The 72,089-nt window shown below is 39.3% G+C and overlaps 3 protein-coding genes and 2 pseudogenes across 3 annotated transcripts; 1 reads left to right on the forward strand and 4 right to left on the reverse strand.

Moving 5' to 3' along the window:
• Or4x11b-ps1 (olfactory receptor family 4 subfamily X member 11B, pseudogene 1) lies at positions 3,871–4,708 on the forward strand (annotated as a pseudogene).
• On the reverse strand, positions 11,018–11,926 carry Or4c3e (olfactory receptor family 4 subfamily C member 3E). Its single transcript, NM_001000364.1, has one exon. The coding sequence runs from the start codon at positions 11,924–11,926 to the stop codon at positions 11,018–11,020; it is 909 nt and encodes a 302-aa protein (NP_001000364.1).
• Olr732-ps (olfactory receptor pseudogene 732) lies at positions 37,142–37,325 on the reverse strand (annotated as a pseudogene).
• Or4x11 (olfactory receptor family 4 subfamily X member 11) lies at positions 43,093–44,022 on the reverse strand. Its single transcript, NM_001000618.1, has one exon. It carries the CDS (start codon positions 44,020–44,022, stop codon positions 43,093–43,095), a length of 930 nt encoding a protein of 309 aa, NP_001000618.1.
• An 8,098-nt stretch (positions 44,023–52,120) lies between these two features.
• On the reverse strand, positions 52,121–53,050 carry Or4x11c (olfactory receptor family 4 subfamily X member 11C). Its single transcript, NM_001000617.1, has one exon. It carries the CDS (start codon positions 53,048–53,050, stop codon positions 52,121–52,123), a length of 930 nt encoding a protein of 309 aa, NP_001000617.1.
• Positions 53,051–72,089: the final 19,039 nt, after the last annotated feature.

The raw sequence follows: 72,089 nt of genomic DNA on the forward strand, positions 1-72,089 counted from the left end.
TTCCTGAAGTCCTCCAGCATCATGATCAAATATGATTTTGAAACTAGATCTTGCTTTTCTGGTGTGTTTGGATATTCCATGTTTGTTTTGGTGGGAGAATTGGGCTCCGATGATGGCATGTAGTCTTGGTTTCTGTTGCTTGGGTTCCTGCGCTTGCCTCTCGCCATCAGATTATCTCTAGTGTTACTTTGTTCTGCTATTTCTGACAGTGGCTAGACTGTCCTATAAGCCTGTGTGTCAGGAGTGCTGTAGACCTGTTTTCCTCTCTTTCAGTCAGTTATGGGGACAGAGTGTTCTGCTTTCGGGCGTGTAGTTTTTCCTCTCTACAGGTCTTCAGCTGTTCCTGTGGGCCTGTGTCTTGAGTTCACCAGGCAGCTTTCTTGCAGCAGAAAATTTGGTCTTACCTGTGGTCCCGAGGCTCAGGTTTGCTCGTGGGGTGCTGTCCAGGGGCTCTCTGCAGCGGTAGCAACCAGGAAGACCTGTGCCGCCCCTTCCGGGAGCTTCAGTGCACCAGGGTTCCAGATGGTCTTTGGCTTTTTCCTCTGGCGTCCGAGATGTGTGTGCAGGGAGCAGTCTCTTCTGGTTTCCCAGGCTTGTCTGCCTCTCTGAAGGTTTAGCTCTCCCTCCCATGGGATTTGGGTGCAGAGAACTGTTTATCCAATCTGTTTTTTTCAGGGTCCGGCGGTGTCTCTGGCAGGGGTCCTGCCGCTCCTGGGCCCTCCCCCACGGGAGCCCAGAGGCCTTATACAGTTTCCTCTTGGGCCAGGGATGTGGGCAGGGGTGAGCAGTGTTGGTGGTCTCTTCAGCTCTGCAGCCTCAGGAGTGCCCACCTGACCAGGCGGTTGGGTCTCTCTCTCACCGGGTCTGGGAGCAGAGAGCTGCTGCGGGCCGGGATCCGTGGGTCACCATCTCTTTATAGTGTGACTCCTTTTAAGCTTTTAAAAGTACATGTATGTATGTATGTATGTATGTATGTATGTATGTATTATATACCATATGTTATATGTATGTATATGCTGTATGTATTTAAATACACTTTTACAGTAGTAGGTTTCAATATGGCATTTGCAAATGTCTTTAGTGTTAAGTTTTCCCTCCCCACACTCTGTCCTCTACTCTCCCACCTTCCATCTCATTTAACCATTCTTGTTCCCTTGATATCCTTTCCCCCACTACTTGCTTTCTTCTACTTTCCATACATGGTCCCATACTATCTTTCTAACTTTCATACACACACACACACACACACACACACACACACACACACACACACCTTTTAATAAATAAGTCAACAATATTTTTTTAAATGTAACATAAATATATGTAACTAAAACATCGGTTTTTCTTGGCCCTGATTTTACTAAATAATGCCATTTATACTCAGTCTTATGACTTGAGATTTTCACTTAACATATTTCAAAGGGCTATACATATATTTTACCATTTTCTATTGTAAATAACTTGTTGTATGAATATATTATACTTATTTTAGCATTTTGTTAGGTGTGTTGGTTGCTTCTTTTTTTTTTAAAGATAGGTGCTCTTGTAAGCATTATCTTACATGAGGAAAGGTTTCCTTGGCATATGGAGTTCAGTATAAAATTGTTGTTGAAGAGTATGCTTAATTGCTTTAAAAAGTAATTGAATAAATATGCATACAAATTAGTAATGGTTAAACCATAAATCTTTTAAAGAGATTATATTGCTGTCCACCCTTGCCAATGTGTACCACCATAACTGTTTTGGGTGTTTAGAATGTATGTTCATGTTCTTAGGTTACCTGAGATGCTACAACAAGAATACTAGTTTGAAATAGCTCAAACACAAATATTTGTTTGTTCCTGTTTTGAGAGCTTAAAATTAGGACTCAAGAAGATTAGATATCTGCTAAAGGATGGCTTCATGACACACGATGCAGCTTGAATTATTTACCCAAAAGGAAAAATGGTAATAGAGATCTAGGTGAGAGTGAATCTATAAGCAACTGATGTGGCTATTGAACTCTTTTATGGATACTAAAGTGTGACTGTGTAAAGATGGGAAATCATAGGTCACAGATTCTTCCAGACATTGTCCACCTCTCTGTATTATCCCACCTGGGCTATGGGAAAGACAGAGCCGCAGGGGACTCTGGTGTTTAAATTACTGGTTCAGTGCCAACTTCCTCCAGCTTGGGAGTTAGAAAAGGTTGCTTTCCTTTAAGTGTGGAGTCTTCATTTTAGACACCTACAGAAGACACCTTCAACTTAGTCTGATTTTCAGAACAGGAAAGAAAACAGAGTGATGGTATTCCTATTCTAGTTGGTCATCTGTTTAGTGACTCCATCCTAGAAGTCAAACACTGAGGTGTCAGAACTGGGATACTTAGATAGGAAGAACAGCCATCTTTTCACCTAATTGTCTTCTTATTACTGAATGAAGAAAGCCAGGAAAGAAGAGGCCAGGATGTAGGGAAGCTGTATATGTGATAAGGCTGTGGTGGTTGCAACAGGAAGCATGTTGGAAACTGCTCTCAAAGTCAGAGTTCAAAATTGCAACTGGAACTTCAGACAGTTTCAAACCTTCAGCAAGAGAACAGTTGTATCTTAGTTAAGCCTTTCAAGTTTCCACTTGGCCACACAAGTAAGTTTATTTTTTTTTACTCTTGATAATATCTGTGCTAAATTCAAATTTTATATTTGTTCTTATAAGTTAACAAAATAATCTCTTTGAAAATTCTTTATGGGTGTGTGTGTGTGTGTGTGTGTGTGTGTGTGTGTATCCATGCACATGCATATGAATACCTGTGCCTGTGGAAAGCAAATATCAGGATTAGAAATCTACCACAGTTACAGTCTATTTTGTCAAATAAGATTCTTTCACCAAACCTAGAGCTGCTGGCTTTTGCATGTCTGACTGTTCAGTGAGCTCCAGGCCCTTATGTATTTCTCACCCAGGGTTGGAATTGCAGATGTGCGCTGTCAACCTCTGTCTTCTACACACACCTCCATGTACAAGTGCACACACAGCTGAGCACCCAGTAATGCATATCTCTAGGAAAGGATGATCCGGAGCATGAGTGGGCATTTTTGAGAGACTACTGACACTGGAGGCATAAGTTTGGAGGAAATGAGCATGCCAGCAAACAAGAAAATTGAGCATGGTCTGAACTATGATGGTGTCATCAAATAGACAGCTATAGACAGTGAGGTCAGAGAAAAAAGAGAATGAAGGTCACAGATGGTGAATATGTAGAGGTTTGTGATCGACTTAAGGGATGTTGAATGTCAAGGGAGGTTTATTATGGACGTGTCTTCTGAAGACACTAATGCACATGTAAGAGATGAAAGATCACCCCTCTTAAACCAAGATAGGAAACTGAGCCAGGGGAAAGGAAAAGAAGGAAATCTATAGTGGGAAGCACAGTAAAGGTGTCAAAAGTATGAGAAAATTATTTAACTTGGATATGACAATACTTTCCTGGCTACCTGATGTTGAAACATGAGTGGGTTTATTGAGTTTATGATTGGTCACCCCACTTTGACTTGGCGGTCTACAAGCAAGGTCATTTGATCAAAGGCTGAGACATTCTTGATGATTCCTCATTGACTGTAGATAAAGCTCAAATTCCCTAATACTCCTTCATATATGAGGGGTATTATTTGTCTTCTGTTTTACATTTGGTTATTTTCTGCACAATTACAGTCATATACAATGCATTCACACTTTCTATGTCTTTTTGGTATGCTCTTATTTTAATTATTGACTCATATGTATCTTTAAATACTTAGTTCAAAGTTTTCTGCAAAAGATTTTATTTAAATTACTAATTTCATGAATTCCTTATCTCCTTTGTATTACTTCAGATCATACCACCCAAAGTGCTCCCTCATGACTGACACACACAATGTGACTGAGTTCTTTTTTCTGGGACTCTCTTCTAATAGAGAGGTGGAAAGAGTTTGCTTTGTGATATTTCTACTCTTGTACATGGCCATTATGCTTGGGAATCTTCTCATGGTGGTCACTGTGGTAGCCAGCAGGAGTCTTGGGTCCCCCATGTACTTCTTTCTTGGCTACCTCTCCTTTGTGGAGATCTGCTACTCCTCCACAACAGCCCCAAAACTAATCTTGGATCTCCTTGCTGAAAAGAAATCCATATCTGTATGGGGCTGCATGACACAGCTTTTCTTCATGCACTTCTTTGGTGGTGCTGAGATTTTCCTGCTCACAGTGATGGCCTATGACCGCTATGTGGCCATCTGCAAGCCCCTGCACTACACCAGCATCATGAACCGAAAGGTGTGTGCAGTCCTCGTGGGAACAGCATGGATGGGAGGCTTTGTGCATTCCTTTGCCCAAATAGTTCTCATCTTTCCTTTGCCCTTCTGTGGACCCAATACCATTGACCATTATTTCTGTGACTTGCTTCCTCTTAGCTTCCTACGTGGTCATCTTGTTCCATCTGAGAACTCAGAGTGCTGAGGGACGGCGCAAAGCTCTGTCCACCTGTGGGTCCCATGTCACTGTGGTTATATTGTTCTTTGGTCCATGTGTCTTCATCTATTTGAGGCCTTCTGATACCCTGCCTGTAGACAAGATGATAGCTGTGTTCTACACGGTGATAACCCCCCTCCTCAATCCTCTCATCTACTCCCTGAGAAATGCAGAAGTGAAGAAGGCCATGAAGAATCTATGGTTCAAGACAATGGAAGTAGATGAAAAATAGAATGCGGATATTGGCTATTGGGATTGGAATGATGCTAAGTTCAAACTTATGGGCACTGAGGGCACGAAAGGCTCATTTAGCATTATTGTAGCTGATAAATATCTTCCAAAACATTGTAAATTAGGTCCTGCTATTAAAATACTGTTATATAATTAGCTATTTTAGTGTTTGCAGTCTTATTTCTTACCACTATCCATAATACTGTAGCAAATATTTGAAGCAGAATATTAAACTATACTTCTTTTGATTTAGATTTATTTTCTATGGTAATGTTACTATGACATGAAGCAGAAACATTTTTGCTCCATAGATTTAATTTGAATAATTTGTCTTACAAGTATACTCTTAATAAAAACAAAAAATTAATTTAATATATTTATTTATTTATTTATTGTTAGGTGCAGCATAGTTGTGAACATAGTGTATTGCACAGTTTTGACTGCAGGAGCACCATCAACCTGAATAATGCTTGTCTGGGTTTCTAGTATACAGATGACATTGCTCTTTCTTGTATGCTTATCTGTCTTGTCATTTTCTATACCATATTTGTCCTCCAATACAATTCTGGTAAAAAAACAAATCTGGAAAAGGGACCAAGGCCATTACTAGAGAAGCAACTGGTTCTGATGTCTATTAAGAACAAACTGCTCTGGCCATAATCAGTCAGGTAGTCAACCCAGGCATAACATGACAATGGGTTCTTGATGTGGAGGCTGACTGCCTTAGTTATTTTCTGGAAAATTTTACCAATCTCATAATGATTGAATTGTACCAGGAAATATTTAAGGTACGAAATGTTTTTGAAAAACATGAAGTTTTAGTAGTTAAGAATATTGAAGACACCAAGGAAAAGGAACAATGGGCTTGGGTCACTAAAGATAGGGATGTCCATAGGAAATACAAGGGACAGAATAGAGAATAAATAACTGTGTCTACTGGATGTGAGCAGTGGTAAGAGGCCCCACAAGGGGAGATCTCTAATAATAGAAAGTTTGATCGAGAAATATTGGAGGAAACTGAAATATATATCTTCATATATATTATATATCAGATATATAATATATATTTATTATAAAAGGATAGATAGAAGAATTGAAGACTTTGGACCCCATGAGGGGCTGTTGGATTAGTGAACCGACCTTCTTGAAAAGATTAGAACATACTGATTTGACCCCCTGACATTGCCTGCCTAAGAAATTAGGGTACAAAATCTATGGGATAGAGTTCATGCTTGTGAAGAAGCCCTGGAGGAAGCTGTGAGAGGAATTAGTACTGCATATGGGAAAGAGTTTAGAAAGCATTGTAGAAACATTCAGATAAATAAATAGGAGGAAGAGATTCTGCAAATTTAGACAAGCTAAAAATATAACATTACTCTGACCTATTTAGCACCTCTCTGTTTTCATGCCAATGCTGTAACAGCAAGTTTATGCCCAAATAACTTGTGAATTTGAGGTTACTCTGAGAGTTCAAAGTTAATTTATAACTTGCTTTTGTGGATGCAGACCTGTGACTTTGCAGTCAATGAACTGTGACTTTATGTGTGCATTGTGCTTGTGGATGACATGGTTAAATGGAGTTTTTTGAAAAAAATACTGCCCTTGGGAAAATAATGGAAACACTTTTGATCATGTATTATTGTATAACAAGAAAGTCTGTGACCAGTAAAAGACTGAGGTGAACTCCAAGAAAGAAAGAAAGAGAGAAAGAGACAGAAAGAGAGAGAGAGAGAGAGAGAGAGAGAGAGAGAGAGAACCTGAAAGCTGTCTCCAAGCTCAGCCTCTACACATTAATGAGTAACCTGTCAGCTTTCAGCTGCATCCTTGCCTAAAACTCTGACTTTGCACCAATCCAATCCTCCCAGGCTAGTCCTCAGCAATGTATTTATTTTGGCTGAGAAATAAATGAGTTAATGTGACAAATGCCTGTTAATTATAAAAGGAAACAAGCACCTTCTTAACCACCTCTTATACAGTTGCCCAAAGTGAACATCACTAGTATTAAGATGAATTAGTGGCACACAAAGCTTCATATGATGTGCTCCAGAGACATACAACACTACTGTGCTATTCTTACCAAAAGAGATAACCTAATCATACCCAAGTATAACTGTTTAATCGCTTAAAAGAAAATGGAACTGAAAGATATTCGGCAACATCTGGCATTTACTGTTCAAAAGTATGAAGAGTAAGAAGATTGAAGAATTGTTTCTCCTTCAAAGTACTATCTTTTGGATAGTTTGAATTTTATTGGAAGTGTTTATATTTACAAGGCAGATAGAGGGATCATTATTTAATAAAGGAAGGCACTGACTAAGTTAACGTTTCTCAATCTTCTCATGAAGTTCATATCCTCTAAACTGACTGCTGGGCTAAAACACCAAAGGCATCACAATTTGGTACAGAGACAGGCAGGTAGATCATTGGAGTAGAAATGAGGACACAGAAATGAACTGACATACCAATGTCACTTGGTCTTTGACAAAGGAACTAAAACCATCCAGTGGGAAAAGATAGCATTTTCAACAAATGGTGCTGGTTCAACTGGAAGTCAGCATGTAGAAGAATGAAAATAGATCCACTCATATCTCCCTGAACAAAGCTAAAGTCCAAGTGGATCAAGGACTTCCACATAAAAATAAATACACTTAAACTAATAGAAGAAAAAGTGGGGAAGAGCCTTGAACACATGGGAACCGTGGAAAATTTCTTGAATAAAACACCAGTGGCTTATGCTCTAAGATCAAAAATCCACAAATGGGACCTCATAAAATTGCAAAGCTTCTGTAAGGCAAAGGACACTGTCATTAGGACAAAATGACAACCAACAGATTGGGAAAAGATCTTTACCAATACCACATCTGATAAAGGGCTAATATCCAATATATGCAAATAACTAAAGAAGTTAGACTCCTGAGAATCAATAACCCTATTAAAAATGGGGTGCAGAGCTAAACAAAGAATTCTCAACTGAAGAATAGTGGATGGCTGAGAAGTATTCAACATCCTTAGTCATCAATGAAATGCAAATCAAAACAACCCTGAGATTCTTCCTCACACCAGTCAGAATGACTAAGATCAAAAACTCAGATGAAAACAGATGCTGATAAGGATGTAGAGAAAGAGGAACAATCCTCCATTGTTGGTGGGATTGCAGACTGGTACACCCAACCATTCTGGAAATCAGTCTGGAGATTTCTCGGAAAATTGGACATTTCACTACCTGAGGACCCAGCTATACCTCTCCTGGGCATATACCCAAAAGTTGTTCCAACATACAACAAAGACACATGCTCCACTATGTTCATAGAAACCTTATTTATAATAGCCAGAGCTGAAAAGAACCCAGATGTCCCTCAACAGAGGAACAGATACAGAAAATACGGTATATTTACAAAAAGGAGTACTATTCAGCTATTAAAAACAATGACTTCATGAAATTCATAGGCAAATGAATAGACCTACCATCTTGAGTGAGGTAACCCAATCACAAAAAAAACACATGGTATGCACTCATTGATAAGTGCATATTAGCCCAAAAGCTCAAATTACTCAAAGTACTCTTAAAGATTTGCTGCATCCTGAGCAGTAGATATCAATCAAAAACATTTAAAAAAACAAAAAAACCAAAACAAAAACAACAACAACAACAAAATAAAACTCATTGGCATCTTTGGAGTTTTCTTCTCTTATAATATTGTGCCAGCTTTTTAAAAAATTTTATCGGGCTGGGGATTTAGCTCAGTGGTAGAGCGCTTACCTAGGAAGCGCAAGGCCCTGGGTTCGGTCCCCAGCTCCGAAAAAAAAAAAAAAGAACCAAAAAAAATTTTTATCATATATATATATATATACATATATATATATACTCTCTTTTTATGCTGCAGTTTTTCCCATATATTTGAAGGCTTTCAGTTTAGTGTTTTTGTGGGATACCTGATTATGTAAATGACTGAATGTCTGCATCTATATCTGTTTTTTTCTTTTCAAGAACTAATTTCCTTCTATTTTATTATTTTGTCCTCCTCCCATGTGTTATTTTTTGTTTAATTTTATTATAATCTCTTAGAAAACTACTTGGTTTTTAATGAGAGACTGAAGATGGGTGATCTGGGTGGGAGAGAAGATAAGGAGGAGCTGGGAAGAGTGGATGAAGGGGAAAGCACAACAATAATATATGTGTGAATATATTATTATTTTTATATAAATATGAAATGAAACATAATTTGCTTAAATAACTGAAAGATAGTTGTCACTATAGTATGCATATGTAAGACCACATCCTTAAAACTCCATGTTAGACCATTAGAAGGTAACAGGTACCATATAAATCTTAGATAACATTTCATAGCCTGCTATTCAAATGCCCCTCAACCAGAAGAATCCTGAGTTCCTCCAAAGAGATGGTGGTGAGCAGATATAATTGTTCCTTTTATGATTACAGGTGATTGCAATACATGACTACCATTAAAGATGCTTGTTCCTTGGAAATCATAGTAAGATTCAGCTTTTGATAATGGCTGTCTAAGATTCTCCAGGAAATAGCACATGGGAGGTTTGAGGTTCCTTTGTACATTCCTTCAACAAAATGCCTAAATCTGCTATCTGTTCATTCAGAAAGATTATTTATTAGCAAGATTCAGCCGTGTCTCTGCAGCTGCTTAAGTGAACATTTCTCTATGGTGCTATTTGTAACATAGTCGGATATGGAGAATTGTGTGTATGACCATCTTTCTGACACGAGAAGAAAGTCATAATGTGATATGTAATCCTGCTCATGTTTAGGATTGCATGCAATGTTTTTGGAGTGTGAGCAGTATATTGTTAGTTTATCTTGTTGGAGTATTTACACTATTACTTTCTAAAACAAAGTTGAAATTTTTTGTTGGATCCACCCCCACAAGAGTCCTTTTTGACAATCCTTTTTGAGAAAAATCTGGTGCTCACGTATATTCTCTGTAGCATTAGGAAGTGTGTGGTTTTGTTTGAGAGTAAGAATGTAGTGAGAGTGCCATCTTACATACCAGAGGAATCAACAGTGGTATTCAGCCTGCATTACAGCTTCCCAAGACAGTTTTGTGTATTGGAAAATCACAAAGCCCACCTGGTTGGCACTGCTATAAACTATCCGTGGGTGTATCAAGAACTGAGAAGCTGATGACGAAGTGTGCAACCCTCTCTTTGCTCTTTTGATGTCCTGTGTAAAGTTTACAGTCCTTGTTCCTTTCTGTTGTCCTTTGGGTGTCACTTCTCTTCAAGTCCTGGTCCCTCCCCCAGTCTTCCTCATCTCTCTCCATCTTCTCTGTTTCTGAAGCTTCTTCTCTCTCAGCACTCAATGGTGTTTCCTGTGCCTTCCTCTAGTTTCCCACTTAAGGACCTCAGCCTCAGAATGAATACATTTAAATTTCTACTTTTGGAAAGCAAAGCAATGGATTCTTATCGATGAAGCTAGGGTTTAATCTTGTGGTTATTTTCCATTAAAAAATATCTTCAATAACAAGACAAGTAATTGAACAAACACGCTGTCACCAAAAAAGAAAAAACAAATAGTTGTTTTTCCTTTAATGAAATGACAATGACAACTAAATGAGATATATGTTCTTGCACTCTGTGAGGGGGGACCAGTGATTAGGATGTAAATAAATAAATAAATAAATAAATAAATAAATAAATATTTTTAAAAGAAGCATACCATACACTGCATTAGCATCCATCATTCATATGTGATGAGGGATCATATATATATATATATATATATATATATATATATATATATATATATAATGTAGAACTGTACTTCACTATTTCACATACAATTTATATTATATAATCATGTCATGTTAATTTGACTATAATCAAGCTTTGTATGTTTTCATAATCTGAGTTGTCAGTGCTAAGTTTATTTGAGGTATTATCAATATCCCAGCTATAGCTTCTTCTGTTATTATTGTAGATAGAATACAGATGCAGGATGAACCATCAGTGACTGAAGTGATGCACAGTGCAGCATCCAGGGTGGAAGAGTGGGTTATTAGTCATCAGCAAAGCCACTCTGCTCATCACAAGTGCTTAATATCCCAGGTTGGGAGAGATTACTTCTTAAACATAGGTGAGGAAGACAAAGGTTGCTCTTTCATATACTTGAGTTTGGAGAAAAGTCTTATAAAGAAACTCTAAGTGGATTTATGCATATTTTCAAATGTTCATGCAGTTTTATCCTGAAATTTTTGACTCAAGTAACATAAAAACTGTAAATTCTTACAGCTATGGTTTATTTCTCCCACAATAACTTCTGTCTTCCATTTGCAATTCCTCATTTTCTCCAGAGATTCTTCATGGCATTTTTCACCTCTGCATTTCTCAGAGTATAAATCAGGGGATTGAACATGGGCGTCAAAATACAATAAAACACAGCTACTATTTTGTCTATGGACAGAGTAGATGATGGCCTCATGTAAATAAATATACAGGGCACAAAGAACAAAGCAACGACAGTGAAGTGAGCCCCACAGGTAGACAGAGCTTTCCGTCTTCCTTCTGCACTGTGGGACCTCAAAGTGCGCAGGATGACAATGTAGGAGGCAGCCAGCATGAGGAAGTTCAGCAGGCAAATCACACCACTATTGGCCACCACCAGCAGGCCAATGACATATGTGTCAGTGCAGGCCAGCTCCAGTAAAGGATACAAATCACACACAAAGTGATTGATTACATTGGGACCACAGAAGGGCAACTGAAGGACCAGAAAGAGCTGAGCTGATGAATGCAGGAAGCCACCCAGCCAAGCCACTGCCACCAGCACAACACAGACGTTCCTGGTCATTGTGGTGGTATAGTGTAAGGGCTTGCAGATAGCCACATAGCGGTCATAGGCCATCACTGTGAGCAGAATGATTTCAGTTCCTCCCAATAAATGAGCCACAAAGAACTGGGCCAAGCAGCCCTCAAAAGAGATGGCTCTCCCCTCATGCAGGGAGTCAGCAATGAGTTTGGGTGTCATACAAGAAGAATAACAAGTATCAATAAAGGACAGATATGAAAGGAAAAAGTACATAGGGGAGCCCAGGGTAGGACTGAAAGCGACAGTGATAATGATGAGCACGTTTCCCCCAACAGAGACCAGGAAGACCAGCAGAAAAAGCACAAACAACATCCTCTGCACCTGTGGGTTCTGGGAAAGTCCCAGCATGAAAAATTCTGTAACATTGCGTGGACTATCCATGAACTCTCAGCTGCATCCAGAGATTTACCAAGGAGGTCAGTTACTGGCTCTTTGGAACATTTCAAGTCACTGGAGGCTGGAGGAAGTGTAAAGGAATAGAGAACATAAATATCTCTCAAGCTATTGTCTTTTTTGCTTTGGGGCATGTAAGACACAATACATTTTTAGTGTGTGTGTGTGTGTGTGTGTCTATGTGTATGTGTGTGTCTATGTGTGTGTCTATGTGTGTGTGTCTGCGTGTGTGTGTGTCTATGTGTGTGCATGTGTGTCTGTGTGTCTGTGTGTCTGTGTATATGGTTTAATGCACTTATGCATGCACATCTGGGTGTTCACATGTGTGTGCAGTTGTACATGCCTGAGTGTGCAAAAGCCAGATGTTAACATTAGGTGTCTTTCTCAGCTACTCCTTGTCTTATACATTGAAGCAGAGTCTCTCTCACTGAGACCCGAAGCTTGCAGATACAGATATCTGGCTAGACAACTTACCCTGGAGATACTGGAGTCTCTGCCTGCTGCATGCTGGGATTACGGTTGGTCTGCAACATCTGCCAGCTTTTACTGGGGTACTGGGAGTCTGAATTCTGGTCTTCACAATCATACAACAAGCTCTTTTCATGCTTAGTCATCACTCCAATCCTCAATCCCTATCCCTTTTTATTTTTAAAGATAATAATAATAATTGATTATTTTCTCAGATTAATAATATCTTCAACAGTTCTCCTCATCCACATCCCTACCTGTAGCAGGCCTACCCCTGCTAAACTGAGTTTCAGAGTAATTAATTGATGGGGAAAATGCCTCCAATCTTTTTATTAGGGGCAACTACCAGAAATACATTAGATCCTTTGATCTGGGAGTGAAAGTGAAGGTGACCATTTTTGCCTGAAGTTGCAGAGCCAGTAAACATGTTCTTTTAATATCAAGAAAGGGAAGGTGGGTCTTCCTGCCTGCCGTGTGTCACACACCCTTCTCTCCACTGGCCCTGTCTGCAACACAGCCTGCCTCAGAGCTGGCAGTAAATGGCACCAAGTGCTAAAATTAAGACACAAGTTACATATGTAGCAGAGGATGGCATTGTGCAGAATCAACAGGAGAAGTCCTTGGTCCTGTGAAGGCTCGTTTCCCCAATATAGGGCAATGCCAGGGTGTTGAGCTTGGAGTGGGTGGCTGGGAGTGGGCGCGTCCTTCTAGAAGTAGGGGGGAGGGGGATGGGAGAGGGGGAAAGGGGATAACTTTTGAAATGTTTATACCTAAAATATCCAAGAAAATTAAAATAAAAAAAGTTACATGCTACCTAAGAGCATATCAGAGCACCAATAATTCAATTTCACAAACTGAAATTGGTGGTCTTCTTTTAGATTTCAAGTCTTGAACAAGACCAACAAGATACAATATTTCCAGTTTTATAAATCTAAAATAGAGTTGTGTCAACATTCAGTTTTCCATACATGAAATTGGACTCTTATCTTCTATGATTTTCATCAGTGAAGATACTTCAGGCAATTAAACTGAAATCAAGTTCTTGAAGTTTTACTCAAAGTGATAGTATCACTATAAAAGTTTTATAGTCTTGATTTTAAGAACAATATTAGTTTTTCTTCTTGTTAATATTTTGTTTTTATTAAGTTATTTATTTACTTTACATCCAGATCACAGCTTCCCCTCTCTCCTTTCCTCCTAATCCTCCTTTCCCCCTCTCCTCCCTCCTTCTACTTTTAAACCCTGGATGGTTTTGTTCAATTCCTTCACCTGTTTGGTTGTGTTTTCCTTTAATTCTTTAAGGAATTTTTGTGTTTCCTTTTTAAGGGTTTCTACTTGTTTACCTGAGTTGTCCTGCATGTCTTCAAGAGAGTTATTTATGTCCTTCTTAATGTCCTATATAATCATCATGAGGTGTGCTTTTAAATCCAAATCTTGCTTTTCTGGTGTGTTTGGATATCCAGTATTTGCTTTAGGGGGAGAACTGGTATCTGACGATAGCAAGTCTTCTTTGTTTCTGTTGCTTAGGTTCCTGTGCTTGCCTCTTACCATCTTGTTGTCTCTGGTGTTCACTGGCCTTGCTGTCTCTGACAGTGGCTTGACACTACATCAGAGTAAAATACTTGAAAACCACTTTCCAATCAAATGGTCTGAAGAAACAAGCTGGAGTAGCCATTCTAATATAGAATAAAATTGACTTTCAACCAAAAATCATCAAAAAATAAGGAAGAACACTTCATATTCATCAAAGGAAAAATCCACCAAGATGAACTCTCAATCCTAAATATCTATGCTCCAATAACAAGGGCACCTATATTCATAAAAACCATAACAAAATCTCAAAGCACATATTGTACCACACACAATAATAGTTTAAGATTTCAACACCCCACTCTTATCAATGGATGGATTATGGAAACAGAAACTAAACAGAGACATAGAGAAACTAACAGAAGTTATGAACCAAATGGATTTAACATATAGCTATAAAACATTTCATCCTAAAACAAAAGATTATACCTTATGGTACCTTCTCCAGAACTGACATATAATTGGTCACAAAACAGACCTCAACAGATACAAGAAGAATCAAATTATCCTATGCATCCTATCAGATCACCATGGACTAAGGTCTTTCAAAGCAACAAAAACTACAGAAAGTCCATATGACCATGGAAGTTGAACAACACTCTACTCAATGATAACTTGGTCAAGGACAAATAAAGAAAGATATTAAAGACGTTTTAGAATTTAATGAAAATGAAGGCACAATATACCCAAAATTATGGGACACAAAGAAAACAGTGCTAAGAGGAAACCTCATAGCTCTGAGTACCTGCAGAAAGAAACAGGAGAGAGAGCATACATCAGCAGCCTGACAGCACACCTAAAAACTCTAAAACAAAAAGAAACAAATATACCCAAGAGGAGTAGAAGGCAGGAAATAATCAAATTCAGGGCTGAAACTAACCAAGTAGAAACAAAAAGGACTATACAAAGAACCAACAAAACCATGAGCAGGTTCTTTGAGAAAAACAACAATATAGATAAACCCTTAACCAGACTAACAAGAGGGCACAGAGATTATATCAAAATTAACAAAATCAGATGAAAAGGGAGACTAACAACAGAATCTGAGGAAATTCAGAAAATCACCAGATCCTACTACAAAAGCCTATATTAAAACTGAAAAACCTGGATAAAATGCACATTTTTAGACAGATACCAGCTACGAAAGTTAAATCAGGATCAGATAAACCATCTGAACAGTCCCATAACTCCTACAGAAATAGAAGGAGTTATTAAAAGCCTTCCAACCAAAAAAAGCCCAGGACCAGATGATGTAGTGCATAATTCTATCAGACCTTCATAGAAGACCTGACATCAATACTTTCCAAAGTATTTCACAAAATAGAAACAGAAGGTGCACTATCCAATTCCTTCAATGTAGTCACAATTACGCTAATACCAAAACAAAACAAAAACCCAGCAAAGGAAGAGAACTTGGACAAATTTTCTTATGAATATTGACACAAAAATACTTAATAAAATTCTCACAAACCAAATCCAAGAAGACATCAAAATGATCATCCATAATAATCAAGTAGGCTTCATCCCAGGGATGCAGGGATGGTTCAATAAACAGAAATCCATCAACATAATCCACTATTAAACAAAGTCAAAGAAAAAAAAACACATGGTCATTTCTTTAGATGCTGAGAAAGCATATGACAAAATTCAACACCCCTTCAAGTTAAAAGTCTTAGATCAGGAATTCAAGACCCATACATAAACATATTAACAGAAAAATACAGCAAACCAGTAGCCAACATCAAACTAAATGGAGAGAAACTTGAAGCAATCCCACTAAAATCAGGAACTAGACAAGGCTGCCCACTCTCTCCCCACTTATTCAATGTAGTACTCGACGTCCTATGCAGAGCAATCTGACAGCAAAAGGAGGTCAAAGCGATACAAATTGGAAGGGAAGACATCAAAATATCACTATTTGCAGATGATATGATAGTGTACTTAAGTGACCACAAAAGTTCCACCAGAACTATTTAACCTGATAAACAACTTCAGCAAAGTGCCGGCATATAAAATTAACTCAAACAAATCAGTAGCCTTCCTCTACTCATAGGATAAAGAGGCTGAGAAAGAAATTAGGGAAATTACACCCTTCACAATGGTCACAAATTGCATAAAATGCCTCAGTGTGACTCTAACCAAGGAAGTGAAAGATCTGTACAACAAGAACTTTACATCTCTGAACAAAGAAATTGAAGAAAATCTCAGAAGATGGAGGGATCTCCCATGCTCATGGATTGGCAGAACTAATATTGCAAAAATGCCTATCTTCCTAAAAGCAATCTACAGATTCAATGCAATTCCCATCAGAATTCCAACTCAATTCTTCATAGAAATAGAACAATTTGCAAATTCATTTGAAATAGCAAAGGACCCAGGATAGCAAAAACTATACTCAACAATAAAAGAATTTCTGGGGGAATCACCATCCCTGACCTCAAGCACTATTACAGAGCAATTGTGATAAATGCTGTATGGTATTGATACAGAGACAGGCAGGTACATCAATGGAATAGAATTGAAGACCCAGAAATGAACCACCCACCACAAAAATCACTTGATTTTTGACAAAGGAGCTAAAACCATCCAGTGGAAAAGAGATAGCATTTTCAACAAATGGTGCTGCTTCAACTAAAGATCAGAATGTAAAAATGCAAATCAATTCGTTCTTATTGCCCTGTATAAAACTTGCACCCAAGTGGATCAAGAACCTCCATATAAAACCAGATACACTCATACTAATAGAAGGAAACATGAGGAAGAGCCTCAAACAAAAGGGCATTGGAGAAAATTTCCTGAACAAAACACCAAAGGCTTTTTGCTCTAAGATCAAGAATTGACAAATGGGACCTCATAAAACTGCAAAGCTTCTGTAAGGCAAAGGACACTGTCATTAGGACAAAATGGCAACCAACAGATTGGGAAAAGACCTTTACCAATCCTACATTTGATAGAGGGCTAATAGCCAATATATAGAAGGAACTCAAGAAGTTAAACTCCAGAGAGCCAAATAACCCTGCTGAAACTAAACCCTGTTCAGAGCTAAATAAAAAATTCTCAGCTGAGGAATGGCTGAGTAGTACCAAAAGAAATATTCAACATCCTTAGTCATCAGGGAAACGCAAATCAAAACAACCCTGAGATTCTACCTCACACCTATCAGAATGGCTAAAATCAAAAACTCATGTGACAACAGATGCTGGAGAGGATGTGGAGAAAGAGGAACACTCCTCCATTGTTGGTGAGATTGCAAGCTGGTACAACCATTCTGGAAATCAGTCTGGAGGTTCCTCAGAAAATTGGATTTTGTTCTACCTGAGGACCTAGCTACACCACTCCTGGTTATACCCAGATACAGAAAATTTGGTATATCTACACAATGGAGTACTACTCCAGTTATCGAAAACAATGACTTCACGAAATTCATAGGCAAATGGATGGAACAAGAAAGTATCATCCTGAGTGAGGTAACCCAATCCCAAAAATACACACATAGTATACACTCACTTATAAGTGGATAATAGCCCAAAATCTCGAATTACCCAAGATACAATCCACAGACCAGATGAAGCTCAAGAAGAAGGACAACCAAAGTGTGGATGCTTCAATCCTTCTTAAAAGGGAGAACAAAAATATTCCTAGGAGGAGATATGGAGACAAATTTTGGAGCAGAGACAATATATATATAGTCACACACACACACACACACACACACACACACACACACACACACACAGAGTCACCAAAACTAGACAATATTGATGAAGCCAAGAAGTGCATGCTGTCATGAGCCTGACATAGCTCTCTCCTGCGAGGCTCAGCCAGAGCATATCAAATACAGAGGCGAATGCTAGCAGCAAGCCACTGAACTGAGAACAAGACCCCCGTTGGAGGAATTAGAGAAAGGATTGAAGGAGCTGAAGGGGCTTGCAACTGCATAAGATCAACAATACCAATCAACCAGAGCTCCCAGGGACTAAACCACTGCCCAAAGTGTACACATGGACAGACCCATGGCTCCAGCTCCATATGTAGCAGAGGATGGACTTGTTGGGCACCAATGTGAAGGGAAGCCCTCGGTCATGTCAAGGCTGGATCCCTCAGTGTAGGGGAATGTCAGCCTGGGGCGGTGGGAAGGGTGGTGTTTGGGGATGGGGAACAAACACCCTTACAGAAGGGAAGGGGATGGGACAGAGGGGCCTTATGGACAGGAAACAGGGAAAGGGAATAACATTTGAAATGTAAATAAAAAATATCCAATTTAAAAAAAATACCAGCCTTCATCCTGCTGAGTTTTACAATCATTACATACTAATCATAATTTGAATATGGTAGGAAAAACACATAATATATTAATCAACATGTTATAAACAATGGTCAGTTTAAAACAAATTTATTTAAATCTGTAATTTGACTAAAACTAACTAGCTGTAGGCTGTTTCTCTACTTTCTTGTACAATGACACCACTAACTTCCAACTCCTCTTCCCAGTTCAAATGGACACATCCTCAAAATTGAACTCATTTAATGCCATCTCGACTTACTCTATTTTGTGTACCGACTACCAAAAGCATAGAAGCCATCCTTACCTATTTCATAATTTCAAAATTGGTCATCACATCTTATCAAACTCCATATTCAATGAGGGACCTTCGTCAAGGAAATAAATTAGAGACTGGTACAATAGTACACCTGACATTGTCCTCTGGCTTCTACACACCTACACATACATGTGTGTACACACCATATGAATAACAAATATATATGTGCATGTACACATACACACATGAGAGAGAAAATCCATTCATTCCTAAATTTATCCTAAAGCATTGCACAAACCTTTCCCAAGGACAAACTATGTTCAGCATTTAACTCAGATCAACTCTCAAAATAAGTTGATATTCTAGAATGCCATTGTTAGCCTTTTCTACCTCATATCTCACCCAAATCCTGGCTTATCCACACACATGGCAATCATGGTGACATTGGTCAATTTTACAATCATCTCATTATCCATTTTAATTGCCTAAAGCTCTCTTTACCTTTGGAATAAAATTTAAGCACTCTGGCCGCATCATAAGGCCTCTGCTGGTGGTGGGAGTGTACCCACATTATGTTCAGCTTTCATCCATTAACACTCTCATTGCCACACCATACTGTACTACTTTAGATTTCCTGATTAAGTCATAATTTTCCAAATGCAGTTATCAGGCAACTGGCCCTGGCCTTATATAACCTTCCTATGCTAATAACTTCCTGCAAAAGAAGGAAGCACCAATATCACTTATATCTCTAAGGAATTTAAACCATTTCCCTATCAGCTACATTAAAAAGTCACTATGATCCTTTAGTAGTCAGATTGTATCTATTACCATCTAAGCAACTTTGTTCAATTCCCAGGTTTATCTTCTAGAAGTACATCAAGGAGAGAATTCTTATGATCGTAATGGTTATTCTCAGCTGTCAACCTGACTACATCTGTAATTACCTATAACTCAAAAAAACTGAGCATACCTGTGAGGGGTTTTTTTCCTTAATTAAATCATTTAATGTAGGAAGACCCACTTCTAATCCAGATCTTTTGAGGTTGGGAGAGCCACATGGAAGAAGGGATCTGTTCTCCCTTTGCCTGCTTGTTCTTGCTATCACTAGTAAGTTCATTCCTTCACTAGAATTAGAGACTTCTTCAGAATTCTAGCATATACTGAAGACCAGCTGAGACATCCAGCCTTGTGGAGTGAACAAATGCAGGATTCTTGGACCTATCATTGTTAAAAGCCATTGTTGATGTAGCTGAACCAGTCAATAAGCCGTTCTAACATTGTGTGTGTGCGTGTGCGTGTGCGTGTGTGTGTGTGCGTGTGTGTGTGTGTGTGTGTGTGTGTGTGTGTGTGTGTGCGTGCGTGCATATATGTGTGTGATTGGGAGATTCATTCTCTTTGTTCTGTTCCTGTAAAGCAGTAGTTTGCAACCTTCTTAATGCAACAACCATTTAATACAGTTCATCATGTTGCGGTGACTTTCAACCATAAAACTCTTCCATTATTACTTCATAACTATAATTTTGCTACTGTTATGAATTGCAATGTAAATATTCAATACATAGCATGTCTAATGTGCAGGCCCTGAAAGGGTTTTAACCCACAGGTTTAGAACCACTGTTCTAGAGACTGCCCCACCCCTGACCAATACAATCTTACAAAACTCTTGTATTACTTACACGTTAGATACACAAAATGACTAAGTAGCCAGCCCAAGTCACAAACATTGCCCCCAAGCTTTCTGACTTCCCAGTTTGAGCTTACATTACACCACTTTCTCTCAGAACCTAGGTTATTAACCACACACAAGGACAAAAGGAACAGATGAGGAGAAAGAGATTGAGCCCTGGATTTTGCATTGATACGCATCAACTGAGCCTTCAGGAAAAGTCAAAAAGGCAATGACAAATACTGAATGGCTACTCACAATTACTAGGGAGAATTTAGAAAAGAGAAATTTGAGAGAAGTGGGAAGCTTTAATTTGACAATTTAAAAAACAACTACTACATAATACATTTTCGTTCATCCTTTCTTCTACATAAATCTTTTTGTTCACTATCACTTTTACTCTTTAAATTATACTATACATTTAATTTTATTCCAATTGATAATATAATATATAATGTTTAATAATCATATATACAAATTTGAGGCATTTTCAATTTAGATAGCTAATGCCAAATTATAGATTAATTAATTCTCTCACCATAGCCAGTAATAAATATCAAGAACTTAGCTAAATTTCATCATTCTTGTTTTAATTCACATATCATTATTAATATGACTATTAGTGTTTATGTACATGTGCATGTGTGTGTGCATGTGTGCATGTGTGTGTGTGTGTGTGTGTGTGCGTGCGTGCGTGTGTGTGTGTATGAGTGAGGCCGTCTTAATTCAAGTGAAGTTCTCTTGAAACTCTAACCAAAAGTCATAGTTTTAGGAGTTGTGACATATCTGTGTGGAGCCCTAGATATACCACATGATTTCAAGCTTCTGGGGAAGAGAGGCAGAGTTGGGATTGGACAGAGAAAACAAATAAAAGTTTTGTAGACTTAGAGTATGTGTTGTATTTAGATCATTTTAATCTCCATGCTTAGCTCTTCCCATGAATTCTTCAATCCAAGTCCACAGTTTCTTTATTTGCATAATGAGGGTGCCAACACTTGCCCTGGAGAGTTTTAGAAGGCCAAATAATAAATATGTGAACACACTGTGGGCACCAAAATCTTTCCAAAGACAGTTTAAGTTGTTATTAACTTCTCTGTCCCTTTTCTCAGTTTAGACCTTTATATCAAATATAAAGGACAATTTCAGAAATGAGTCAAAAATCAGAGAGAAAAGTAAACTCACAGTCATTTTAAAAGTCAAAGAGGGGACTTGGGAGATGACTCAGTGAAGTGCTTACAGTGCACACCTGAGAGTTCAGCTCTCTGGCATTCATGTTAAAAGAGAAACAGCACACATCTGTGATACCAACACTACAGTAGAAAAAAGTAGAGCCCTGAAGTTCACTGGTCAGTGAGTCCTGCAAAACCATCAGCTCCAGGTTCAGTGAAAGAACCTGACTAGACAAAAAAAGTAGCAACTGAGGAAGATTGCTAACACTGATCTCTGCTTTCCACAGGCACAGATATGTGAATTGCACACACATAGACACATACACTCACACATGTATACACACAAACACACATACACACAATCTTCAAAGAGATTATTTTGGCATGTTATAATATAAAAATATAAACTTTGAGTTTAGCAAAATAGTTATCAACAAAAGAGAAAAACTTACTTGTGTGGCCACGTTGAAACTTGAAAGACATAAGTAAGGTATGTTTGCCTTTTACAGGGGTTTGAAGTTTTCTGAAATTCCAGTTGTAATTTTTGAACTCTGACTATAAGAACAATTCCCAACATGCTTCCTGTTGCAGCTACCACAGCCTCATCGTACATACAGCTGCCCTACATCCTGGCCCCTTATTTTCTGGCACTCTTCAGTCAGAAGTAAGAAAACAACTAGGGAAATATATGGTTGTTCTTTCTACCTAAAGATTCCAGTTCTGACACCCCAATGTTTGGCTTCTAGGATAAGGTCACTAAACAGATGACCAACCAGACTAGGAATACCATCGCTCTATTTTCTGAGTATGAAAACCAGACTCAGCTGAAGATGTTTACCCTGGATGTCTGAAATGAAGACTCAACTCTTTAAAGAAAACACTATCTTCCAGCTCCCAAGCTAAGGGAAGTTGGCATTGAACCAGTTATTTAAACACCACAGTCCTTTGAGGCCCTGCCTTGGCCATAGCCCACATGGGATAATACTGAGAAGTGAAGGAAATCTGGAAGAACTTCTGACTCCAGATTTCCCATCTTTGCACAGTCACACTTTAGTATCTATAAAAAGAGTTGAATACCCACATCTGTTGCCTATATATTCACGCTCATCCACATCTCTGTCACCACTTTTTCCCTTTGGACAAGTAATTCAACCTGCATCCTTGTGTCATGAAACAACATATTAACAGATATCTAATTTTGTAGAGCCCTAATTTTAGGCTATCAAAACAGTAACAAAAAAATGTTTGTGTTTGAGCTATTTCAAACAAGTATTCTTAGTGTAACATCTCAGGTACAATAAGAATATGCACTGTACATACACTCTAAAGACCCAAAGTAGTCATGGTGGTACACATGTTGGCAAGAGTAGAGAGCAACAGAATCTCTTTAAAAGATTTGTAGTTTAATGATTACTGGTGGGAATGCATATTTTTTCATCTTTATTAACTTGGGTATTTCTTATGTACATTTCGATTGTTGTTCAATTGTTGTCAACATCCCCTTAACCCCTACACCTCCCCTTCTCTATGGGTGTTCATCTCCCCATCCTCCCCCCATTACTGCGCTTCCCCAAAAAGCACTTTCACTGGAGGTTCAGTCTTGGCAGGACCAAGAGCTTCCCCTTCCACTGGTGCTCTCACTAGGCTATTCATTGCTACCTATGAGGTCAGAGTCCAGGGTCAGTCCATGTATAGTCTTTGGGTAGTGACTTAGTCCCTGGAAGCTCTGGTTGGTTGGCTTTGTTGTTCATATGGGGTCTCAAGCCCCTTCATGCTGTTTCAGTCCTTTCTAGGATTCCTTTCTCAGTTCAGTGGTTTGCTGCTGGCATTTGCCTATGTATTTGCTGTATTCTGGCTGTGTCTCTCATGAGAGATCTACATCCAGTTCCTGTGGGCCTGCACTTCTTTGCTTCATCCATCTTATCTTGTTTGGTGGCTGTATATTTATGGGCCAGATTTGGGGCAGGCTCTGAATGGTTGTTCCTATTGCCTCTGTTCGAAAATTTGCCTCCCTATTCCCTCACAAGGGTATTCTTGTTCCCCTTTTAAAGAAGGAGTGAAACATTCACATTTTGGTCATCCTTCTGAGTTTCATGTGTTCTGTGCATCTAGGGTAATTCGAGCATTTGGGCTAATATCCACTTACCAATGACTACATACAATGTGTGTTTTTTGTAATTGGGTTACCTCACTCAGGATGATATTTTCCAGTTCCATCCATTTGCCTATGAATTTCATAAAGTCATCATTTTTGATAGCTGAGTAATATTACATTGTGTAGATGTACCACATTTTCTGTATCCATTCCCCTGATGAAAGGCATCTGGGTTCTTTCCAGCTTCTGGCTATTATAATAAGGCTGCTATGAACATAGTGGAGCATTTGTCTTTGTTATCTGTTGGAGCATCTTTTGGGTATATGCCCAAGAGAAGTATAGTCCTCAGGTAGTTCAATGTCAAATTTTCTGAGGAACCCCCAGACTGATTTCCAGAATGGTTTTACCAGTCTGCAATCCCACCAACGATGGAGAATTGTTCCTCCTTCTCCACATCCTGGCCAGCATTTGCTGTCACCTGAGTTTTTGATCTTAGCCATTCTCACTGCTATGAGGTGGAATCTCAGGGTTGTTTTGATTTGCATTTCCCTTATGACTAAAGATGTTGACCATTTCTTTAGGTGTCTCTCAGCCATTCGGCATTCCTCAGCTGTGAATTCCTTGTTTAGTTCCGAACCCCATTTTTAATAGGGTTATTTGTCTCCCTGCAGTATAACTTCTTGCGTTCTTTGTATATTTTGCAAATAAGCCCTCTATCTGTTGTAGGATTGGTAAAGATATTTCCCAATATGTTGGTTGGCATTTTGTCCTAACCACAGTGTCCTTTGCCTTACAGAAGCTTTGCAGTTTTATGAGATACCATTTGTCAATTCTTGACCTTAGAGCATAAGCCATTGGTGTTTTGTTCAGGAAATTTTCTCCAATGCCTATGTGTTCGAGATTCTTCCCCACTTTTTTTCTATTAGTCTGAGTGTATCAGGTTTGATGTGGAGGTCCTTGATCCACTTTGACTTAAGCTTTGTACAGGGTGATGAGAATGGATCAATCTGCATTCTTCTACATGCTGACCTCCAGTTGAACCAGCACCATTTGCTGAAAATGCTATCTTTTTTCCAGTGGATGGCTTTGGCTCCTTTGTCAAAAATCAAGTGACCATAGGTGTGTGGGTTCATTTCTGGATCATCAATTCTATTCCACTGGTCTTTCTGTCTGTCTCTGTACCAATACCATGCAATTTTTTTCACTATTGCTCTGTAATACTGCTTGAATTCAGGGATAGTGATTCCCCTGGAAGTCCTTTTATTGTTGAGGATAGTTTTAGCTATCCTGGGTTTTTTGTTATTCCAGATGAATTTGCAAATTGTTCTGTCTAACTCTTTGAAGAACTGGATTGGTATTTTGATGGGGGTTGCATTGAATCTGTAGATTGCTTTTGGTAAAATGGCCATTTTTACTATATTAATCATGCCAATCCATGAGCATGGGAGATCTTTCCATCTTCTGAGATCTTCATCAGTTTCTTTCTTCAGAGGCTTGAAGTTCTTATCATATAGATATTTCACTTGCTTGGTTAAAGTCAGACCGAGGTATTTAATATTATTTGGGACTATTAGAAGGGTGTGGTTTTCCTAATTCCTTTCTCGGCTTCTTTCTCTTTTGTGTAGAGGAAGGCTACTGATTTATTTGAGTTAATTTTATACACAGTCACTTTGCTGAAGGTGTTTATCAGGTTTAGTAGTTCTCTGGTGGAACTTTTGGGATCACTTAAAGATACTATCATATCTTCTGTAAATAGTGATATTTTCACTTCTTCTTTTCCAATATGTATCCCTTTGATCTCCTTTGTTGTCTGATTGCTCTGGCTATAACTTTAAGAACTATATTAAGTAAGTAGGGAGAGAGTGGGCAGCCTTGTCTAGACCCTGATTTTAGTGGGATTGCCTCAAGTTTCTCTCCATTTAGTTTAATATTAGCTACCGGTTTGCTGTATATGGCTTTTACTATGTTTAAGTATAGGCCTTGAATTCCTATTCTTTCCAGGACTTTTATCATGAAGGGGTGTTGAATTTTGTCAAATGCTTTCTCAGCATATAATAAAATGATCATGTTTACATAGTGGATTAAGTTGATGGTTTTCCATACATTAAACCATCCCTGCATGCCTGGGATGAAGCATACTTGATCATAATGGATGATTGTTTTGATGTGCTCTTGGATTCGGTTTGCAAGAATTTTATTGAGTATTTTTGCATTGATATTCATAAGGGAAATTGGTCTGAAGTTCTGTTTCTTTGTTGGGTCTTTGTGTGGCTTAGGTATAAGAGTAATTGTGGCTTCATAGATGGAATTCAGTAGCGCTCAATCTGTTTCAATTTGTGGAATAGGTTGAATAGTATTGGTATGAGGTCTTCTATTCAGGTCTGATAGAATTCTGCACTGAACCCATCTGGACCTGTGCTCTTTTTGGTTGGGAGATCTTTAATGACTGCTTCTATTTCTTTATGAGTTATGGGGTTATTTAAATGGTTTATCTGTTACTGATTTAACTATGGTACCTGGTATCTGTCCAGGAAATTGTCCCTTTCCTGCAGATTTTCAAGTTTTGTTCAAACTTTTGTAGTAGAATCTGATGATTTTTTGAATTTCCTTGATTGTGTAGTTATGTCTCCCTTTTCATTTCTGATATTGTTAATTTGGACACACTCTCTGTGTCTTTTCATTAGTCTGGCTAAGGGTTTATGTATCTTGTTGATTTTCTCAAAGAACCAACTTTTGGTTCTGTTGATTCTTTGTATAGTCCTTTTTGTTTCTACTTGGTTGATTTCAGCTCTGAGTTTGATTATTTTCTGCCTTCTACTCCTCCTGGGTGTATTTGCTTCTTTTTGTTCTAGAACTTTTAGCTGTGCTGTCCAGCTGCTGATATATGCTCTCTCCTGTTTCTTTCTGCAGGCACTCAGCGCTATGAGTTTTCCTCTTAGCCCCGCTTTCATTGTGTCCCATAACTTTGGGTATTTTGTACTTTCATTTTCATTAAATTCTAAGAAGTCTTTAATTTCTTTCTTTATTTTTTCCTTGACTACATTATCATTGAGTAGAGCAGTGTTCAACTTCCATGTATATGTGGGCATTCTTCCTTTATTGTTATTGAAGACCAGCTTTAGCCTGTGGTGGTCTGATAGGACGCATGGGATTATTTCCATCTTTCTGTATCTATTGAGGACTGTTTTATGACCAATTATTTGGTCAATTTTGAAGAAAGTACCATGAGGTGGTGAGAAGAAGGTATGTCCTTTTGTTTTAGGATAGAATGTTCTATAAATATCTGTTAGGTCCATTCGGTTCATGACTTCTCTTAGTCTATGTCTCTGTTTAATTTCTGTTTGCATGATGTGTCCATTGATGAGAGTGGGATGTTGAAGTTTCCTACTATTATTGTGTGAGGTGCAATGTGTGCTTTGAGCTTTAGTAAGGTTTCTTTTATGTATGTAGGTGCCCTTGCATTTGGAGCATAGATATTTAGGATTGAGAATTCATCTTGGTGCATTTTTCCTTTGATGAATATGAAGGGTCCTCCCTTATCTTTTTTGATGACTTTTATTTGAAAATTGATTTTATTCAATATTAGAATGGCTACTCCAGCTTGCTTCTTCATACCATTTGCTTGGAAAGTTGTTTCCCAGCCTTTCACTCTGAGGTAGTGTCTGTCTTTGTCTCTGAGATGTGTTTCCTCTAGGCAGCAGAATGCAGGGTCCTCATTGCATATCCAGTTTGTTAATCTATGTCTTTTTATTGGGGAATTGAGTCAATTGATGTTGAGAGATATGACAGAATAGTGACCGTTGCTTCCTGCTATATTCGTATTTGGATGTGAGATTATATTTGTGTGCTTTTCTTCTCTTTGTTTTGTTGCCAAGATGATTAGTTTCTTGCTTTTTCTAGGGTGTAGCTTGCCTCCTTATGTTGATCTTTACCATTTATTATCCTTTGTAGGGCTGGATTTGTAGAAAGATATTGTGTAAATTTGGTTTTCTCATGAAATATCTTGGTTTCTCCATTTATGTTAATTGAGAGTTTTGCTGGATACAGTAACCTGGGCTGACATTTGAGTTCTCTTAGGTTCTGTATGACATCTGTCCAGGATCTTCTGGCTTTCATAGTCTCTGGTGAGAAGTCTGGTGCAATTCTGATAGTTCTGCCTGTATATGTTACTTGACCTTTTTCCCCTACTGCTTTTAATATTCTTTCTTTGTTCTGTGCATTTGGTGTTTTGACTATTATGTGACGGGAGGAGTTTCTTTCCTAATCCAATCTATTTGGAGTTCTGTTGGCTTCTTGTATGTTTATGGGCATCTCTTTCTTTAGGTTAGGGAAGTTTTCTTCTGTGATCTTGTTGAAGATATTTACTGGTCCTTTGAGCTGGGAGTCTTCACTCTCTTCTATACCTATTATCCTTAGGTTTGATCTTCTCACTGAGTCCTGGATTTCCTATATGTTTTGGACCAGTAGCTTTTTCCGTTTTACCTTATCTTTCACAGTTGTGTCGATGATTTCTATGGAATCTTCTACTCCTGAGATTCTCTCTTCTATCTCTTGTATTCTGTTGGTGATGCTTGTATCTACAGCTTCTTGTCTCTTCCTTTGGTTTTCTATATCCAGTGTTGTCTCCCTTTGTGCTTTCTTTATTGCTTCTATTTCCATTTTTATTTCCTTTGCCTGTTTGATTGTGTTTTCCTATAATTCTTTCAGGGACTTTTGTGATTCCTCTCTATAGGCTTCTGCTTGTTTATTTGTGTTTTCCTGCCTCTCTATAACGTAGTTCTTTATGTCTTTCTTGAAGTCCTCCATCATCATGATCAAATGTAAAAATAAATCTAGATCTTGCTTTTCTGGTGTGTTTGGATATTCAGTCTTTGCTTTGGTGGGAGAATTGGGCTCCGATGTTGCCATGTTGTCTTGGTTTCTCTTGCTTGTCTCCTTGTGCTTGCCTCTCGCCATCAGGTTGTCTCTGGTGTTACCTTGTTCTGCTATTTCTGACAGTGGTTAGACCGTCCTGTAGGCCTGTGTGTCAGGAGTGCTATAGACTTGTTTTCCTGTTTTCTTTCAGCCAGTTATGGGAACAGAGTGTTCTGCTTCCAGGCATGTAGTCTTTCCTGTCTACTGGTCTTCTGCTGTTCCTGTAGGCATGTGTCCTGTGTCTACCAGACAGGTCACTTGGAGCAGAAAAGTTGGTCTTACCTCTGGTCCCGGGGCTGAAGTTGCTCCTGGGGGGCTGCTTTTAAGCTCTCCATGTGGGCGGCAACCAGAAGGGTCTACCTCACCTTTTCCCAGGGCCCCAGTGCACCAGGGTCCCAGATGGCATTAGGGGTTTTCTTCTGGAGTCAGAAATGTGGGCAGAGTGTAGTCTCTTCTGGCTTCCCAGGCAAGTCTGCCCCTCTGAAGATTTAGCTCTCCCTCCCATGGGATTTGGGTGCAGGGAGCTGTTGACTGGGTCCCTTCAGATCCGGGCAGTGTCTGGACTGCAGGGTACCTGCAGCTTGAGTGTCCCTATCTTCCTGTTCCCAGCGGCTCTATACAGTTTCCTCTTGGGCCAGGGATGTGGGTAGGGGTGGACAGTATTGGTGGTCTCTCTCACTCTGCAGTCTCAGGAGTACCCACCTGTCAGGGCATTGAGCTCTCTCTCCCACGGAGTTTGGGAGCAGGGAGCTGTGGGCCAGGATCAGCAAGTTCGGGTTCCAGCTAAAAACCAGAAGTGTCTGGTCCCAGAGGAATTTTGCCTCTGTGTGTAAGCACACCCTTCAGCAACAATTTTACACTGAATTGCATATGCCAGAGAAACCTTTACTCATGTAAAATAATGCTTATATGAACACCTATCTAGGAAAAAATATAGAAGCAACCAAAACACACAAGAAAAATGGTAAAAATAAATATAATATAGTCATTCAACAAGGTATTTATAATAGAAAATGGTGAAATATATGATGGCTCTTTGAAATGTGTTGAGTGAAAAATGCAAGTCATAAGACTGAGTGTAAATTGCATTATTTAATACAATCAGGGCGACAAAAAACAATGCTTTCGTTACATATATTTGTGCTACATTTTAAAAAAATTTTATTGACTTATAGTGAGGGAAAGGATAGCAGCGGAACAAGAATGGTTAAATGAGACGGAAGATGGAAGTGGAGAGGAGGGGAAAGAGGGAAAACTTGACACTAAAGACATTTGAAAATGCCATATGGAAACCTATACAATAGAATACATACATCATTCACATACACATACATATAATAAGGTGGATATGTATATACATATGTGCATATATACAAACATGCATACATACATACTTACATACAAACTTATATTTTTGAAAGCTTAAGGAGAATCACAATATAAAGAGGTGTCACTGCCTCTCACAGACAAGATCAGTTATCAAATAAAAAACAATTGCTCTGTATGGGTAACCTCTTTTTGAGTTGCTGGTTAGTAAGGTCCTTTCAGCCCCACCCCTAACATTACAAGTCATTGTTATTGCTATTAGTTATCTTCCGGTCTAGATGGTAAAACTCTATTGCTGAAGACACCAAAAGCTTGTGCCATGAATGTGGACAATTTGCCCTGACATGGAAGCTTTATCACTGCAGGATAGCTTTTATGGTACTGGAAATTTCTATGTACAACTGGGGGTGGCAGGCATAGAGTAATAATAACAGTCTTACTCAGCTGTGACCCCTGAAAGCTATAATAACATCTAGCCTTGCAAGATTTGCTCATTGGTGCAAAGTGGCATAGGTGTAAACAACTACCTTCTGCTTGGACTTAAGACCCTCTCCATAATATGGCACTCATTCCTGGTATCATTACAATGGCCAAGGTGAGTGACTATTTTTCATCTTCCATAACTAGCATTTATTTGTTCATTCATTCAGTTGGTGAATATTAATGGAACATCAATAAAGTGCCAAGAAAAGATCACTGCCTCCTACTTTCTTATTTCCCTCCTTAACCTTCCCAGACTGATTTGGGGATCTGAAGAAGTTCACTTTCTCCAGACTTGCCAAACTGCCTCAGCACCACTGTGGCACTAGACTATCTCTCTTACTCCTTCTAGATATCTTCACTCTTTTTCTAATGCCATACAGATTAGAAAACGGAAATGTCAAAAAGGCCACTGTCAAACAAGGTAGAGTGGGGCCTGAGGTGCCCCTAACCACCCATCACTATTGTCCCTCTTTTGCCTAAATTTTCTTTTTTTTTTTATTAACTTGAGTATTTCTTATATACATTACGAGTGTTATTCCCTTTCCCAGTTTCCGGGCAAACATCCCCCTCCCCCCTCCCCTTCTATATGGGTGTTCCCCTCCCCACCCTCCCCCCATTGCAGCCCTCCCCCTAACAGTCTAGTTCACTGGGGGTTCAGTCTTAGCAGGACCCAGGGCTTCCCCTTCCACTGGTGCACTTACTAGGATATTAAATGCTACCTATGAGGTCAGAGTCCAGGGTCAGTCCATGTATAGTCTTTAGGTAGTGGCTTAGTCCCTGGAAGCTCTGGTTGCTTGGCATTGTTGTACATATGGGGTCTCGAGCCCCTTCAAGGTCTTGCAGGTCTTTCTCTGATTCCTTCAACGGGGGTCCTATTCTCAGTTCAGTGGTTTGCTGCTGGCATTCGCCTCTGTATTTGCTGTATTCTGGCTGTGTCTCTCAGGAGCGATCTACATCCGGCTCCTGTCTGCCTGCACTTCTTTGCTTCATCCATCTTGTCTAATTGGGTGGCTGTATATGTATGGGCCACATGTGGGGCAGGCTCTGAATGGGTGTTCCTTCAGTCTCTGTTTTAATCTTTGCCTCTCTATTCCCTGCCAAGGGTATTCTTGTTCCCCTTTTAAAGAAGGAGTGAAGCATTCACATTTTGATCATCCGTCTTGAGTTTCATTTGTTCTAGGGTAATTCAAGCATTTGGGCTAATAGCCACTTATCAATGAGTGCATACCATGTATGTCTTTCTGTGATTGGGTTAGCTCACTCAGGATGATATTTTCCAGTTCCAACCATTTGCCTACGAATTTCATAAAGTCATTGTTTTCGATAGCTGAGTAATATTCCATTGTGTAGATGTACCATATTTTCTGTATCCATTGCTCTGTTGAAGGGCATCTGGGTTCTTTCCAGCTTCTGGCTATTATAAATAAGTCTGCGATGAACATAGGGGAACACGTGTCTTTTTTATATGTTGAGGCATCTTTTGGGTATATGCCCAAAAGAGGTATAGCTGGATCCTCAGGCAGTTCAATGTCCAATTTTCTGAGGAACCTCCAGACTGATTTCCAGAATGGTTGTACCAGTCTGCAACCCCACCAACAATGGAGGAGTGTTCCTCTTTCTACGCATCCTCGCCAGCATTTGCTGTCACCTGAGTTTTTGATCTTAGCCATTCTCACTGGTATGAGGTGAAATCTCAGGGTTGTTTTGATTTGCATTTCCCTTATGACTACAGATGTTGAACATTTCTTTAGGTGTTTCTCAGCTATTCGGCATTCCTCAGCTGTGAATTGTTTGTTTAGCTCTGAACCCCATTTTTAATAGGGTTATTTGTCTCCCTGCGGTCTAACTTCTTGAGTTCTTTGTATATTTTGCAAATAAGCCCTCTATCTGTTGTAGGATTGGTGAAGATCTTTTCCCAATCTGTTGGTTGCCGTTTTGTCCTAACCACAGTGTCCTTTGCCTTACAGAAGCTTTGCAGTTTAATGAGATCCCATTTGTCGATTCTTGATCTTAGAGCATAAGCCATTGGAGTTTTGTTCAGGAAATGTTTTCTAGTGCCCATGTGATCCAGATGCTTCCCTAGTTTTTCTTCTATTAGTTTGAGTGTGTCTGGTTTGATGTGGAGGTCCTTGATCCACTTGGACTTAAGCTTTGTACAGGGTGATAAGCATGGATCGATCTGCATTCTTCTACATGTTGACCTCCAGTTGAACCAGCACCATTTGCTGAAAATGCTATCTTTTTTCCATTGGATGGTTTGGGCTCCTTTGTCAAAAATGAAGTGACCATAGGACTGTGGGTTCATTTCTGGGTCTTCAATTCTATTCCATTGGTCTGTCTGTCTGTCTCTGTACCAATACCATTCAGTTTTTATCACTATTGCACTGTTGAGATCAGGGATAGTAATTCCCCCTGAAGTCCTTTTATTGTTGAGGATAGTTTTAGCTATCCTGGGTTTTTTGTTATTCCAGATGAATTTGCAAATTGTTCTGTCTAACTCTTTGAAGAATTGGATTGGTATTTTGATGGGGATTGCATGGAATCTATAGATCGCTTTTGGTAAAATGGCCATTTTTACTATATTGATCCTGCCAATCCATGAGCATAGGAGATCTTTCCATCTTCTGAGGTTTTCTTCAATTTCTTTCTTCAGTGTCTTGAAGTTCTTATTGTACAAATCTTTTACTTGCTTGGTTAAAGTCACACCGAGGTACTTTATATTATTTGGGTCTATTATGAAGGGTGTCGTTTCCCTAATTTCTTTCTCGGCTTGTTTCTCTTTTGTGTAGAGGAAGGCTACTGGTTTATTTGAGTTAATTTTATACCCAGCCACTTTGCTGAAGTTGTTTATCAGCTTTAGTAGTTCTCTGGTGGAACTTTTGGGATCACTTAAATATACTATCATATCATCTGCAAATAGTGATATTTTGACTTCTTCTTTTCCGATCTGTATCCCCTTGACCTCCTTTTGTTTTCTGATTGCTCTGGCTAGAACTTCAAGAACTATATTGAATAAGTAGGAAGAGAGTGGGCAGCCTTGTCTAGTCCCTGATTTTAGTGGGATTGCTTCAAGTTTCTCTCCATTTAGTTTAATGTTAGCAACTGGTTTGCTGTATATGGCTTTTACTATGTTTAGGTATGGGCCTTGAATTCCTATTCTTTCCAGGACTTTTATCATGAAGGGGTGTTGAATTTTGTCAAATACTTTCTCAGCATCTAATGAAATGATCATGTGGTTTTTTTCTTTCAGTTTGTTTATATAAGGGATCACGTTGATGGTTTTCCCTATATTAAACCATCCCTGCATGCCTGGGATGAAGCCTACTTGATCATGGTAGATGATTGTTTTGATGTGCTCTTGGATTCGGTTTGCCAGAATTTTATTGAGTATTTTTGCATCGATATTCATAAGGGAAATTGGTCTGAAGTTCTGTTTCTTTGTTGGGTCTTTGTGTGGCTTAGGTATAAGAGTAATTGTGGCTTCATAGAAGGAAATCGGTAGTGCTTCATCTGTTTCAATTTTGTGGAATAGTTTGGATAATATTGGTATGAGGTCTTCTATGAAGGTCTGATAGAATTCTGCACTGGACCTGGGCTCTTTTTGGTTGAGAGACCTTTAATGACTGCTTCTATTTCCTTAGGAGTTATGGGGTTGTTTAACTGGTTTATCTGTTCCTAATTTATCTTCGGTACCTGGTATCTGTCTAGGAAATTGTCCATTTCCTGCAGATTTTCAAGTTTTGTTGAATATAGGCTTTTATAGTAAGACCTGATGATTTTTTTAATTTCCTCTGAATCTGTAGTTATGTCTCCCTTTTCATTTCTGATTTTGTTAATGTGGACACACTCTCTGTGTCCTCTCGTTAGTCTGGCTAAGGGTTTATCTATCTTGTTGATTTTCTCAAAGAACCAACTTTTGGTTCTGTTGATTCTCTCTATGGTCCTTTTTGTTTCTACTTGGTTGATTTCAGCTCTGAGTTGGATTATTTCCGGCCTTCTACTCCTCCTGGGTGTATTTGCTTCTTTTTGTTCTAGAGCTTTTAGGTGTGCTGTCAAGCTGCTGACATATGCTCTTTCCTGTTTCTTTCTGCAGGCACTCAGCGCTATGAGTTTTCCTCTTAGCACAGCTTTCATTGTGTCCCATAAGTTTGGGTAGGTTGTACCTTCATTTTGATTAAATTCTAAAAAGTTTTTAATTTCTTTCTTTATTTCTTCCTTGACCAGGTTATCATTGAGTAGAGCATTGTTCAACTTCCATGTATATGTAGGCATTATTCCCTTATTGTTATTGAAGACCAGTTTTAGGCCGTGGTGGTCCGATAGCACGCATGGGATTATTTCTATCTTTCTGTACCTGTTGAGGCCTGTTTTTTGACCAGTTATATGGTCAATTTTGGAGAAAGTACCATGAGGAGCTGAGAAGAAGGTATATCCTTTTGCTTTAGGATAGAATGTTCTATAAATATCTGTTAAGTCCATTTGGCTCATGACTTCTCTTAGTCTGTCTATGTCTCTGTTTAATTTCTGTTTCCATAATCTGTCCATTGATGAGAGTGGGGTGTTGAAATCTCCTACTATTTTTGTGTGAGGTGCAATATGTGTTTTGAGCTTTAGTAAGGTTTCTTTTACATATGTAGGTGCCCTTGTATTTGGGGCATAGATATTTAGGATTGAGAGTTCATCTTGGTGGATTTTTCCTTTGATGAATATGAAGTGTCCTTCCTTCTCTTTTTTGATGACTTTTAGTTGAAAATTGATTTTATTTGATATTAGAATGGCTACTCCAGCTTGCTTTTCCGACCATTTGCTTGGAAAGTTGTTTTCCAGCCTTTCACTCTGAGGTAGTGTCTGTCTTTGCCTCTGAGCTGTGTTTCCTGTAGGCAGCAGAATGCAGGGTCCTCGTTGCGTATCCAGTTTGTTAATCTATGTCTTTTTATTGGGGAGTTGAGGCCATTGATGTTGAGAGATATTAAGGAATAGTGACTATTGCTTCCTGTTATATTCATATTTGGATGTGAGGTTATGTTTGTGTGCTTTTCTTCTCTTTGTTTTGTTGCCAAGACGATTAGTTTCTTGCTTCTTCTAGGGTATAGCTTGCCTCCTTATGTTGGGCTTTACCCTTTATTATCCTTTGTAGTGCTGGATTTGTAGAAAGATATTGTGTAAATTTGGTTTTGTCATGGAATATCTTGGTTTCTCCATCTATGTTAATTGAGAGTTTTGCAGGATGCAGTAACCTGGACTGGCATTTGTGTTCTCTTATGGTCTGTATGATATCAGTCCAGGATCTTCTGGCCTTCATAATTTCTGTCGAAAAGTCTGGTGTGATTCTGATAGGTCTGCCTTTATATGTTACTTGACCTTTTTCCCTTACTGCTTTTAATATTCTTTCTTTATTTTGTGCGTTTGGTGCTTTGACTATTATGTGACGGGAGGTGTTTCCTTTCTGGTCCAATCTATTTGCAGTTCTGTAGGCTTCTTGTTTGCCTATGGGTATCTCATTTTTTAGGTTAGGGAAGTTTTCTTCTATGATTTTGTTGAAGATATTTACTGGTCCTTTGAGCTGGGAGTCTTCACTCTCTTCTATACCTATTATCCTTAGGTTTGATCTTCTCATTGAGTCCTGGATTTCCTGTATGTTTTGGATCAGTAGCTTTTTCCGCTTTACATCATCTTTGACAGTTGAGTCAATGATTTCTATGGAATCTTCTGCTCCTGAGATTCTCTCTTCCATCTCTTGTATTCTGTTTGTGAAGCTTGTATCTACAGCTCCTTGTCTCTTATTTTGGTTTTCTATATCCAGGGTTGTTTCCATGTGTTCTTTCTTGATTGCTTCTATTTCCATTTTTAATTCCTTCAACTGTTTGATTGTGTTTTCCTGGAATTCTTTCAGGGATTTTTGTGTCTCCTCTCTATGGGCTTCTACTTGTTTATTTATGTTTTCCTGGAATTCATTCAGGGATTTTTGGGATTCCTCTCTGTAGGCTTCTACTTGTTCTCTAAGGGAGTTCTTCACGTCTTTCTTGAAGTCCTCCAGCATCATGATCAAATATGATTTTGAAACTAGATCTTGCTTTTCTGGTTTGTTTGGATATTCCATGTTTGTTTTGGTGGGAGAATTGGGCTCTGATGATGCCATGTAGTCTTGGTTTCTGTTGCTTGGGTTCCTGCGCTTGCCTCTCGCCATTAGATTATCTCTAGTGTTACTTTATTCTGCTATTTCTGACAGGGGCTAGACTGTCCTATAAGCCTGTGTGTCAGGAGTGCTGTAGACCTGTTTTCCTGTTTTCTTTCAGCCTGTTATGGGGACAGAGTGTTCTGCTTTCGGGTGTGTAGTTTTTCCTCTCTACAGGTCTTCAGCTGTTCCTGTGGGCCTGTGTCTTGAGCTCACCAGGCAGGTCACTTGCAGCAGAAAAGTTGGTCTTACCTGTGGTCCCGAGGCTCAAGTTCGCTCTCGGGGTGCTGCCCTCGAGCTCTCTGCGGCGGCAGCAACCAGGAAGATCTGCGCCGCCGTTTCCGGGATCTTCAGTGCAACAGGGTTCCAGATGGAGTTTGTTGTTTTCCTCTGGCGTCCGAGATGTGTGCAGAGTGCAGTCTCTTCTGGTTTCCCAGGCGTGTCTGCCTCTCTGAAGGTTTAGCTCTCCCTCCCACGGGATTTGGGTGCATAGAACTGTTTATCAGGTCTGTTCCTTCAGGTTCCATCGGTGTCTCAGGTGCAGGGGTCCTGCCGCTCCGGGGCCCTCCCCCACGGGAACCCAGAGGCCTTATACAGTTTCCTCTTGGGCCAGGGATGTGGGCAGGTGTGGGCAGTGTTGGTGGTCTCTTCTGCTCTGCAGCCTCAGGAGTGCCCACTGACCAGGCGGTGAGGTCTCTCTCCCACGGGGTCTGGGAGCAGAGAGCTGCTGCGGGCAGGGATCCGAGGGTTGCCTAAATTTTCTATTACTCTTCCTAAGTCACCTTCCTCACCACAAGTCTCCTGATGGCAACTTTCACCTCTATTTCTGAAAAAGTAAATGAAGGGGTTCAAGAGAGGTGTGACAACTGTATAAAACAGGAACAATCTTGTTCACAGGAAGGGTGACACAGGGTCTCATGTAGGCAAAAAGCAAGATGTGAAAAATAGAACCACCCCATTGGGAAGAGTGGGTTGTTGGAGTCCATCATTATTATCGTGTGAGGTCAATGTGTGTTTTGGGCTTTAGTAGTTTTCTTTTACAAATGAGAATGCACTAGCACTGGGAGCATAGATGTTCAAACGGGGACTTCATCTTGGTTGATTTTTTTTTCTTTGATGTGTATCAAGTGCTGTCTCTATTTCTTTTGATTACTTGGGGCTTTTACTGTAAATTAAAGAGGCTATTCCAACTTGGTTTTTGGATTATATGCTTGGAAAACATTTTTCCACACTTTACTCTGAGGTAGTGTCTGTCTTTGTCCCCAAGGTGTGTTTCTTGTATGTAGCAAAATTCTGAATCCTGTTTATATTTCAAGTCAGTTAACCTATGTCATTTCATTAGAAAATTGAGCCCACTGATGTTGGAAGTAGTAGTAGTAGTAGTAGTAGTAGTAGTAGTAGTAGTAGTAGTAGTAGTACTAGTAGTTGGGGTGTGTGTGTGTGTGTGTGTGTGTGTGTGTGTGTGTTGTGATTCTCTTCTTTTGGGTTTGTTGTAAGCTGATTAATTTCTTGTATTTTCTTGGGTGTAGTTATACTACTTGTGTTGGAGTTTTCCTTCTAGGCTGTTTTGGGTTTTTTTTGTTTTTTTTTTTTTTGTAATATGCTTTCATTTTGAACAACAACAACAACAAAAAAAACATGTACTAAATTAAAAACCCAAAATCAAGGGCAAGGATAACAGAGTTTTCAAATGTCTTCAGGAAATATTTTCCTTCTAGTTTACATGTGTTTTCCTGCATTTCTTTCAGTAAGTTATTTTTGAAGTCATCCTCTTGGAGACAGGGTGGGAAAGAGCAATGGGATGGCAGTCCAGGAGGAAGCTAATGACTGGACTGAAAAAATATTAAAGCTAAATATGTTTTAAAAGGACATCATGGACACCCCCGGATCCCGGCCTGCAGCAGCTCTCTGCTCCCAGACCCCATGAGGGAGAGACCCAACCGCCTGGTCAGGTGGGCACTCCTGAGGCTGCAGAGCAGAAGAGACCACCAACACTGCCCACCCCTGCCCACATCCCTGGCCCAAGAGGAATCTGTATAAGGCCTCTGGGCTCCCATGGGGGAGGGCCCAGGAGCGGCAGGACCCCTGCCTGAGACACCGCCGGAACCTGAAGGAAACAGACCGGATAAACAGTTCTCTGCACCCAAATCCCGTGGGAGGGAGAGCTAAACCTTCAGAGAGGCAGACAAGCCTGGGAAACCAGAAGAGACTGCTCTCTGCACAAACATCTCGGACGCCAGAGGAAAACGCCAAAGGCCATCTGGAACCCTGGCGCACTGAAGCTCCCGGAAGGGGTGGCGCATATCTTCCTGGTTGCTGCCGCTGCAGAGAGCCCGTGTCTTAAAGATAGTATAAAAGCATTGTTTTCAAACAAAATATCCTCTACTGAAGTGTGACTGAGAAAAACTTGAATAAATAGTAAATAAAAAGTAATAAAAAGTAAATAAAACGTAAACAAATATGCATTAAATTCAACCTAAGAGTGAAACAAATATTGAACAAATTCAAACAAAGAGGATGATTTAATTAACCCAGTTTATTCACATTTAGGTTTCAATTTATTTATCAATTAATTTGGTCCATTTTACTTACTTAACAAAAACAACAACTAAACAAAAGATAAAGCTGGTAAATTAATGCAGAAAGTAGAGGAGTGTTTTGCACACTACTATTTAATGAACACATTTTTTCCTTGCTAAAACAAGAACACCTGTCTTCTGCCCTTGGTCTCTATGATAATGAGAGAACACATGAATTCAACCAGGACACTAAGCCTTAACTGGTCTAATAAGATGACTCAACAGATAAACACACTTGCTACCAAGCCTGTACCCCAAGTTGTGTGTGCAGTGTCATGGTTGAAAGAAGTATGGAACCCATAGCCTCAAGTGTTTGAATATGTGGCAGATAGGGAGTGGCACTATTAGGAGAGGTGTTCTTGTTAAAGGAAATGTGTCATTGTGTGAATGGCTTTGCGATCTCATATAGCTCTGACTGAGCCTCTCAAAAGACAGCTATATCAGGCTCCAGTCAACATGTACTTTCTGGCTTCAGCAATATTATATAGTTTTAGTGCCTGTACATATAGGAGCTGTAAACCCAGGTGGGGCAGGTTCTGAATGGCCATTCCTTCAGTCTCTGCTCCAAACTTTGTCTCCACATCCCCTCCTATGAATATTTTTGTTCCCCCTTTTAAGAAGGACTGAAACATTCCACTGTAGTCAATCTTCTTGAGCTTCCTGTGGTCTGTGGATTTTATCTTGGGTGATTCGAGCTTTTGGGCTAATGTCCACTTATCAGTGAGTGCATACCATGCGTGTTTTTTCTAATTGGGTTACCTCACGCAGGGTGATATTTTCTAGTTCCATCCAGTTGCCTATGAATTTCATGAAGTCATTGTTTTGATAACTGAATAGTACTCCATTGTGTAGATATACTACATTTTCTGTATCCATTCCTCTATTGAAGGGCATCTGGGTTCTTACCAGCTTCTGGCTATTATAAATAAGGCTCCTATGAACATAGTTGAGCATGTATCCTTGTTATATGTTGGAGCTTCTTTTGGGTACAGGACCAGGACTGGTATAGCTGGGTCCTCAGCTAGTACAATATCTAATTTTCTAAGGAACCACCAGACTGATTTCCAAAGTGGTTGTACCAGCTTGCAATCCCACCAACAATGGAAGAGTGTTCTTCTTTCTCCACACCCTCTTCAGTATCTGTTGTCACCTGAGGGTTTTTTTTTTTCATCTTTATTAACTTGGGTATTTCTTACTTACATTTCGATTGTTATTCCCTTTCCAGGTTTCCAGGCAAACATCCTCCTCCCCTTCTCCATGGGTGTTCCCCTCCCCATCCTCCCCCCATTATCGCCCTCCCCCCAACAATCACTTTCGCTGGGGGTCCAGTCTTGGCAGGCCCAAGGGCTTCCCCTTCCACTGGGTGCTCTTACTAGGCTATTCATTGCTACCTATGAGGTTGTAGCCCAATCACCTGAGTTTTTTTATTTTAGCCATTCTGACAGCTGTAATGTGGAAACTCAGGGTTGTTTTGATTTGCATTTCCTTGATAACTAAAGATGTTGAACATTTCTTTAGGTGTTTCTCAGACATTCGATATTCCTCAGCTGTGAATTCTTTGTTTAGCTCTGAACCCCATTTTTAATAGGGTTATTTGGCTCTCTGGAGTCTAACTTCCTGAATTCTTTGTATATTTTGGATATTAACCCTCTAGATGTAGGGACGGTAAAGATCTTTTCCCAATCTTTTGACTGCTGTTTTGTCCTAATGACACTGACTTTTGCCTTATAGAAGCTTTGCAGTTTTATGAGACCCAATAAAACAGGTAAAGGAGTTCAAAGAAATACATATTGGAAAGAGAGACGTCAAAGTATCAGTATTTATGAATATATGATAGTACATATAAGCGACTTCTAAAATTCTACCACAGAACTCATACAGCTACTAAACACCTTCAGCAAAGTGGCTGGATTTAAAATTGACTCATAGAAATCAGTAACCCTCCTTTATACAAATGATAAACAGACTGAGAAAGAAATTAGGGAAATAGTACCCTTTAAGAAAAAGAACACCCTTTATAACTGGCACAAAAATTTTAAACATCTTGGTGTAACTCTAGTGAAGTAAGTGAAAGATCTGTATGACAACAACTTCAGGTTCCTGAAGAAGAGATGGAAGAACTCAGAAAATGGAGTGAACTTCCATACTCATGGATCAGCAGGATTAACATATTGAAAATGGTCGTCTTACCAAGAGCAATCTATAGATTCAGTGCAATCCCACCAAAACTCCAACACAGTTTTTTATGTCTTGAAAGTTCAATTCTCAACTTCGTATGGAAAATCCAAAGATCAAAGTATGGCCAAAACTATCCTAAACAATAACAGAATCATGATCCCTGACCTCAAACTGCATTACAGAGCAATAAGGATTAAAAATTGACAAGTTAATCAATGGAATAGATAAAAAGACATAGAAATACATCCACACACCTATGGACACTTGATTTTTGACATAGAAAGCAATACCACATGACGGAAAAAAGAAAGCATCTTCAACAAATGGTGCTGGTCTAACTGCATATGGACATGTAGAAGAATGCAAACAGATCCATATATCACGCTACACAAGACTCGTCCAAGAGGATCAAAGTCCTTAACATAAAACTGAATACACTAAATATCACAGAAGCTAAAGAGGGAAATACCCTTAAACACATTGGTAGAGGAGACAATATCCTGATCAGAACACAAATGGCTCAGGCTCTATCACTAACAATTGATACATGAGGCCTATTCAAACTGAATAGCTTCTGTAAAGCAAAGAACACTGTCAATACAAAATGATAGCCTGCAGATTAGGGAAGGAACTCTGCCAACCCTACACCTGACAGAGAGCTAATATCCAAAATGATAAAGAACTCAAGAAATTTGCAATCAACAACCCAAATAACTCAATTTTAAAAATGGAGTACAGATCTAAGCAGAGAATTCTCAAATCAGGAATCTCAAATGGCTTAGAAGCATTTTAAGAAAATTTCAAAGTCCTTAGTCATCAGCAAAAGGCAAATCACACAATCAAAACAATTCTGAGGTTCTATTTTTCACCCATCAAAAATGGCTAAGATTAAAATTTAAGGGATAGCACATGCTAGGAATGATATGGAGCAAGGGGAACAGTCCTCCACTGCTGGTGGGAGAGCAAATTTGTAAAACCACTTCAGAAACAATTTAGCAGTTTCTCAGAAAAATGAGAATAGTTCTACCTCAAGACCCAGCTATACTATTTCTGGGCATATACCTAAAGATGTTTCCTCAACTATGGTCATAGCAGTTTTATTTCTAATTGACAGAAACTTGAAACAACCTAGATGTCCCTCAATTGAAGAATAAACAAGGAAATGTCCATCTACATAATGCAGTGCTATACAGCTATTAAAAGCAAAGACATCATGAATTTTGCAGGACAATGTATGGCCTTTGAGATCCTGAGTGAAGTAACCAAGTCCCAAAAGGACATCCATGTTGTGTACTCACTTATGTGTGGATATTAAACATAAAATACAGGATTTTCAAGATGTACTCCACTGACCCAAAGAAGCCAAACAAAAAAGGACGACACACGTGAGGAGGCTTGAATCTCACTTAGAAGGGAAAATAAAATATTCATAAGAGGCAAACGAAGGGAGGGAACTTGGTGGCAGATGTACCTGATCATTTTATTTCATTAGTAGTGACGCTCACTGTGGGCAATAGTGTAAGAGTAGTTAAGAAAGTTCATGTTTCCTTTTGTAATTAACAAGTATCTGTCAAGACACACTGAGAGAGGTCACTACAAAAGTTTTTGAAGTCAAGTATTTGATATTTCAAGAGTATATTCATAAGAAAAATATTCTAATTAACCTTGTGAATAAAATATTTCTTCCACATGTCACAGTAAATTATCATAGAAATTGTATCTAAACCAAAATAAGTAGAGTCTGACATTCTGATGCAAATATTTACTACAGTATTATCGATAGTGGTAAGAATGCAAACAGTCTAAAATAGGTAAATATACAGCAATATTTTAGAGATAGGACCCAATATACAATATTTTAGAGGATATTTATCAGCTACAATAATGCTAAATGAGCCTTCCGGGCCCTCAGTGCTCATCAGTTTAGACTCAGCACCATTCCAATCCCAATAGCCATGATCCAGACTCTATTTCTCATCTGCTTTCATTGTCCTGAACCATAGATCCTTCATGGCTTTCTTCACTTCCGCACTTCTCAGGGAGTAGATGAGAGGATTGAGGAGGGGGGTTATCACCGTGTAGAACACAGCTATTATCTTGTCTACAGGCAGGGTATCAGAAGGCCTCGAATAGATGAAGACACATGGACCAAAGAACAATATAACCACAGTGACATGGGACCCACAGGTGGACAGAGCTTTGCGCCGTCCCTCAGCACTCTGAGTTCTCAGGTGGAACAAGATGACCACGTAGGATGCTAAGAGGACCACAAAGCTGATCACAGACAGTGTCCCCGCATTGGCAACAATCAGCAGACCAATGAGGAAGGTGTCTGAGCAGGCAAGTTTAAGAAGAGGAAGCACATCACAAAAATAATGGTCAATGGTATTGGGTCCACAGAAGGGCAAAGGAAAGATGAGAACTATTTGGGCAAAAGAATGCACAAATCCTCCCGTCCATGCTGTTCCCACAAGGACTATACACACCTTTCGGTTCATGATGCTGGTGTAGTGCAGGGGCTTGCAGATGGCCACATAGCGGTCATAGGCCATCACTGTGAGCAGGAAAATCTCAATGCCACCAAAGTAGTGGAGGAAGAAAAGCTGTGTCATGCAGCCCCACACAGATATGGATTTCTTTTCAGCAAGGAGATCCAAGATGAGTTTGGGGGCTGTCGTGGAGGAATAACAGATCTCCACAAAGGAGAGGGAGCTGAGGAAGAAGTACATTGGGGATCCAAGATTTCTGCTGACTGCCACAGTGACCACCATAAGAAGATTCCCAAGCACAATGGCCATGTACAAGAGCAGAAATAGCACAAAGCAAACTCTCTGCACCTCTTTATTGGGAGAGAGTCCCAGGAAAATGAACTCAGTCACATTGAATAGGTCAGCCATGAGGGAGCAAGTTGGGTGGTACGATCTGAAATGATACAAAAGACTTCATGAAATAGATAATTTAAATAAAATCTTTTCCAGAAAACATTGACCTAAGTATTAAAAGATAAAAAGGAGTTAATAATTAAAATAAAAGTGTACCAAAGAGAGAGAGAAAGTGTGAGTGCATTCCGTATAGCTGCAATTATGGAGAAATCGACTAAATGTAAAGCTAAAGACAGAATATTCCTGATATATGAAGGCTAGTTAGGACTTTGAACTTTACCTACAATCAAGGAGGAATCATTAAGGATATCTCACCCTATGAGCAAATGATCTTGTTGCACAGAGTGATGTCAAAGAGGGGTGACCATTCATAAACTCAAATAAATCCACTCATTGTTCAATAAGGGGCAGACAGGAGAGTGTTGACATATCCAAGTTAGATAATTTTGTCATACTTTTGACATCCTGTGTTTTCCACTAAAGGTTTCCTTCTTTGCCATTCTCCTGGTTCATTTTCCTATCTTGGTTTGCAGGGTGGTGGTCTTCACCCCTCACATATTTATTAGGGCCTTCAGAAGATATGGCCATGATACACCTCCCTTGACATTCAACACCTCTTAAGACACCCACCAGCCTATACAGTCATAGTCTGTGACCTTCTTCCTGTTTCTCCTCCAAATCCTTAATGTCTATAGTCATCTAATTGAAGAAGCCATCATAATCCAGCTCATGCTCAATTATCTTCTTTTCTGGCATGCTCATTTCCTCCAAATATGTGTCCTCAGTGTCAGTAGTCTGTCATTCTTTTAAAGTGCTCACTCATGCTCAGGGTTGCCCTTACCTAGAGACATCTATCTCCTCAGGAAATCATCCGGACTGCCACTGCCACTAACTGATTTGGAAAGTATCCTGGTATGCACTAGACAGGTGCAAAGTAGTTGAGGACGGTATGCATCCTCAGAGCCTCTCCTACAAGACTCCAGAGTAGGAGCCAGATGGCGTCCATTCATATTACAAAGCTCATCTTCCTTCAAGTCTCAGACTGGTGAGGTGATTGACTTTCCTATAGGTCAAAAGGGACACAGTAGAGCAAACATAGAAACAAAAAGAAGGTGAACACCAAAAATCCATTTATGAAGGAAGGTACTGCTCACAAGCCAGACTCCTGTCCTCATACATTCAGATTTCCTACAATGGCAATTCTGTGATTTCTAGAAAGTACTTTAAATTCTTAGAGGATAATATTCCAAATGATATAATACAGAGACACATACTACAGGAATTGAGACCATAAATCTCTACCCAGTCTCCTGGTACAAGTTCTCTTCAAATGTCTCTTTGTGTTTCTATCAGAGATAGAAACTCCACATCCTCCCACATCCATAGGTCCTCACAGTCAGTGGCCACATTTACCTCATGACATTTTGGAATCAGAGCACTTACCACACTGAATAGCAATTATCTATGCAGTCATCTCTCTAGCTATAGTATGATCTTCCTAAAGGGAGAGGCTGTTCCTTTCTTACCACTTCACAGCTAGTATGTGAAGTGTTTATGAATTTCATGGCACCCCTCCCTTTTCTGTCCTAATATATTCAGCCATCACATACGAAAGATGCCCCTGAACACAAAGCTAAAGCCACAGCAAAGTTTATGTAATTTTGCTACTCTCAATATACAGATGCAAAAGCAGTTTCTGGACTCATGCTGTTTCTCTGTGAGCCAATGGAGAAGCACTAAGCCAACTATGACCTAGCCCTGCCTCCCTGGAGTACCAGGATAGAACTGCTTCCCTTGCAGTTTTAAACTTAAGACCTCAAATATACCTGATTTTTCAAATAAAGAAAAGCATAGTTGCCTCAGATGTGCCATAGAAATCTGAGCACTCAGACAGCTCAGTCTTAAGTTCACACGGCATAGATGACATCTAGGGAGAGGACATGATCAGATGAGAGGAAGGAGATCCCCAGAGATGTGCACTATCTCCCCTTCATAATAATGCCTAATAATGCCTCATGGGAAGCAGGACTTCAAAAGCTTCTATAGGAAACAATATTAAAAGTCAGAGATAGACGCAAAACAGTTGAACTCACCCATTGTTCAGAGAACACTGACCCACATGAGTCACATGTTAACAGGTGACCTATTCATGATAAATTTAATCTGCTGACTTCACATAAAATTTCACTACTGACATGCATGGACCAAGAAGTAGGAAACATTCATGTCAAAAATTTTCAAAGGACATCTCATTGTCTGTGGTGAATATATGTGTATATCAAAATCAAACAAACAGGGGCTCGAGACCCCATATGTACAACAATGCCAAGCAACCAGAGCTTCCAGGGACTAAGCCACTACCTAAAGACTATACATGGACTGACCCTGGACTCTGACCTCATAGGTAGCAATGAATATCCTAGTAAGAGCACCAGTGGAAGGGGAAGCCCTGGGTCCTGCTAAGACTGAACCCCCAGTGAACTAGACTGTTGGGGGGAGGGCGGCAATGGGGGGAGGGTTGGGAGGGGAACACCCATAAGGAAGGGGAGGGGGGAGGGGTATGTTTGCCCGGAAACCAAAGAATTATTATTAAGTATTAAATAAATTTTAAAAAAAATCAAACAAACAAAATAGGATAAAATAGGGACTATGAGACAGGCTTGGTTTTGCCTCAAAGAAGGATCTAGTTCTGTCTAAAGGCATGTTCCCATTGTTCTACCTCATTGAGAAGAAAAATTCCAAAAACATTATGAGAGTAGATGACTGGCCCATTCTGAGACCCAACCCACAGCAAGCACCCATCCTGACACTATTAATAATACTCTGTTATGTTTGCACACAGGTATCTAATAGGCTTCCCCTAGCAGCTGACTCAGACAAATGCAGAGACCCACAGCCAAACAGTAGATGCAGCTTGGGGACTCCTATGGAAGAATAATGGGAATGATTACAGTTTGAAAGGGAATAGTAACTCCACAGGAAGATGAACAAAGTGAACTAACTTGGACTTAGTGCTCTCAGAGACTAAACCACCAACCAAAGTACATACATGGGCTGGACCTAGTCCTCCTTATACATATGTACCAGATGTGCAGCTTGGTCTTCATGTGGGACCAAACAACTGGAGCAGGGGTAATTTCAAAGCTTTTGTCTTTATATAGGATATGTTCTTCTAGCTGGGCTGCCTTGTCTGGCCTCAGCAGGAGAGGAAGTGCCTAACCCACACAGAGACTTGATATGCCAGAGTGGAGGGATACCCAGCAGGGCCCCACCAGCTTAGAAGAAAAGGGGATGGGAGATGGGGGAAAGGTTGTGGGAGGGGTGACTGGGGGTAGGGACTGGGATGTAAAGTGAAAAAATAAAAATAAATTAATTTTAAAATAATAAGGCAAAGGATAGAGAGAAACATCTTGCAAGGCATTACACACACTCAAACCTCACAAAGATTGGACCAAACTGAAGAGGACATAGCTCTGCCCTTGAGATATCCTGGTATAGAGAAAAATTAATTCTCTATGAGCTGATAACCATTAAAAATATCAGGTTGGTAGATTGCATGAGACTTTGTGCAATACTGAAGTTCCTTGTGATCAAATGTCTTCAAGATAGTATAAAAGCATTGTTTTCAAACAAAATATCCTCTACTGAAGTGTGACTGAGAAAAACTCACCCTTGAATAAAAAGTAAACAAACATGCATTAAATTCAAAAGATTGAAACAAATATTGAACAAATTCAAACAAAGAGGATGATTTAATTAACCCTGTTTATTCACATTTAGGTTTCAATTTATTTATCAATTAATTCGGTCCATTTTACTTACTTAACAAAAACAACAACTAAACAAAAGATAAAGCTGGTAAATTAATGCAGAACTAGAGGAGAGTTTTGCACGCTAGTATTTAATGAACACATTTTCTCCATGCTAAAACAAGAACACCTGTCTTCTGCCCTTGGTCTCTATGATAATGAGAGAAGGCATGAATTCTACCAGGACACTAAGCCTTAACTGGTCTAATAAGATGACTCAACAGATAAACACACTTGCTACCAAGCCTGTACCCCAAGTTGTGTGTGCAGTGTCATGGTTGAAAGAAGTATGGAACCCATAGCCTCACGTGTTTGAATATGTGGCAGATAGGGAGTGGCACTATTAGGAGAGGTGTTCTTGTTAAAGGAAATGTGTCATTGTGTGAATGGCTTTGCGATCTCATATAGCTCTGACTGAGCCTCTCAAGAGACAGCTATATCAGGCTCCAGTCAACATGTACTTTCTGCATTCAGCAATATTATATAGTTTTAGTGCCTGTATATATAGGGGCTGTAAACCCAGGTGGGGCAGGTTCTGAATGGCCATTCCTTCAGTCTCTGCTCCAAACTTTGTCTCCACATCCCCTCCTATGAATATTTTTGTTCCCCCTTTTAAGAAGGACTGAAACATTCCACTGTAGTCAATCTTCTTGAGCTTCCTGTGGTCTGTGGATTTTATCTTGGGTGATTGAGCTTTTTGGCTAATGTCCACTTATCAGTGAGTGCATACCATGCGTGTTTTTTCTAATTAGGTTACCTCACGCAGGGCGATATTTTCTAGTTCCATCCAGTTGCCTATGAATTTCATGAAGTCATTGTTTTGATAACTGAATAGTACTCCATTGTGTAGATATACTACATTTTCTGTATCCATTCCTCTATTGAAGGGCATCTGGGTTCTTACCAGCTTCTGGCTATTATAAATAAGGCTCCTATGAACATAGTTGAGCATGTATCCTTGTTATATGTTGGAGCTTCTTTTGGGTACAGGACCAGAACTGGTATAGCTGGGTCCTCAGCTAGTACAATATCTAATTTTCTAAGGAACCACCAGACTGATTTCCAAAGTGGTTGTACCAGCTTGCAATCCCACCAACAATGGAAGAGTGTTCTTCTTTCTCTACACCCTCTTCAATATCTGTTGTCACCTGAGGGTTTTTTTTTTTTCATCTTTATTAACTTGGGTATTTCTTACTTACATTTCGATTGTTATTCCCTGTCCCGGTTTCCAAGCCAACATCCTCTTCCCCTTCTCTATGGGTGTTCGCCTCCCCATCCTCCCCCCTTTATACCCCTCCCCCTAACAATCACTTTCACTGGGGTTCCAGTCTTGGCAGGCCCTAGGGCTTCCCCTTCCACTGGTGCTCTTACTAGGCTATTCATTGCTACCTGTGAGCTTGGAGCACAATCACCTGAGTTTTTAATTTTAGCCATTCTGAATGGTGTAAGGTGGAATCTCAGGGTTGTTTTGATTTGCATTTCCCTGATGACTAAAGATGTTGAACATTTCTTTAGGTCCTTCTCAGCCATTTGATATTCCTCAGCTGGGAATTCTTTGTTTAGCTCTGAACTCCATTTTTAATAGAGTTATTTGGCTCTCTGGAGTATAACTTCCTGAATTCTTTGTATATTTTGGATATCAACCCTCTATCAGAAGTAGGGACGGTAAAGATCTTTTCCCAATCTTTTGACTGCTGTTTTGTCCTAATGACAGTGTCTTTTGCCTTACAGAAGCTTTGCAGTTTTATGGCACCCAATTTGTCAATTCTTGATCTTAGAGCATAAATGAAGAGAAACTTAAAGCAATTCCACTAAAATCAGGGACAAGACAAGGCTTGTCTATTCAGTTTAGTACTTGAAATTCTCATCAGAGCAATAAAACATGTAAAGGAGATCAAAAAGATACATATTGGAAAGAGAGACGTCAAAGTATCAGTATTTGAGAATATATGATAGTACATATAAGATTTTTCTAAAATTCTACCACAAAACTCATACAGCTACTAAACACCTTCAGCAAAGTGGTTGGATTTAAAATTGACTCATAGAAATCAGTAACCCTCCTTTATACAAATGATAAACAGACTGAGAAAGAAATTAGGGAAATAGTACCCTTTAAGAAAAAGAACACCCTTTATGACAGGCAAAAAAATTTTAAATATCTTGGTGTAACTCTAGTGAAGTAAGTGAAAGATCTGTATGACAACAACTTCAGGTTCCTGAAGAAGAGATGGAAGAACTCAGAAAATGGAGTGAACTTCCATACTCATGGATCAGCAGGACTAACATATTGAAAATGGTCATCTTACCAAGAGCAATCTATAGATTCAATGCAATCCCACCAAAATTCAGACACATTTTTTTATATGTCTTGAAAGTTCAATTCTCAACTTCATATGGAAAATCCTAAGATCAAAGTATGGCCAAAACTATCATAAACAATAACAGAATCACGATCCCTGACCTCAAGCTGCATTACAGAGCAATAAGGATTAAAAATTGACAAGTTAATCAATGGAATAGATAAAAAGACATAGAAATACATCCACACACCTATGGACACTTGATTTTTGACATAGAAAGCAATACCACATGATGGAAAAAAGAAAGCATCTTCAACAAATGGTTCTGGTCTAACTGCATATGGACATGTAGAAGAATGCAAACAGATCCATATATATCACCCTACACAAAACTCAAGTCCAAGTGGATCAAAGTCCTCAACATAAAATTGAATACACTAAATATCACAGAAGCTAAAGAGGGAAATACCCTTAAACGCATTGGTAGAGGGGACAATTTCCTGATCAGAACACAAATGGCTCAGGCTCTATCACTAACAATTGATACATGAGGCCTATTCAAACTGAATAGCTTCTATAAAGCAAAGAACACTGTCAATAGTACAAAATGATAGCCTGCAGATTAGGGAAGGAACTCTGCCAACCCTACACCTGACAGAGAGCTAATATCCAAAATGATAAAGAACTCAAGAAATTTGCAATCAACAACCCAAATAACTCAATTTTAAAAATGGAGTACAGATCTAAGCAGAGAATTCTCAAATCAGGAATCTCAAACGGCTTAGAAGCATTTTAAGAAAATTTCAAAATCCTTAGTCATCAGCAAAAGGCAAATCACACAATCAAAAAAATTCTGAGGTTCTATTTTTCACCCATCAAAAATGGCTAAGATTAAAATTTAAGGGATAGCACATGCTAGGAATGATATGGAGCAAGGGGAACAGTCCTCCACTGCTGGTGGGAGAGCAAATTTGTAAAACCACTTCAGAAACAATTTAGCAGTTTCTCAGAAAAATGAGAATAGTTCTACCTCAAGACCCAGCTATACTATTTCTGGGCATATACCCAAAGATGTTTCATCCACAAAGACACTTCCTCAACTATGGTCATAGCTTTTTATTTCTAATTGACAGAAACTTGAAACAACCTAGATGTCCCTCAATTGAATAATAAACAAGGAAATGTCAATCTACATAATGCAGTGCTATACAGCTATTAAAAGCAAAGACATCATGAATTTTGCAGACCAATGTATGGCCTTTAAGAATATGATCCTGAGATCCTGAGTGAAGTAACCAAGTCCCAAAAGGACATCCATGTTGTGTACTCACTTATGTGTAGATATTAAACATAAAATACAGGATTTTCAAGATGTACTCCACTGACCCAAAGAAGCCAAACAAAAAAGGACGACACACGTGAGGAGGCTTGAATCTCACTTAGAAGGGAAAATAAAATATTCATAAGAGGCAAACGAAGGGAGGGAACTTGGTGGCAGATGTACCTGATCATTTTATTTCATTAGTAGTGACGCTCACTGTGGGCAATAGTGTAAGAGTAGTTAAGAAAGTTCATGTTTCCTTTTGTAATTAACAAGTATCTGTCAAGACACACTGAGAGAGGTCATTACAAAAGTTTTTGAAGTTAAGTATTTGATATTTCAAGAGTATATTCATAAGAAAAAATATTCTAATTAACCTTATGAATAAAATATTTCTTCCACATGTCACAGTAAATTACCATAGAAATTGTATCTAAACCAAAATAAATATAGTCTGACACTCTGATGCAAATATTTACTACAGTATTATCGATAGTGGTAAGAAAGCAAACAGTCTAAAATAGGTAAATATACAGCAATATTTTAGAGATAGGACCTAATGTACAATATTTTAGAAGATATTTATCAGCTATGATAATGCTAAATGAGCCTTCCGGGCCCTCAGTGCTCATCAGTTTAGACTCAGCATCATTCCAATCCCAATAGCCAATATCCAGACTCTATTTCTCATCTGCTTTCATAGTCCTGAACCATAGATTCTTCATGGCTTTCTTCACTTCCGCACTTCTCAGGGAGTAGATGAGAGGATTGAGGAGGGGGGTTATCACCGTGTAGAACACAGCTATCATCTTGTCTACAGGCAGGGTATCAGAACGCCTCGAATAGATGAAGACACATGGACCAAAAAACAATATAACCACAGTGACATGGGACCCACAGGTGGACAGAGCTTTGCGCCGTCCCTCAGCACTCAGAGTTCTCAGGTGGAACAAGATGACCACGTAGGATGCTAAGAGGACCACAAAAATGATCACAGACAGTGTTCCCGCATTGGCAACAATCAGCAGACCAATGAGGAAGGTGTCTGAGCAGGCAAGTTTAAGAAGAGGAAGCACATCACAAAAATAATGGTCAATGGTATTGGGTCCACAGAAGGGCAAAGGAAAGATGAGAACTATTTGGGCAAAAGAATGCACAAATCCTCCCGTCCATGCTGTTCCCACAAGGACTATACACACCTTTCGGTTCATGATGCTGGTGTAGTGCAGGGGCTTGCAGATGGCCACATAGCGGTCATAGGCCATCACTGTGAGCAGGAAAATCTCAATGCCACCAAAGTAGTGGAGGAAGAAAAGCTGTGTCATGCAGCCCCACACAGATATGGATTTCATTTCAGCTAGGAGATCCAAGATGAGTTTGGGGGCTGTCGTGGAGGAATAACAGATCTCCACAAAGGAGAGGGAGCTGAGGAAGAAGTACATTGGGGATCCAAGATTTCTGCTGACTGCCACAGTGACCACCATAAGAAGATTCCCAAGCACAATGGCCATGTACAAGAGCAGAAATAGCACAAAGCAAACTCTCTGCACCTCTTTATTGGGAGAGAGTCCCAGGAAAATGAACTCAGTCACATTGAATAGGTCAGCCATGAGGGAGCAAGTTGGTACGATCTGAAATGATACAAAAGACTTCACGAAATAGATAATTTAAATAAAATCTTTTCCAGAAAACATTGACCTAAGTATTAAAAGATAAAAAGGAGTTAATAATTAAAATAAAAGTGTACCAAAGAGAGAGAGAAAATGTGAGTGCATTCTGTATGGCTGCAATTATGGAGAAAGCGACTAAATGTAAAGCTGAAGACAGAATATCCCCGATATATGAAGGCTAGTTAGGACTTTGGACTTTACCTACAATCAAGGAGGAATCATTAAGGATATCTCACCCTATGAGCAAATGATCTTGTTGCACAGAGTGATGTCAAAGAGGGGTGACCATTCATAAACTCAAATAAATCCACTCATTGTTCAATAAGGGGCAGACAGGAGAGTGTTGACATATCCAAGTTAGGTAATTTTGTCATACTTTTGACATCCTGTGTTTTCCACTAAAGGTTTCCTTCTTTGCCATTCTCCTGGTTCATTTTCCTATCTTGGTTTGCAGGGTGGTGGTCTTCACCCCTCACATATTTATTAGGGCCTTCAGAAGATATGGCCATGATACACCTCCCTTGACATTCAACACCTCTTAAGACACCCACCAGCATATACAGTCATAGTCTGTGACCTTCTTCCTGTTTCTCCTCCAAATCCTTAATGTCTATAGTCATCTAATTGAAGAAGCCATCATAATCCAGCTCATGCTCAATTATCTTCTTTTCTGGCATGCTCATTTCCTCCAAATATGTGTCCTCAGTGTCAGTAGTCTGTCATTCTTTTAAAGTGCTCGCTCATGCTCAGGGTTGCCCTTACCTAGAGACATCTATCTCCTCAGGAAATCATCCGGACTGCCACTGCCACTAACTGATTTGGAAAGTATCCTGGTATGCACTAGACAGGTGCAAAGTAGTTGAGGATGGTATGCATCCCCAGAGCCTCTCCTACAAGACTCCAGAGTAGGAGCCAGATGGCGTCCATTCATATTACAAAGCTCATCTTCCTTCAAGTCTCAGACTGGTGAGGTGATTGACTTTCCTACAGGTCAAAGGGACACAGTAGAGCAAACATAGAAACAAAAAGAAGGTGAACACCAAAAATCCATTTATGAAGGAAGGTACTGCTCACAAGCCAGACTCCTGTCCTCATACATTCAGATTTCCTACAATGGCAATTCTGTGATTTCTAGAAAGTACTTTAAATTCTTAGAGGATAATATTCCAAATGATATAATACAGAGACACATACTACAGGAATTGAGACCATAAATCTCTACCCAGTCTCCTGGTACAAGTTCTCTTCAAATGTCTCTTTGTGTTTCTATCAGAGATAGAAACTCCACATCCTCCCACATCCATAGGTCCTCACAGTCAGTGGCCCCATTTACCTTATGACATTTTGGAATCAGAGCACTTACCACACTGAATAGCAATTATCTATGCAGTCATCTCTCTAGCTATAGTATGATCTTCCTAAAGGGAGAGGCTGTTCCTTTCTTACCACTTCACAGCTAGTATGTGAAGTGTTTATGAATTTCATGCACCCCTCCCTTTTCTGTCCTAATATATTCAGCCATCACATATGAAAGATGCCCCCGAAGACAAAGCTAAAGCCACAGCAAAGTCCATGTAATTTTGCTGCTCTGAATATACAGATGCAAAAGCAGTTTCTGAACTCATGCTGTTTCTCTGTGACCAATGGAGAAGCACTAAGCCAACTATGACCTACTCCTGCCTCCCTGGAGTACCAGGATAGACCTGCTCCCCTTGCAGTTTTAAACTTAAGACCTCAAATCTACCTGATTTTTCAAGTAAAAGAAAAGCAGACGTGCCACGGATGTGCCATAGAAATCTGAGCACTCAGACAGCTCAGTCTTAAGTTCACACTGCATCATAGATGACATCTAGGGAGAGGACATGATCAGATGAGAGGAAGGAGATCCCCAGAGATGTGCACTATCTCCCCTTCATAATAATGCCTAATAATGCCTCATGGGAAGCAGGACTTCAAAAGCTTCTATAGGAAACAATATTAAAAGACAGAGATAAACACAAAACAGTTGAACTCACCCATTGTTCAGAGAACACTGACCCACATGAGTCACATGTTAAGAGATGACCTATTCATTATAAATTTAATCTGCTGACTTAACGTAAAATGGCACTACTGACATGCACTGCCCAAGAATTAGGAAACATTCATGTCAAAAATTTTCAAAGGACATCTCATTGTGGTGAAAATAATAATTATATATATATATATAAATTGAATAAACAAAATAGTATAAAATGGGGGCTATCAGCCAGGTATGGTTTTTCCTCAAAGCAGGTTCTAGTTCTTCTGTCTAAAGGCACTTTCCCATGTTCTACCTGATTGAGAAGAAAAATTCCAATGACATTACGAAAGTAGATCATTGCCAACCAATGACTGGCCCAACCTGAGACCCATCCCACGGCAACACCGATCCTGACATTATTGATGATACTCTGTTATGTTTGCACACCAGTATCTAACAAGATTTACCTAGCAGCTGACTCAGACAAATGCAGAGACCCACAGCCAAACAGTGGATGCAGTTTGGGGACTCCTATGGAAGAATAATGGGAATGATTACAGCTTGAAAGGGAATAGGAACTCAACAGGAAGATCAACAAAGTGAACTAACTTGGACCTTGGTGCTCTCAGAGACTAAACCACCAACCAAAGTACATACATGGGCTGGACATAGTCCTCCTTATACATATGTACCAGATGTGCAGCTTGGTCTTCATGTGGGACCAAACAACTGGAGCAGGGGCAATTTCAAAGCTTCTGTCTTTATATAGGATATGTTCTTCTAGCTGGGCTGCCTTGTCTGGCCTCAGCAGGAGAGGAAGTGCCTAACCCATACAGAGACTTGATATGCTAGAGTGGAGGGATACCCAGCAGGGCCCCACCAGCTTAGAAGAAAAGGGGATGGGAGATGGGGGAAAGATTATGGGAGGGGTGACTGGGGGCAGGGACTGGGATGTAAAGTGAAAAAATAAAAATAAATTAATTTTAAAAACTAAGGCCGGGGTTGGGGATTTAGCTCAGTAGTAAGCTAAAGCAAGCGTAAGACCCCGGGTTCAGTCTCCAGCTCTGGAAAAAAAAAATTGAGGCCAAGAATAGAAAGAAATATCTTACAAGGCATTAGACACACTAAAACCTCACAAAGATTAGACCAAACTGAAGAAGACATAGCTCTGCCATTGAGATATTCTGGTATAGAGAAAAATGAATTCTCTATGAGCTGATAACCATTAAAAATATCAGGTTGGTAGATTGCATGAGACTTTGTGCGATAGTGAAGTTCCTTGTGATCAAATGTCTTCAAGATAGTGTAAAAGCATTGTTTTCAAACAAAATATCCTCTAAGGAAATGTGACTGAGAAAGACTCAACCTTGAATAAAAAGTAAACAAACATGCATTAAATTCAAACTAATTATTAATAAGAAAACCATAAAACCTGCTAAGATTTAAGAAAAAGGTGGAAAGTTCCCCTTTTCATATTCAACTCCTGAATCAAAACAAGGAATCACGAGAACAAATGAGTAGGATTAGAGTGGGAGAGATGGAGCTTGGTAAAAAGCACTGACTGCTCTTCCAGATCTAGTTCTGATTCCTGGCACACAGTGAGGCTAACAGCATCCATCTTTCTTTCTCTAGTTCCAGGGAATCTGATGCATCTGTTCTGGTCTTTTGGCTTGGTTTGGCTTGGTTTGACTTATTTGGCTTGGATTTGATGGCTTGGCTTGGTTTGGTTTAGTTTTTAGTTTGGGGATTCGGAGTTTTAGGCTTTTTTGACACAGGGTCTCTCTACATAGCCATGGCTGTCCTAGAACTTACTATGCAAACCATGCTGGCGTGAACTCACAGAGATTCACCTGCCTCTCTCTACAGAGTTCTGGGATTAAAGTTGTGCACAAACACTTTATAGGCGTAGCTTCTAGCAGTATTACTTGACACAATTTCACATAAAACTCTTTGACCATCTGGCTCTAACAATCTTTCAGAATCCTCTTTCTCAATGTAAAGTGAGCCTTCGGTGCAGAAGTGTTTAATAGATAATCACTGTGACTGGGTTCCAGAGCTGCAGCTTTGTTGGTGGTGGTTTTCTGTAGGCTCTCTGTCTGTTGCAAAGAGACATGTCCTTGATGGATGAAGGCTACACCTGACTGAGTATAAGGACACATGTTCCTAGATTGTTGCATATGGACTCTCCTCCATTTACCATTATTCCATTATTACTGAGTAGTTAACTAAGCTTGCATTTCAGAAATGGTCACTGATCTTGTCACTGGTCTTGTCACTGATGCGGTTCATAGGCATCATAGCTGAGTAGATCTGTTGATTGCTTCCCTCCTTTAGGAGCTAGCATGGTGCCTTCTGGTACCATAAAAGCTAGTCCTCAGGAAAGTGGCATTCAGATAAGTTCCAGCACATGGCTTTCTGAGTCCTGTGTCTGAAGGGCATGGAATCATTAGCAATAGGAATTTACCTTCTACTGGTGGGGAAAAAGCAAGGGCAAGAGCAATGTCCTGTTTGTTTGGGGGCATCTCTTGGATCAGTTGTAAAGCCCTGGCCAACAACTCGAAAGAGGGATCTCATGTCTGGAATTGGTGGGGAGGAGGTTGTTAGGTACTCTTTGAAGTCTTAGAAAGAGCATCTTCAGACAAGATAAGAGCTTTACTTTAGCTCTTTCCATTTTGTTTTTTTCTTAATCTATTTAATTATTATTCCTTAGTTCCCTGTTTGTTTTCAAACAAAAGACAGAAAGGAACAGAAAATGGGGATAAATGGAGAGATAGAAAGAGGGGAACCAGAAATCACAAAATATTATTTGAAAAAAACTATTTTCAATTTTAAAGAAAGAAAAATGTCATTAAAAGTATGTAGGTTTACTTATACACAGCATTATGTGTATTAAAGATTTATTATTTTAGCATCTTTGTGCAATGTTGTGTTGGGTCTTCCGTTTTGTTTCATTTATTTAAATGCCTACTTTTCTGTCAATAGGATATTGTTTTCATCAGTATAAATTTGTATTATATCTTAAGGTCTGAAATGGTAAGCTTTCTAGCATTATTCTTTTTGCTCAGGATTGTTTTTGCTATCCAGAGTTGTTGTTGTAAAACTATAAAAATAAAAAAAGTATTGGTGTTTTTTACCCCGCTAGGTCCAGCACCACAGTTCCCCATGATATCTTCTAGATATCTTGGCAGAAACACATCCAAACTCCTCTGCGGCCCAGTGTCTCCTGCCGCTGCACACTTTTCTACACTCAAACTGTCACATAAAAGAACACACAGCACAATAATCTTAGATCCAATTGATAAGATATAATTGCCCACTTAAACATACAAAGCCCGGTACCATCCATTAGGAACATTGATAACAACCTGTAAATACACAGAGCAAGATCTTCACATCACCCTCCATTGCCCTACCACTGCTTCTCCCCCTCTGTCTCCCTCCTGTCTCTTCCTTTCTCTTCTAGTCTCCTGTCCTTCAAACTTCTCTCCCGCCCATCCTTCCTTCTCCTCCAATGACAGGCCTCCTTCTATCCTGTACCTGCCCCTCACCTGTACTTTACAAATTCATTGGGGAGAAGGTTCTGGTGAAGTCACCTGATTCCAGAGTAGGAGACTAGGCAGCTGTCCTTGGGGCAGTGGAATTAGCATCAAAATACAGATAACTCCAGGGCAAACCACAACACAGAGTCTTTGTGGTTCCACATGAATTTTAGTACAGTTTTTTTTTTTCTATTTTGTAAAGAATGATGTGGGACTTTGATTTTGATTGGGATTGTATTTAATTCTATAAATAACTTTTAATAAGATGGTTATTTTCATAAAGTTAATTTCACTAGTTCATGAGCATGGGAACATCTTTTGATTTTTTTTTTTTTTACTGTCTTTCCTTATCTATTTCTTCACAGGATTAAAGTTTTCTTTATAGAGGTCTTTTACTTCCTTAGTTAGATGTATTCCTATCTATCTCATTTTCTTTGAGGTTGTTGTAAATGGAGGTATGTTGTGATCTCCTTCTCTGTACTTTTTCTGTTGGTATACAGAAAATCTATTGACGCATAAGTTGATGGGTTTTTTTTTTTAATCCTTGTCACACTGATGAATTTGTTCATCATTTCTAGAAAATTTTGGGGGTCTCTAATGTATAGCCACATAGCATCTGCAAATAGGGAAAGATTTATTTATTTATTTATTTATTTATTTATTTATTTATTACTATTTCTATCCCTTTAATTTCCTTCTTTTGCCTTATTACTTCAGCTAGTATTTCAAGTGCATTATTGAGAAAGTATGGAGAAAGTATGGAGAATTGTAAACATTATTGATTTCACTGGGAATTCTTCAAGTTTTTTCTCCATTTAAAATGATGCTGACTGTGGGTTTCTCACATAGCTTTTTAATGCCTTGATGTATGTACGCTCTAGCCCTAAATTCTCTAGCACTTTTATCATGAAGCCATATTGGTGGGTTTTGCAAATCCAATATGTTGTTACAATTTTTCTGCATCCATTTAGGAAATCATGTGATTTCTGAAGTCCATTTATATGGTTTTTTTATATTTCTTGACTTGTGTATGTTTATTGGATTTATTATTTACATTTCAAATGTTATCCCCTTTCCCAGTTTCCATCCATACACCCGCTATCCCATACCCCTTCCCCCTTCTTCTATGAGGGTATTCCCCCACCCAACCATCTACCCCTTCCTGCCTCCCTGCCCTTACATTCCCCTATGAAACAATAGCTTCTTAATCTTGTTTATTTTCTCAAAGAACTGTGTTTTAGATTTATTGGGTTCTTTATAATATTTTCTTTATGTCTATTTCATTTGTTCCTATCTGGTGTTTTTGATTTCTTGCTGCCAACAGGGCTTAAATTTGGTGTAAATTGTGAGTTTCAACATTAAATTACATATTTGTACTCTTTCTGATTTTTAATGTAGTCACTTAGTGAATAAAATTTCCTCATAGAACTGCTTTAAATCTGTCCCAGCCTTTTTTGTATGTGTTTTAGTTTTACTTACTGGCAGGAAGATTTTATGTCATTTGGGGGGGGGGGGGTTCAGGTAATCATCTTTTGTTTGTTTGTTTGTTTTTCATCTTTATTAACTTGGTTATTTCTTATTTACATTTTGATTGTTATTCCCTTTCCCGGTTTCCAGGACAGCATCCCCCTAACCCCTACCACTCCCCTTCTATATAGGTGTTCTCCTCCCCGTCCTCCCCCCATTACCGCCCTTCCCCCAACAATCACGTTCACTGGGGGTTCGGTCTTGGCAGGACCAAGGGCTTCTTGGGAGGGTTGGGATTTAAGGAATATAAATTTATTACATGACATATTATTTGAGATCTTGGCAGATGGTGATCATGTGTATACTGTTATTATCAAAGAGAAGAAGCACATGTCTATTCACTCTTGTTGTGTTTATGGTTTTTGTTTTCATCTTTATTAAATTGGGTATTTCTTATTTACATTTCAACGTTATTCCCTTTTCGGGTTTCCTTCCATCAACCCCCTAACCTCTCCCCATTCCCTTCTATAAGAGTATTCCCCTCCCCATCCACACCCTCTTACCCCTCCCAACAATCCCCTACAGTGCTGGTCCAACCTTGGCAGGACCAAGGGCTTCCCCTTCCACTGATGGTTATTCACTGCTACACATACAGTTGGAAGCTGAGGGTCAGTCCATGTACAGTCTTTGGGTAGTGGTTTAGTCCCTGGAAGCTCTGATTGGTTGGCAATGTTGTTCTTATGTGGTTACAAACCCCTTCAGCTCTTTCAGTCCCTTCTCTAATTCCTCCAACAGGGATCCCGTTCTCAGTTCAGTGGTTTGCTGCTAGCATTCGTCTCTGTATTTGACATGTTCTGCCTGTGTCTCTCAGGAGAGATCTATATCTGGTTCCTGTCAGCATTCACTTCTTAGCTTCATTCATCTTATCTAGTTTTGGTGGCAGTATATATATGCATATGGGCCACATGTGGGGCAGGCTCTGAATGGCCATTCCTTCAGTCTCTGATCTAAACTTTGCCTCCCTATCCCCTTCTATGGATACTTTTGTTCCCGTTTTAAAGAAGGAGTGAAGCATCCACATTTTGGTCATCCTTCTTGAGTCTCATGTGGTCAATGCATTGCATCTTGGGTGATTGGAGCATTTGGGCTAATATGCACTTATCAATGAGTGCATACCATGTGTATTTTTCTGTGATTGGGTTACCTCACTCAGAATGATAATTTCTAGTTCCATCCATTTGCCTATGAATTTCATGAGGTCATGGTTTGTTTGTTTGTTCTTGTTTTTGTTTTTCGGAGCTGAGAACCGAACCCAGGGCCTTACGCTTACTAGGCAAGTGCTCTACCACTGAGCTAAATCCCCAACCCCGAAATCATTGTTTTTTGATAGCTGAGTAGTACTCCATCGTGAAGATGTACCACATTTTCTGTATCCATTCCTCTGCTGAAGGGCATCTGGGTTCTTCCCAGCTTCTGGCTATTATAAATACGGCTGCTATGAACATAGTGGAGCATGTGTCTTTGTTGTGTGTTGGATATATGCCAGGAAGGGTATAGCTGGGTCCTCAGCTAGTGCATTATCCAATTTTCTGAAGAACCTCCAGACTGATTTCCAATGGAAAAAAAATAGCATTTTCAATAAATGGTGCTGGTTCGACTGGAGGTCAGCATGTAGAAGAATGAAAATTGATCCAGTCTTATCACCCTATACAAAGCTTAAGTCCAAGTGGATCAAGGACCTCAACATCAAACCAGACACACTTAAACTAATAGAAGAAAAAGTGGGGAAGGGTCTCGAACACTGACTTGCAATCCCACCAACTCTAAAAGAGTGTTCCTCTTTCTCCAAATCCTCACCAGCATCTGCCATCACTGGAGATTTTAGTCTTAGCCACTCTGACTAGTGTGAGGTGGAATCTCAGGGTTGTTTTGATTTGCATTTCTCTGATGACTAAAGATGTTGAAATTTTCTTTGGGTGCTTCTCAGCCATTCCATATTCCTCAGCTGAATTCTTTGTTTTGCTCTGTACCCCATTTTTAACAGGATTATTTGTCTCTCTGGAGTCTAACTTCATGAGTTCTTTGTATATTTTGGATATTAGCCTTCTCTCAGTTGTAGGATTCGTAAAGATCTTTTCCCAATCTGTTGGTTTTTTTGTCCTAATGACAATGTCCTTTGTCTTACAGAAGCTTTGCAGTTTTATGGGGTCCCATTTGTCAATTCTTGATCTTAGAGCATAAGCCATTGGTGTTATGTTCAGGAAATTTCCCCCAGTGCTCATGTATTCAAGATTCTTCCCCACCTTTCTTCTGTAAGTTTGAGTGTATCTGGTTTTATGTGGAGGGCCTTGATCCACTTGGACTTAAGCTTTGTATAGGGCAATAAGAATGGATCAATTTGCATTCTTCTACATGCTGACCTCCAGTTGACCCAGCACCATTTGTTGAAAATGCTATCTTTTTTCCATTGGATGGTTTCGGCTCCTTTGTTAAAAATCAAGTGACCATAGGTGTGTGGGTTCATTTCTGGGTCTTCAATTCTTTTCTACTGGTCTATCTGTCTGTCTCTGTATCAATACCATACAGTTTTTTTCACTATTGCTCTGTAATACTGCTAAGATTTTATTTCTTTCTTGATATTTTTCTTTACCCCATTTGCTATTCGGTAATAAGTTGTTTAACTTCCATGATTTTGTGTATTTTACTACAGGGTGTTTTTGCTGTCAACTTATTGTGGTCAGATAGGATACAACCAATGGTTTAAATCTTCTTGTCCCAGATATGATCTATTTTGGGGGGGGGGTGCTTGGTTTGAATATTCTGCAGATATCAACTAAGTGCATTTGGTATATGATGTCAATGAATTCCAATGTTTATCTTATTATCCAGATGACCTGTCCATTAGGAAAAGTGAGATATTGAAATCACCTTCTATTGATGGATTGATGTTAACCTGTATCTATAAAGAGACTAGTGTAATTTTAATAAAACTGGAAACCCCAGAATTTGGGTACATATACATTTTATGAAACTAATGTTTTCTTGGTTAACTAATTCCTTGATTGGGATAAAGTATCTTTATTCTCTCCAGATAAGTTTTGGTTTTAAGTCTATTTTGTCAAATTTTGGGGATAGTAAAACATCCTTGTTCTCTGGTCCCATTTAAGCCAAGTAGTTTTGTCTATCCTTTTACTCTAAGGTGGTGTCTGTTCTTAAAACAAAGGAGCATTTCTTGTAAGCAACAGAAAATGTATTTAATTTCATGATACATTTTGTCAGTCTATGTCTATTAGAAAATTGAAGCCAATGATATTTGTGATGATCTCAATGGGAATGGCCACCATTGTCTCATATTTTTGAATATTTAGTCACCAGGGATTAGAACTGTTTGAGAAAGATTAGACAGCATGGCCTTAAATGGATGGAACTAGAAAATATTACCCTGAGTGAGGTAACCCACTCACAAAAGCACACATGGTACGCACTCACTGATAAGTGGATCATAGCTCAAAAGCTCTGGATACTCAAGATAAAAATCACAATTTAACCTGCATTCTTGTGTAATAAAACAACCCCTTGGAAGATATCTAATCTTCTGGAGCCCTCCCTTTGAGCTGTCAAACAGTAACAAATAAATATTTGTGTTTGAGCTATTTCAAACTAGTATTCTTGTTGTAGCATCTCATGGGACCTAAGAATATGCACTGTACATACACTCTAAACTGCACAAAGTAGTCATGGTCTACATGTGTTGGCAAGGGTAGGCAGCAACAGAATCTTTCAACCATCATTAGTTCGAATGAATATTTATTCAGGCACTTTTTAAGGAAATAAGCATACCCTTCAACAGCAGTTTTACACTGAACTGCATATGCCAGAGAAACCTCTTCATACAAGGATTACATGAGCATCTATATATGAAAAAATATAGAAACAACCAATACACATAAGAAAATTATAAAATAATTTTAATATATTCACAAAAAAGTTATTTATATTAGTAAATTGTAAAGAATATGTATGGCTCTTCAAAATAGTTAAGTGAAAATTCCAAATCAAGACTGTGTGAAGGGAAACAAGTTAGTAAAATCAGGGCCAAGGAAAACCAATGTGTTAGTTACATATATTTAAGCTATTTTGTTTTATTTATTTTGTTGGATTATTTAGTCTCTCTCTCTCTCTCTCTCTCTCTCTCTCTCTCTCTCTCGCTTGCTCGCTCTGTGTGTGTGTGTCTGTGTGTGTCTGTGTGTGTGTGTCTGTGTGTGTGTCTGTGTGTGTCTGTGTGTGTCTGTGTCTGTGTCTGTATCTGTGTGTGTGTCTGTGTCTGTGTCTGTGTCTGTGTCTGTGTCTGTGTCTGTGTCTGTGTCTGTGTCTGTGTCTGTGTCTGTGTCTGTGTCTGTGTGTAGAAGTCAAGAAGCTAGTATGGGACCATGTACAGAAAGTAGAAGAAAGGAGTTAAAACCATATAGTATGGTGGGGAAAAGGATATCAATGGAACAAAAATGGTTAAATGGGATAGGAGGTGGCAGGGCTGAGGAGAGGAGAGTATGGGGAGGGAAAATTTAACACTAAAAACATTTGAAAATGCCATATAGAAAACTACTACTGTAGAAGCATCTTAAAATACATACACAAAACATACATTACATAATACATACATATATGCCTATATATATTTTAATGTATATTTTATGTATTTACATTTCAAATGTTTTTCCCTTTCCAATCTGCTCTCCCCTTCCCCTGCTTCTATGAGGATGCTCCCACTCCCACTCACCAACTTCCTCCTAACACCCTGGCATTCCTTCCCTACACTGAGAAAATGAGCCCTCACAGGACCAAGGGCTTCTCCTCCTAGTGATGCAAGACAATACCATCCTCTGCTACATATGTGGCTGGAGCCATAGATCCCTCCACTTATACTCATTGGTTGGTGGATTAGTCCCTAGGATCTCAGGGAGGGCCTGGTTAGTTGATATTGTTGTTCTTCCTATGAGGTTGCAAATCCCTTTGGCTCCTTCTCTAATTCCTCCATTACAGTCTGATGCTTAGCTGCAAGTGTCCTCATTTGCATCAGTAAGGCTCTGGCAGAGCGTCTCTGGAGACATCTATATCAGGCTCCTGTCAGCAAGCAATTCTTGTCATCAGCAATAGTGACTGAGCTTGGTGGCTGCATATGGGATGGATCCCCAGGTGGGGCAGTCTCCGGAAAGCCTTTCCTTCAGTCTCTACTCCACTCTTTTTCCCTGTATTTCGTCCTGTGAGTATTTTGTTCCCTCTTCTAAGAAGGACTGAAGCATCAACATTTTGTTTGTATTTTTCATTTCTTTTCTTTTTTTATTGGAAATTTTCTTTACTTACGTTTCAAATGTTATCCCCTTTCAAGGTTTCCCCTCCAGATCCTCCCTATCCCATCCCCTTATCCGCTGCTTCCATGAGGGCGCTCTCCCACCCAGCAACCCACTCACTCCAAACTCACCACCCCAGCATTCCCCTACACTGGGGCATCAAGCCTTCATAGAACCATGGTCCTCTCCTCCCAACAAGGACATCTCCTGCTACATATGCAGCTGAAGCCACTGGTCAGTCCCTGGTTTCTCTTTAGCTGGTGATTTAATCTTGGGAGCTCTGGGGTGTCTGGTTGTTTGATATAGTTGTTATTCCTATGGGGTTGCAAATCCCCTCAGATATCTCAGTCCTTTCTATACCTCCTCCACTGGGGACTCCTTTCTCAGTCCAATGGTTGCCTGCAGAGCATCCAACTCTACATTTGTCAGGCTCTGGCAGAGCTGCTCAGGAGACAGCTATATCAGGTTTCTGTCACCATGAACCTCTTGGCATCCACAATAGTGACTGGGTTTGGTGACTGTATGTGGGATGGATTCCCATGTGTGGCAGTCTCTGAATGGCCTTTCCTTCCTTCAGCCTCTGCCCTGTATTTTGTTTCTATATTTCCTCCTGTGAATGTTTTGTTCGCCCTTATAATAAGTACTGAAGCATCCACACTTTTGACTTTCTTCTTCATGAGCTTCATGTGGTCTGTAAATTGTATCTTGGTTATTCCAAGCTTTTGGGCTAATATCCACTTATCAGTGATTACATATCATGTGGGTCTTTTGTGATTGGGTTACCTTACTCAGGATGATATTTGCTAGTTCCACCCATTTACCTAAGAATTTATGAATTTATTGTTTTTAATAGGTAAGTAGCACTCAGTTATGTAAATGTACCACATTTTCTGTATCCATTCTTCTGTTGAAGAACATCTGGGTTCTTTCCAGCTTCAGGCTGTTACAAATAAGGCTTCTATGAACATTGTGGAGCATGTGTCCTTGTTATATGTTGGAGCATCTTTTGAGTATATGCCCAGGAGTGGTATAGCTGGGTACTTAGGTAGTACTATGTTCAATGTTCTAAGGAACTGCCAGACTGATTTCCAGAGTGGTTGTACCAGCTTGAAAATCCCACCAACAATGGAGGAGTGAGTGTTCCCCTTTCTCCACATCCTCAGCAGCATCTGTTGTCAACTGAGTTTTTGATTTTAGCAGTTCTGACTGGTGTGAGGTGGAATCTTAGGGTTGTTTTGATTTGGATTTCTCTGATGACTAAGGATGTTAAACATTTCCTTAGGTGCTTCTCAGCCATTCAGTACTCCTCAATTGGGAATTCTTAGTTTAGCTTTCTATACCATTTCTACTAGGATTATTTGATTCTCTGTAGTCTAATTACTTGAGTTCTTTGTGTATATTAAATATTAACCCTCTAGGGTAAAGATCTTTGTAGGATTGGTAAAGATCTTTTGAGAATCTGATGGTTACCATTTTGTCCTATTAACAGTGTCCTTTGCCTTACAGAAGCTTTGCAATTTTATGAGGTCCCATTTGCTGATTCTTGATCTAAGAGCATAAGCCATTGGTGTTCTGTTCAGGAAATTTCCCCCTCTGACATTGTGTTTCAGGCTATTTCCCACTTTCTCTTCTATTAATTTCAATGAATCTGGTTTTATGTGGAGTTCTTTGATTGACTTGAACTTGAGCTTTGAAAAAGGAGATAAAAATGGGTCAATTTGCATTCTTCTACATGCTGACCTCCAGCAGAATCAGCACCATTTGTTGAAAATGGTATCTTTTTTCCACAGGATGGCTTTAGCTCCTTTGACAAAGATCAAGTGACCATAGGTGTGTGGGTTATTTCTGGGTCTTCGATTCTATTCCATTGATCTACCTGCCTGTCTCTGAACCAATACCATGCAGTTTTTATCATTATTTCTCTGTAATACAGCTTGAGGTCAGGGATGGTGATTCCTCCAAAATTTATCATATTGTTGAGAATAGTTTAGCTATATTGGATTTTTTGTTTTACTAAATGAATTTGCAATTGCTCCTTCTAACTCTATGAAGAAGTGACTTGGAATTTTGATGGGGATTGCATTGAATCTGTAGATTGCGTTAAGCAAGATGGCCATTTTTATTATATTAATCCTGCCAATACATGAACATGGGAAGTCTTTCCATCTTCTGAGATCTTCAATTTCTTTCTTCAGAGATTTGAAGTTCTTGAAATACAGATCTTTCACTTGCTTGGTTAGAGTCAAACCAAAGTATTTTATGTTATTTGGTACTATTATGAAGGGTGTCATTTCCCTAATTTTTTTCTCAGCCTGTTTATCCTTTGATTAGAGAAAGGCTACTGATTTGTTTGAGTTAGTTTTATACCAAGCCACTTTGCTGAAGTTGTTTATCAGGCTTAATAGTTCTACAGTAGAACTTTTGGGGTCACTTAGATATACTATCATATCATCTGCAAATAGTGATATGTTGACTTCTTCCTTTCCAATTTCTATTCATTTGACCTCTTTTTGTTTTCTAATTGCTCTGGCTAAGACTTCAAGTTCAATATTGAATAGGTAGACAGAGAGTGGGCAACCTTGTTTAGTCCCTGATTTTAGTGGGATTGCTTTAACCTTCCCACCATTTAATCTGATGTTAGATAAAGATTTGCTGTATATTGATCTTACTACGCTAAGATATGGACCGTGAATTCATGACCTTTCCAAGACTTTTAACGTGAAAGGGTGTTGAATTTTTTCAAATACTTTCTCAGCATCTAATCAGATGACCATATAGTTCTTTTTTTCTTTGAGTGTGTTCATATAATGGAATAATTTGAGGATTTCCTTATATTGAACCATCTTGCATCCCTGGGATGAAGCCTACTTGACCATAGTAAATTAACCTTTTGATGTGTTCTGGGATTCAGTTTGTGAGAATGAGAATTTTTATTGAGTATTTTGCATTGATATTCATGAAGGAAATTGGTCTGAAGTCATCTTCCTTTATAGGTCTTTGTGTGGTTTAGGTATAAGCATAATTGCGGCTTCAAAAATGAACTGGGCAGTGTTACTTCTGTTTCCATTTTGTAGTATAGCTTGAAGAGTATTGATATTAGGTCTTCTTTGAATGTCCGACAGAATTCTGCAATAAACCCATCTGGTCCATGGCTTTTTTTTGGTAGTGAGACTTTTAATGACTGCTTCTATTTCTTTAGGGATTATGGGACTTTTAAAATGGTTTATCTGACTCGGAGTTAACTTTGGTACCTGGTATCTGTCTAGAAAATTGTCCATTTCATCCAGATTTTCCAGTTTTGTTGAGTATAGTCTTTTGTAATAGAATCTGATAATTTTTCTGAATTTCCTCAGTTTCTGTTATGTCTTCCATTTCATTTCCGATTTTTTAATTTGAATACTGTATCTGTGCTGACTGGTTAGTCTGGCTTAGAGTTTATCCATCTTGTTGATTTTCTCAAAAATCCAGTTCCTAGTTTGGTTGTTTCTTTGTATAGTTCTTTTTGTTTCTACTTGGTTGATTTCAGCATTGAGATTGATTATTTCCTGCCTTCTACTCCTCTTAGGTATATTTACCTCTTTTTGTTCTGGAGCTTTCAGGTATTCGGTCAAACTGTTAGTGTATGCTCTCTCCACTTCTTTTTAGAAGCACTCAGAGTTATGAGTTTTCCTCTTAGCACTGCTTTCATTGTATTCCATAATTTTGGTTATATTGTGCCTTCATTTTCATTAAATTCTAAAAAGTCGTTAATTTCTTTATTTCTTCCTTGACTAAATTATTAAGTAGAGCATTGTTCAACTTCCATGTGTAAATCCATTTAGTTTATAACTTCTGTTAGTTTCTCTGTCTATGTTTAGTTTCCATGATCTGTTGCTGAGAATGAGGTGTTGAAGTCTCCCAATACTGCTGTGTGAGATGCAGTGTGTGCTTTGAACTTTAGTAAGGTTTCTTTTATGAATATAGGAGCCATAGATCTTCAGGATTGAGAGTTCATCTTAGTGAATTTTTCCTTTGATGAATATGAAGTGTCCTTCTTTATTATTTTTTGATAACTTTTGGTTGAAAGTCGATTTTATTTGATATAAGAATGGCTACTCCAGCTTGTTTCTTTAGACCATTTGCTTGGGAAGTGGTTTTCCAGCCTTTTACACTGAAGTAGTGTCTGTCTTTGTCTCTGAGGTATGTTTCCTGTATGCAGCAAAATGCTGGGTCCTCTTTCCATATCCAGTCTTTAGTCTATGTCTTTTTACTGGGGAATTGAGTCCATAGATGTTAAAAGATATTAAGGAATATTGATTATTGCTTCCTGTTATTTTTGTTGTTAGAGGTGGAATTATGTTTCTGCGGCTCTCTTCCTTTTAGTTTGTTGCAAGAAGATTACGTTCTTGCTTTTCCTTGGGTGTAGTTTCCCTCCTTGTGTTGGAGTTTTCTATCTATTATCCTTTGTGGGGCTGGATTTATGGAAAGATATTGTGTAAATTTGATTTTGTTGTGGAATATCTTGGTTTCTCCATCTCTGCTAATTGAGAGTTTTGCCTGATATTGTAGCCTGGGCTGGCGTTTGTGTTCTCTTAGGGTCTGTATACATATGCCCAAGATCTTCTAGCTTTTAGAGTCTCTGGTGAGAAGTCTGGTGTAATTCTTATATGTCTGCCTTTATATGCTACTTGACCTATTTTCCCTACTGCTTTTAATAATCTTTCTTTGTTTTGTGCATTTGGTGTTTTGGCTATTATGTGATAGGAGGAATTTCTTTTCTGGTACAATCCATTTGGAATTCTATAGGTGTATTTTATGTTTATGGGCATCTTTTTTTGTTAGGAAAGTTTTCTTCTTTAATTTTGTTTAATATATTTACTGGCCCTTTAAGTTGAGAGTCTTTGCTCTCTTCTATACCTATTATCTTTAGGTTTGATCTTCTCATTGTGTCCTGGATTTCCTGGATTTCCTGGATTTCCAGGATGTATAGGTTAGGAGCTTGTTGCATTTTACATTTTCTTTGGCAGTTGTGTCAATGTTTCCTATTGTATCTTCTATTCTCAAATTCTCTCTTCTATCTCTTGTATCCTGTTGGTGATGCTTGTGTCTATGACTCCTGTTCCATTTCCTAGGTTTTCTTCTTCCTGATCCATTTCTCCAGGGTTTTCTTCCTTTGTGATTTCTTTATTGTTTCTATTTCTAGTTTTAGATCCTGGATGGTTTTGTTCACTTCCTTCACCTGTTTGGTTGTTTTTTCAGTAGTTCTTTAAGGGATTTTTGTGTTTCCTCTCTAAGGGCTTCTACTTGTTTACCTGTGTTGCCCTGTATTTCTTTAAGGGAATTATTTATGTCCTTCTTAAAGTCCTCTACCATCACCATGAGCTGTGATTTTTAAATCCAAATCTTGCTCTCTGGTGTATTGGGATATCCAGTATTTGCTTTGGTGGGAAAACTGGTATCTGATGATACCAAGTAGTATGGTCAGTGGCTTGACCCTCTTGTAAGCCTGTGTGTTAGCACTCCTTGAGACTGCCTTTTCCCAGTGGGATCTGGGTACAGAGAGCTGTGTCACATGGTCAACACCAGGCACAGTCAAAAACTGGAAGGATCGACACCGCCGGAACCTGAAAGAAACAGACCGGATAAACAGTTCTCTGCACCCAAATCCCGTGGGAGGGAGAGCTAAACCTTCAGAGAGGCAGACAAGCCTGGGAAACCAGAAGAGACTGCTCCCTGCACACACATCTCGGACGCCAGAGGAAAAAGCCAAAGACCATCTGGAACCCTGGTGCACTGAAGCTCCCGGAAGGGGCGGCACAGGTCTTCCTGGTTGCTGCCGCTGCAGAGAGCCCGTGGGCAGCACCCCACGAGCGAACTTGAGCCTCAGGACCACAGGTAAGACCAAATTTTCTGCTGCAAGAAAGCTGCCTGGTGAACTCAAGACACAGGCCCACAGGAACAACTGAAGACCTGTAGAGAGGAAAAACTACACGCCCGAAAGCAGAACACTGTCCCCATAACTGACTGAAAGAGAGGAAAACAGGTCTACAGCACTCCTGACACACAGGCTTATAGGACAGTCTAGCCACTGTCAGAAATAGCAGAACAAAGTAACACTAGAGATAATCTGATGGTGAGAGGCAAGCGCAGGAACCCAAGCAACAGAAACCAAGACTACATGGCACCATCGGAGCCCAATTCTCCCATCAAAACAAACATGGAATATCCAAACACACCAGAAAAGCAAGATCTAGTTTCAAAATCATATTTGATCATGATGCTGGAGGACTTCAAGAAAGACGTGAAGAACTCCCTTAGAGAACAAGTAGAAGCCTACAGAGAGGAATCCCAAAAATCCCTGAAAGAATTCCAAGAAATCATAAATAAACAAGTAGAAGCCCATAGAGAGGAGTCACAAAAATCCCTGAAAGAATTCCAGGAAAACACAATCAAACAGTTGAAGGAATTAAAAATGGAAATAGAAGCAATCAAGAAAGAACACATGGAAACAACCCTGGATATAGAAAACCAAAAGAAGAGACAAGGAGCTGTAGATACAAGCTTCACCAACAGAATACAAGAGATGGAAGAGAGAATCTCAGGAGCAGAAGATTCCATAGAAATCATTGACTCAACTGTCAAAG

Source organism: Rattus norvegicus, chromosome 3, assembly GCF_036323735.1.
Source record: "Rattus norvegicus strain BN/NHsdMcwi chromosome 3, GRCr8, whole genome shotgun sequence".
NCBI classification, from domain to species: Eukaryota; Metazoa; Chordata; class Mammalia; order Rodentia; family Muridae; genus Rattus; species Rattus norvegicus.

What these genes read in the sequence shown, in the direction of transcription:
- Or4c3e (NM_001000364.1), bottom strand. Translation starts at nt 11,926, where the DNA reads ATGGATAGTCCACGCAATGTTACAGAATTTTTCATGCTGGGACTTTCC.
- Or4x11 (NM_001000618.1), bottom strand. Translation starts at nt 44,022, where the DNA reads ATGGCTGACCTATTCAATGTGACTGAGTTCATTTTCCTGGGACTCTCT.
- Or4x11c (NM_001000617.1), bottom strand. Translation starts at nt 53,050, where the DNA reads ATGGCTGACCTATTCAATGTGACTGAGTTCATTTTCCTGGGACTCTCT.